At 48.4% G+C, this 57,811-nt stretch overlaps 1 pseudogene; it reads right to left on the bottom strand.

The window, feature by feature from the left end:
• Positions 1 to 31,445: 31,445 nt before the first annotated feature.
• On the bottom strand, positions 31,446 to 47,389 carry LOC135997262 (ciliary microtubule associated protein 1A-like; annotated as a pseudogene).
• Positions 47,390 to 57,811: the final 10,422 nt, after the last annotated feature.

Below are 57,811 nucleotides of genomic sequence, written 5' to 3'. Positions count from 1 at the left end.
TGCCTGTGTCTTGCAGCACAGAGAAGAGTTCAGAGCCTGACCTAGTAATCCCACATGGCCCATCCTGCTGAGCTGGGATGTGAAGGCCTTCCTGGGCTTTTCTTTGTATGGTAAGAGATTTGCACTGAGGGCCCCTTGGTGGCCTCCTAGGGGATCATAGCCCTTGGGCATGATCCATCTCATCTGTGTCCTCCCAACCTTCTTGAAGTTCCTCCTACCCCAGACATCTGTGGGCTGCTTCTGCGTCTGGTAAAGTGAGGATCATCAACTCACAGAATCACAGAATCACAGAATGTTAGGGATTGGAAGGGACGTTGAAAGATCATCTAGTCCAATCCGCCTGCCAGGGCAGGAACACCCAGATGAGGTTACACAGGAAGGCGTCCAGGCGGGTTTTGAATGTCTCCAGAGAAGGAGAATCCACAACCTCCCTGGGCACCCTGTTCCAGTGTTCCGTCACCCTCACTGAGAAGAAGTTTCTTCTCAAATTTAAGTGGAACCTCTTGTGTTCCAGCTTGAACCCATTACCCCTTGTCTTACTGTTGGTCGTCACCGAGAAGAGCCTGGCTCCATCCTCGTGACACCCACCCTTTATATATTTATAAACATTGATGAGGTCACCCCTCAGTCTCCTCTTCTCTAAGCTAAAGAGACCCAGCTCCCTCAGCCTTTCCTCATAAGGGAGATGCTCCACTCCCTTAATCATCTTTGTGGCCCTGCGCTGGACTCTCTCCAGCAGTTCCCTATCCTTCTTGAACTGAGGGGCCCAGAACTGGACACAATATTCCAGATGAGGTCTCACCAGGGCAGAGTAGAGGGGAAGGAGAACCTCTCTCGACCTACTAACCACCCCCCTTCTAATACACCCCAGGATGCCATTGGCCTTCTTGGCCACAAGGGCACAGTGCTGGCTCATGGTCATCCTGCTGTCCACCAGGACCCCCAGGTCCCTTTCCCCTACACTGCTCTCTAATAGGTCATTCCCCAACCTATAATGGAACCTGGGGTTGTTCCTGCCCAGATGCAAGACTCTACATTTTCCCTTGTTATATTTCATTAAATTTTTCCCTGCCCAACTCTCTAGCCTGTCCAGATCTCGCTGGATGGCAGCACAGCCCTCTGGCGTGTCAGCCACTCCTCCCAGCTTGGTGTCATCAGCAAACTTGCTGATAGTACACTCAATTCCCTCATCCAAGTCATTGATGAATATATTGAATAGTGTTGGTCCCAGAACTGACCCTTGAGGCACTCCACTAGATACAGGCCTCCAACCAGACTCTGCCCCATTGACCACGACTCTCTGGCTTCTCTCCTTCAGCCAGTTTGCAGTCCACCTCACTACCCGATCATCCAGTCCACACTTCCTCAGTTTTGCCATGAGGATGCTGTGGGAGACGGTGTCAAATGCTTTGCTGAAGTCAAGGTAGACCACATCCACTGCTCTGCCATCGTCAATCCACCTTGTTACGTCTTCATAAAAGGCTATGAGGTTGGTCAAACACGACTTCGCCTTGGTGAAGCCATGTTGACAGTCCCTGATGACCCTCTTATCCTTGATATGTCTTAAGATGGCACCAAGGATAAGGTGTTCCATCACTTTCCCAGGGATGGAGGTGAGGCTGACCGGTCTATAGTTGCCCTGGTCCTCCTTCTTGCCCTTTTTGAAGACCGGAGTGACATTTGCTTTCCTCCAGTCCTCAGGCACCTCTCCCGTTTCCCAAGACTTGGCAAAGATGATGGAGAGCGGTCCAGCAATGACCTCAGCCAGCTCCCTCATCCTTGTACTTTTATTTCTATTCACATGTAAACTGTACATCTTCATTCCATTTGCTCTTATTAAAGAAGGTTTTATCCATTTTATATTTATGTTAAAATGGTTTTATATATTTAATTTATCTGCTGTAGACATGTTTATATCTCTATAAAATATATACACATATATACATGTATAAAAGTATATATATATTTTTAAAAATGTATCTATTAATAAATAAAACAACACAAAATGAAACAAAGCTTTAAAAATGCAATGCAATGCAATGCAATGCAATGCAATGCAATGCAATGCAATGCAATGCAATGCAATAAAATAAAATAAAATAAAATAAAATAAAATAAAATAAAATAAAATAAAATAAATACTGGCTGCTCATGACTTGGATGAGCATACTCCTCGCTGGGTAAAGAACTGGCTGGATGGCAGGGCCCAAATAGTTGTGGTGAATGGAGTCAAATCCAGTTGGCGGACGGACATGAGCAGTGCTCCCCAGGGCTCAGTACTGGGGCCAGTTCTGTTTAATGTCTTTATCAATGATCTGGATGAGGAGATCGAGTGCACTCTCAGTAAGTTTGCAGGCGACACCAAATTGGGTGGGAGTGTTGATCTGCTGAATGGTGGGAAGGCCAGAAGGATCTGGACAGTTGGATCACTGGGCTGAGGCCAGTTGTCTGAGGTTCAACAAACCAAAAAGGCCACCAGCATCCTGGTTTGTGTCAGCAATAGTGTGGCCAACAGGACTAAGGAAGTTATTTTCACCCTCTACTTGGAACTGCAGAGGTTGCAAGTCAAATCCTGGGGTCAGTTTTCTGCACCTCACTGCAGGAACGACCTTGAGGTGCTGGAGCGAGTTCATAGAAGGGCAAAAAAACTGGTGAGGGGTCTGGAGCACAAGTCTTATGAGGAGCGGCTGAGGGAACTGGGCCTGTTTAGCTTGGAGAAAAGGAGGCTGAGGGGAGACCTTATTGCTGTCTACAACTACCCAAAAGGAGGTTGTAGCATGGAGGGTTTTGGTCTCTTCTCCCAGGTAGCAAGAAATAGGACAAGATGAAACAGCCTCAAGTTTCACCAGGGAAGGTTTAGATTTGGTATTGGGAGCAATTTCTTCCCAGAAAGGATTGTTGGGCACTGGAAGAGGCTGCCCAGTGAAGTGATTGAGTCACCATCCGTGGAGGTGTTTAAAGGCGTAGAGATGAGGTTCTTAGGCATGTGGTTTAGAGGTGGGCTTGGCAGTGTAGAGTTAATGGTTGGACATGATGATCTTAAAGGTCTTTTCCAACCAAAATTATTCTATGATTCTATGAATGGATGGATGGTCGGATGGATGGATTGATAGAAGCAGAGAAGGGCCTTCCTATCAGCCCTGGGCCTTTGGCCAACCATGGCATGAGGAAACCAAGGCCAATATCACTGTGTCCTAAATCTTAGAATCACAGAATAGTTTGGGTTGGATGAGACCTCTGAAGTTCTTCTAGTCCAACCCCCCTGCCATGACCAGGGACATCTTCAACCAGATCAGGTTGCTCAGAGGCGTTGAATGTTTCCAGGAATGTTTCCATCTATCACCTCTCTGGGCAACCTGGGCCAGTGTTTCACCACCAGTGTAAAATATTTCTTCCTCATATCTAGCCTGAATCTCCCCTTTTTTAGTTTAAAACCATTATGCAGAGTTGCTCCTCTGCTCTTGTCTCCCTTGTCTCCAGAGAGCCTTTCCACACAGGAGTGTGTCTGTGCTGGCCTGAATGACTGGCCCTCCCCCTCCCTGAGTGACCACAGGGTCCCAATCTGGTGGTGCTACTCTGCATTGGGAGCAGACTGATGTGCATGAAAACCATGGTGAGACAGTCCAAGACAAATTCCTGTAGGTCCTTCACTATCTCCAGGGGCACTGGGCACCCATAGATGAAGGCTCAAACCAGGAACACTCCTTAACATGTTGCCCCATACCCTTCTCTCTTTAGACCATGAAGAACCCAAGCACAACAGCATGGCCTAGTGGGTGGAATGTCTTCAGTCTGACCACTGAAGAGTCCAACCTCCAAATACAGGAACTGAGGAAATCCCCTTTTATTACAGAGATGTGAACACTGAAGACAAGCTGTACCACGGTCCCAGATACACATAAAAAGGCCTCTGGGTCAGACAGGTGGGTTCATGCCTCTGGAGAAGTATAGTGGATGCAGACATTCCTGGACAAACATAGTTACCACAGATAAAATGCTCAATGCACAGGAGGTTGCCGAGATAAATTGGAAATCACTTCTGTAGTGATATAGGTAACTTATTGCTGCCAAAAGGAAAACGATTGAATAAATTTTTTCACTGCAACTTTCAGTTCCTGGTTCCTCATGCTGTAGATGAGGGGGTTCACTGCTGGAGGAACCACCGAGTACAGAAATGACACCACCAGGTCCAGGGATGGGGAGGAGATGGAGGGGGGCTTTAAGTAGACCACCATACCAGTGCTGACAAACAGGGACACCACAGCCAGGTGAGGGAGGCATGTGGAGAAGGCTTTGTGCCGTCCCTGCTCAGAGGGGATCCTCAGCACGGACCTGAAGATCTGCACATAGGACAGCACAATGAAAACAAAACACAAAAAAATAATTAAGACATTAACCACTAGAAACCCAGTTTCCCTGAGGTAGGTGTCTGAGCAGGACAATTTGAGTATCTGAGGGATTTCACAGAAGAACTGGTCCACAGCATTGCCCTGGCAGAGTGGTAGTGAAAATGTATTGGCAATGTGCAGTACAGCGCTGAGAAACCCTGTGCCCCAGGCAGCTGCTGCCATGTGAACACAAGCTCGGCTGCCCAGGAGAGTCCCATAGTGCAGGGGTTTGCAGATGGCAACATAGCGGTCATAGGACATGATGGTGAGAAGATAAAACTCTGCTCCAACCAAGAAGGCAAACAGGAAGACTTGGGCAATGCATTCTTGATAGGAGATGACCCTGGTGTCCCAGAAGGAATTGGCCATGGATTTGGGGACAGTGGTGCAGATGGAGCCCAGGTCAATGAGGGAGAGGTTGAGGAGGAAGAAGTACATGGGGGTGTGCAGGTGCTGGTCACAGGCTATAGTGATGATAATGAGACCATTGCCCAGGAGGGCAGCCAGGTAGATGCCCAGGAAGAGCCAGAAGTGCAAGAGCTGCAGCTCCCGTGTGTCTGCAAATGCCAGGAGGAGGAACTCAGTGATGGAGCTGCTGTTGGATATTTGGTCCCCCTGTCCATGAGACACTGTCATAAGAGGGGAAGATTTCCCTGAGGAAAAAAAAAAAGAAAACCAAACCATATCTCATAGACCCTCCTCAGCTATGTACACCCTTGTCCTTTTCCAGGAGACCTTCCTTCAGCTCCGTGGCTGGAGCCCTGGCTGGTGCCAGCTGGAGGTGCCATGAGGAGCAGGGCCTGTGCCCGCTGGCTGCTGAGGAGTCAGCCCTGCTCTGCAGCAGTGGGGTCATGGGAACAGGGGGCAGGGGCCAGTCCTGGGGTTCAGCTTTGTCAGATGAAACCTTTCCTAATACAGAAGGACTTATCAGCATCTGTACTCCCAGTGCTAAGGTAACAGGAGCACAGAAAGCAATTTGAGGGGTTTGGGTTTTTTCAGAGCTCCATTCTGTTCTTCCCTGGGAAGTGTTCTTGCATGTCAGAAATCCTCAGCCTTTCTGATATACTCAGAGAGAAAACACAGGGTCCTGCAAAGCAAAAGGATTGCCGATGGCTCAGTGTACAGTGAACACTTACTTGTTCCCAGCTACCCTGGGATTACATCTTTCTCAGATGGAGCGCATTCATGCTACCATGTTATCTTGAAAAGCCACCAGGCACTGCTGAGAGAAGAGAGATCCACTAAACTTGGATGCAGACTACTAAATATCTCAACCTTTTCTCAAGGTCTGAGCAGCCTTCTTATAACCCAGGGCATACATGGCACTTTTCACCCACCCAACACCGTTTCCTAAGTTGTAGAATCTTTCTACCTGTCCGAGGGAATTTCAGATAAGAGGAAGATGCTGTGGTAGAGGTTTGCAGCTTGGAAGATAAACCCAAGCAGATAGCGATGTGTGCTAATGATGGCATTTGATTCAGAGAGATTCAGCTCATTCCCCAGCCCCACAGACTTCATTGCCCACAGCCCCACAGGTCAGAGGAAAACTGGGACACATGTTCCCATGGACATAGCTGCAGGAAAGGACCCACAAGATCAGGGTGTGACTCTGCAGCTGAGACTCCCATCCCCAGAGAGTCTGACAACAAGAACACAGAGCAGTGGAGAAAGAAGGGAAAATCCTGTGAGGGTGGGGCTGCGAGAGGCCAGGGCAGAGGCAGCCAGGCACTCAGACAGCGTCACCCTTCCCCAGCTGTGCAGCCACCTCCCACACACCAACATTGCCGGGCAGCTGCTCTCAGCCCCTGTGCTCTGCAGAGGGAACTGGAGCTCTGGCTGCAGAGGAGCTGGTTCATGCCTTGGAGCCCCTGGCCCTGAGGGCAGAGGCTTTGCTGGGTGGGAGAGGAGGCGAGGGGGCTGCTCAGGGCAGGGCTCTGCACTGGAGGGGATCATACAGAGTTTTCTGTGTTCTCCCTTCCACAAAATTTCTAGTTTGGGTTTCCTTTTATTCACTGATCATATTCCTGCTTCCTGGACATTTTCCTCCTCAGAGGTGTTTCCCTGTGCTGAGTCTTTGCCCTGTCAGCACTCACAGACCCCATCCTACCCACTGTGCACTCACTCTGGCCCTACAGAAACCTGTCTGTTTGCAGGCACATCTTCCTATTTGCAGGTGGAGACGTGCAGGCTAGAACAACCTTGCTGGGTCCAGCAAAGGTGACGCTGGTGCTGCCCATAGAAAAGGAGTGGCTGAAGGTACTTTAGGAGGCTCCTATCAAAGCTGATGACCACTCAACGTTACATTTCAGTGGTCCCAGTGACTTGTTGAAGCATGAGAGCTCCCTCTCCTCTCAAATCTCCCAGGAGAAGCAAATTGAAAACCTTGACTCAGAAAAGCTCCTTAGCTTTACAGTAATCCCTGTCTTTACCTTCCCCTTGAAAAGTTCCATTGGAAATGTCCTAGAGTGATCTGGAGCTTTGAGCAGCCCTGACCCATGCAGCACCCTCTCAACAGCAGAAGGACCCTTGCACTGGTGGGGGTCACTCCTTCCACCTGAAGCTTCTCCCCTCAGTGTTGTTGAGATCTCCTCAGGCAGGCTGAGTGCTGACCCTGGCAGGTGGCAGAGTCCCTGCCCCAGCACAAAGCCCCTGGGTGCAGGGACCCTGCTCTGAAGGACAGCCCTGGGCACCCCTGGGTGCATACCTGCCTTTGCAATCTGTAGCTGTCCCCGGGTGTAGGACACTAACATGCCCTGTCCTTCTGAAGGTGCAGCAGAAAAACAATGCCCCAAAGTAGGTCCATTTTCTCTACACTGGAAACTGCAAGCATCCTAATAAGAGATCCCATAGGCTATGGGATGTGCCTGCTTTAGGAGATATATCCAGGAACTGCAGCTGCATTGCCCTGGAGCCAGACACTTACCATGCTAAGGGCTGTGAAGATTTTTCTCCAAGTGAGCTCTCCTATGTCCTCCTACCCCAGACTGCCTTATACCTCTTGTTTCCTCGCTCTCTTCCCCTTGGTGCTGCCAGCAGTGCCCCCAGCCCTGCTGAGCTTTGCAGGGGAGCTGCTCCTGGACAGAGCTGTCTCTCTGCAGCACTACCGCTTGCCATGAGCTCCCTCTGTTCCAGGAGCCCAGCCCAGCTCAGCAGCAGAGGAGCAGCCCAAGGCAGCACTTTCTCTGTCCCCTCTGGGCTTCCTCCAGGTGTCCCTGGGGCTCCACGGGAACCTGCTGTGAAACACGCCAAAGTCATCACTGATGTTGAAGAAACTTCTTCTCAGTGAGGGTGATGGAACACTGGAACAGGCTGCCCAGGGAGGTTGTGGATTCTCCTTCTCTGGAGACATTCAAAACCCGCCTGGACGCCTTCCTGTGTAACCTCACCTAGGTGTTCCTGCTCTGGCAGGGGGATTGGACTAGATGATCTTTCGAGGTCCCTTCCAATCCCTAACATTCTGTGATTCTGTGTGATTCTGTGATGTTCCCTCTCTCAGCTGGCCAGAGACACATTTCTAGAAGTGTGATTTCCCCTCTCAGAGACAAAGTTACATCTAAATATCACCTTTTTTTGTGTTATTATTAGACAGGACACCCAGACAGAGACAGGGAGGGATCTCCTTTATCCATGCAGATGTAAAGGATTCAGCAGAGTCAGTGGAGGCATCTCATCCTGCATTGCTATTCCCAGCATTTGATGGAGACACAGGTCCCACCCATCCTTCCCACAAACCCACAGCAGGTGGGATTCCTCTTGCCTCTGTTCAGAGGTACACAAAGCAAACACCTGCATGTCAGCATCTTTTCTCATCTCCCATGCTAATTGAGACAGAATGCAGGATGAGATGTTCAGATGCAAATACCAGCTGACATTTGAGTTGCCAGAGGTCATACAAGATACATAGAGGAAACTGCAAGCTTTAATAGAGTTCACAGAGACAGGGTGACATCTTGGGGATCATACATGAAAGGCCAAGTGAAATGACAGGTCATGTCCAAATAAAGACTAAAACGAACTTTTCCTACTCATGTTCATGGCACTTTATAGAGGTATTCACAAGAACACATGCAGTCCTGTACCATAGGGACAGCTCTGTCTCTTGTCACAGAATCACAGAATCACAGAATGGTTGGGGTTGGAAGGGATCTCTGGAGATCATCTAGTCCAACTCAACTGTTAAAGGAGGTGGACCTACAGCAGATCACACAGGAATGTGTCCAGGTGGGTTTGAATGTCTCCAGAGAAGGAGAACCCACAACCTTTCTGAGCAGCCTGTTCCAATGCTCTGTCACCCTCAAAGTAAAGAAGTTTTTCCTCATGTTTAGGTGACACCTCCTATGCTTCAGTCTGTGCACGTTGCCCCACATCCTATTGTTGGGCACCACTGAAAGGAACCTGGTCCCATCCTCTTGACATCCACCCTGGAGATATTTATAAACATTGATAAGATGGCCTCTCAGCCTTCTCTTCTTTGGGCTGAACACACCCAACTCTCTCAGTCCCTCCTCATAAGAAGGGTGCTCCAGAACTGGATGCAATACTCCAGATGCGGCCTCACCGGGGGAGAGTAGAGGGAGAGGACAACCTCCCTTGACCTGCTGGTCACACTCTTCGTAGTGCACCCCAGGATATCATTGGCCTTCTTGGCCACAAGGGCACATTTTTGATTCATGGTTAACCTGTTGTTGACTAGAACTTCCAAGTCCTTCTCTGAAGTGCTGCTTTCCAGCAGGTCTGCCCCTAACCTGTACTGAGGCCTGGGGTTATTTCTCCACAGGTGCAGGACCCTACACTTGCCCTTGTTGAACATCATTAGGTTCTTCTCTGCCCAGTCCTCAGTCCTGTCCAGGTCTCACTGAACAGTACCACAGCCTTCTGGTGTGTCAGCCTTTCCTCCCAGTTTGGTATCATCAGCAAATGTGCTGAGGGTTCACCGAGTCTCTTCATCGAGGTCATTGATGAACAGGTTGAACAGGACTGGACCTAACACTGGCCCCTGGGAAACTCCATTAACTATAAGCCTCCAACCAGACTCTGCACCACTGATCACAACCCTCTGAGCTCTGCCATGCATCCAGTTCATGACCCATCTCACAATATATTCATCCAGCCCTCACTTCCTGAGTGATGTTTTGAGAGATGGTGTCAAAAGTCTTGCTGAAGTCATGGTAGACAACATCCACTGCTCTTCCCTCATCTACCCAGCCAGTCGTACCAACATAGAAGGCTATCTGGTTGGTCAAATATGATTTCCTGTTGGTGAACACATGCTGACTACTCCTGATAATCTTCATTTCCTCAACATTCTTGGAGATGATGTCCAGAAGTTGTTCCATCACCTTTCCAGGGATGAAGGTGAGGCTGACTGGCCTGTAGTTTCCTGGGTCATCCTTCTCTTCCTTTTAGAAGACTGGAGTGATGTTGGCTTTCTCCAGTGCTCAGGCACCTCTCGTGTTCTCCAAGACCTTTCAAAGATGATGGACAGTGGCTTTGCAATAACATCTGCCAACTCTCTCAGTACTTGTGGGTGCATCCCATCGGAACCCATGGATTTGTGGATGTCCAGTTTGTCTAAACCATCTCTAACCTGGCCTCCTCAACCAAGTCTTCCTTTTGCCAGACTTTCTCTCCTATCTCTAGGGTTTGGGATACCTGAGGGCCAGTTTTAGCAGTAAAGATGGACACGAAGGCAACATTCAGTAACTGTGCCTTCTCTGTATCATCCCTCACCAGGGCACCCACCTCATTTAGCAGCAGACCTACATTTTCCCTAACCTTACTTTTGCTGTTGATGCACATGAAGAAGCCCTTCGTGTTGTCCTTGACATTCCTGACCAGATTTACTTCCAGATGGTGCTTGGCCTTTCTCACCGCATCCCTGCATACTCTAACAGCCTCCTGGTATTCCTCCCAGGTTGTCTGTTGCGGCAATGAGAATGATGCACACAGATGCACATATGGAGATGCAGACAGAGACGCAGACACAGAGTAGCAACGAAAGCGGAGTCAGGCAGGATTGAGCTGAGCTGAGCCCTCTTTAATTAGCCTTTCTCAATTTATAGCTTTACAGATAACAGGCCTGGACCAAGAGGTTAAACAGGATGTTTTTTTCAAAAAATGTTATTCCAAACACAGAGGCCCAGGCCAAACATTCAGACATCATACATATGGGGACAGTGTTCCAACCGAAGACCTCCTGCTGTTCCCACAGTCTGTCCCTTTTTCCACATTACATAAACATCCTTCTTCCATCTGAGTTTTGACTGGAACTCCTTACTCATCCATGCTGGTCTCATACTCCTTTTACTTGATTTCTTCCTCACAGGGATGTATCAGTCTTGAGCTTGGAGGAAGTGATGTTTGAATATTAGCCAGCTCTCTTGGATCCCCCTACCTTCTAGAGCCCTCTCCCATGGGATTCTTCCTAGCAGGACCTTGAAGAGGCCAAAGTTCACCCTGCCAGAGTCCATGGTTTAGTCCTACTTATTGTTTTGCTAACCCTCCATGCACGATCCTGAACTTCACCATCTCATGGTTGCTGCAGCTGAGGCTGCCCCCAACCATGACATCTCCAACCAGTTCTTCTTGGTTTATTAGGACAAGGTCCAGCAGCATGCCTCTCCTCATTGGCTCCTCCACCTTCTGTGTCAAAAAGTTATTGTCAGTTATCTGTAGGAGCCTCCTGGACTATGCACGCTTAACTGTGTTGCCCACCCAGCAGATGTCAGGGTGATTGAAATCTCCCATGAGAACCAGGGCATGTGATCATGAGGCTACTTCCAGCTGTCTGTAGAAAGCCTCATCAACTTCCTCTTCCTGATCAGGTGACCTGTAGTAAACATCCACAACAGTGTCCCCCTTGTTAGCTTGTCCCCTAATTTTTACCCATAAGGACTCACCTCATTCTTCTCCCCCCTCTAGACAGAGTTCAAGGCATTCAAGTTGCTCTCTCACATGAAGTGCAACTCCTCCACCTCGCCTTGCTGGCCTGTCTTTCCTAAAAAGTACAGAGCCTTCCATGACAACATTCCAGTCGTGTGAGCTGTCTCTCCACATCTCCATAACAGCAATGAGATCATGACACTGCAACCACACACAGATCTCTAATTCTTCCTGTTTATTACCCATGCTGCATGTGCTGGTGTACAGACATTTCAGAGAAGTGACTGAGCATGTGAGTTTCCCATGAGGGGTGCAGAAGGACCCACCATAGCCATACACACCCTCGAGGTGGTTTTCTGGTTCTCATCTTAGGGGCCAGATAAGGAATATTTGTCACTGCTCATGTTGGCCTGGCTCATTCCCCAGCTGGATGCGATTCCTTGAGCATTGCCACTTTGGAGCCTGCTCCCCAAGCCCTTCAGTTTAAAGCCCTCTTTACGTAGGTGGCTAGCCTGCTGACAAACATTCCCTAGCGTCTTCTAGACAGGTAGATTGCATCCCTCTCTAACAGGTTATAGTCATAAAAGAATATCCCAAGCCAAAACCCTCATGACAGAATCATCCTCAAAGCTGGGAGCTGATGGGCAGTAATGTGTCTATTTCTGGCTGACCCCTTTCCTCCAACTGGTAGAAAGGAGGAAAAGTTAACTTGGGCACCAATACTTTTCGCTTGCCCTCACAGGGCTTTATAGTCTTCCTTGTTTCTGCCCAGGTGCTGGCTTGCAGTGTCACTCGTGCTCACATGAAAGAGCAGCACTGGGCAGTAGCCTGTGCTCTTGACAAGTTGTAGAACTCTCTCAGCAACATCTCAGACCTTAGCTCCTGGAAGACAGCAAACCTCTCGTGATTCTCTGTTAGGGACGCAGGTGGGTGCATCAGTGCACTTAAACTGTTAGTGTCTGTAGCTGTTAAAGCTTCATATATGTATGTTATTGTGGTGCTGAAGGGTGGAGAGTGAGGTGGAGTGGGTCACCAGGGTCCAAGGTGCCTCAGTCTCAGTGGTGTCTGCTACATTCTCAGTTGCATCCACTACAGTAGCACAGTTCTGAAACCACCTAACACCCTTCATGCACAAACTGCCACGCAAACTGCCACACCCCTAGTCACTATGTTCCTGGTTTCCTGCGATCACCAGAACCATGTTTAAATCTCCCACAGTTGCTCCTTGCAATGCTCAAGACTCGTCAGCCCTTCTCAAAAGAGCTCCTGCTTCCCAGCATGAATGCCATAGCAGACTCCTCCTTGGGCTTCCCTGGTCCCAGGAACCCTGCTGTCCACCCCAATCTAGTGCCCAGCCATGGAACTAGCCATTGCCAACACTGTGTGCCTCACTGACACCCCTAGATGCTGCCCTGTCTCTCAGAATTGCTACACTCAAGCTTGCAGTTAGCTCCATGTATCTTGGACCACCTCTGGAACTTCAAATATCACTGGGTATTTGCATCTGAAACTATCAGTCCTGGCCTCCTGGAGAACATTTATTACCATGGGTGCTGAGCAAGGAGCTCACATGCAGGTATCTACTGTGCGTGCACCTGAGCTGAGGCCAGAGGAATCCACTTCCTGTGGATTTGTGCTGTGCATGGGGGCAGTTGAGGACTACAGACATGGAACAGGGGCTGAATCTCTACTCTCAGCAGTGATAACTCAGATCATTCCCTGTGCCTGTCAGGGTGTCCTGACTAATGATGAGACAGTGAAAAGGTGATTCTTGGACCATAATCTTTTTCTAATGGGAAAAATTACTCTGCAGAAAAAAACCTCTCTCTCCCCAACTGAGAAAGGGAACATCAGTGATGACTTCAGCAAATTCCCCTGGAGCCACAGGGACATCTGGAGGGACCCCGAGGGGGACAAAGAAAGTTACGCCTTGGGCTGGTCCTCTGCTGCTGAGCTGAGCTGGGCTCTAAATTCTCTGATTAGCTATACAAGTCTTCAAAACTTGAAGAAAATGATGGAAGAGATATGGCTTGCTTTATGAAGCAAAAAGGAAAAGTCATGACATCAAGGCAATGAGAAGGGGGATCCTGCCCCTCATGCATAGCTCAGGTGTCTTCCTGGGACGTGGGATGTGGGTGTGCAAGGCTGAGGGAAGGACAACACTGCTACAACAACAGTACAACAACTTGCAGCTTCTTCACGGGGATGCAAGGAGGGAACAAGGCTCCAGTGCCATGAGGACAACGACTTCTCATAGGCCTCAGTGGCAGAGACAACTGCCATGGCCAAGGGGACAAAGAGCTTGGTTCTATTGGTACCTTCCAGCCTTGCCAGCACCCTTTGCCATCTCCACCACAGGCTGTTCTACACAGTCCTACCGCTGCCCCTCTTTCCCTGAAGGCCGTAGACACCCATCTTCCTTCCCCACCTTGCTCTCACCCCAGCATTTCTGTACCTTCACTGATGTGTCTGCACCCTCACTGGCTGTTCTTTGGAACACAAAGCCATAGGCTGATCTAGCTCTCTCTGGGTGATGTCTTGCACCACAGCACTAACATTTGAGTGACATTTCTTCCTCCTGACATTCAGTCTCCACCTTCCAAGTTGCACTTTGTGACATTAGTTTGCTCTCTCCTGCTTTTTCCCACTACCAAGGAAACCTCAATCACCTCATAAACTGCCCTTCAAGCAGGGAACACAACCCGTCAGGCTTCTCGTGGTCTTTCACCTCACCAGAGAGAAGTAACCTCACCGTGATCTTCTAAATCCCATGACTGCTGCTGGCCTTTCAGCTTCCCTGATAGACATGACCATGTGCCTGCTGCTGTCCCATCATGTACTCAAGGCAAAATGGACATGACAACTCGTTTCCAAACCCTCTTCCTGGATAGGCCCTATGGGGCACTTTAGCAGAGGTTCTTTCCCAGCCATGTTCCTACTGCTGGCCTGTCATCTCCTGAGACAGAAGTGACCTCGCAGTCCCCTTCACAGCCACGTGCTTATTACTGGATTATGAGTTTCTGAGACACAACTGACCTCATAATACCATACTCACCCATCATCCTCCTTATGGCTCAGGTTGTGACCAGAAAAAAGGATCCTTGTCTTACCAAATTGATCAAATCTATTTCCTACTAATGATTTAAGTGAAGAAAGATTCTTCACAGGAACTGCAGTATTTATGTTGACACTTTTATGTCTTACCTTCTGAGGAGACATAAAAGGTTTTACTTTATTATCTTGAGGATCCCTTCCAACCAAAATGATTCTATGATTCTGCCTTATTTTTCTTCATCCTCCACCTATTCTACCTTCCAAAACATCTCTAAAGGAAAGATTCATTGAATCATAGAATAGCTCAGGTTTGATGAGAGCTCTGAACATCATCTTGTCTCACTCTTCTGCTCAAGGCAGAGTGAACCAGGTGAGGTTGTCCAAAGCCCCTCCCCAGCATTGCATCGTCAACAAAGGAGCTGAAAGTGCACTGCATCACATAATATGGGGGAGAATAAAGACATTAAACAGTGTTGGTCCATACGCTGGTCACTGAGTAAGTGGCTACTGGGAGGACTTTGTACCACCGGTGATATTTAGGCTTGATTATTCAGCCGGCTTCCCACTCAGCATCCTCTTTTTCAGCCCAGAGAGCACCGATCGGCTATAAGGACACCACAGGACACCCATGTCTGAGGCTTTGTAGAATTCCATGTGCGCAGCATGCCTTGATTTCCCCTGCCCATTTTGGTTCAACAATTCCTTTCTTTTCCTGCAAGTGCCTGGAAATTGCTGCCGGAGGATGTCTCCCATTCCAGAGACAGGGGTAGGCTGATCAGCCTGTAATTACCCAATTCTCATTCCTTCCCTTCTTGAAGTCGGTTTCACATCTGCCTTTTCCAAGGACCCCATAACCTCTCTGGTGGTTCTTCTACCTTTGAGAGCACAATACAGAATCATAGGCATGGGTGATGTAGTGGACAGGAGCACTTGCAATGAGTCTGTCCAAGACAGCTGAGATGAATCTCACTGTGCCAGTGGGGTTTGTTGCTGGAGTCACACATAGCAATGTCGTGGTTCTGTCAGGCATCTACATCAGAGCTGACCTCATGGACTCCTTATGCATCCAGGGATGTTCAGGGACAGAGTCTTTCCCTTGTACACACAGAGGCAGGAACCACAGGGTCTCTCTGGCCTTCTGTTGACACTCCCAAAGGATGGGAGGCATGTCAGGCCTGTCTCCCTGCTCTGCAATCATCTTAGATGTCCCACAACATGTGGAATGGACACTGGGACCTCAGTTCAAGGAAGCACATCCTGGTACTGCATTTTCTTGTTTTCCATGGGATATTTCTCCTAGTGTGAAGTGACCTTGAAACACTGTGTCCCACAGGCTTTCATGGAACCCCAAGGAACAGCTGATGGTGTTTGGACTCACTCGGGTTCATTTCACTGCATGTATATGATGTGCATGCTTACAGCTCATATGCACAATGCAAACATGGACTTTCAAACAGCTCATTTGGTGTCTCTCTATGAAGAGCAAACTCTGTGGACGGGGGTGACAGGTCAGTGCTGGAAGCAGTGGTTGTGAGGGGCCAGTCCATGATGGTTGCCCTCTGGCAGCTTCTATAGGGTGTCCAGTGTACACAGGCACAGACCAGACCCTGCTCTGCTGGCCATTGAGGTCTCTCACAGGAGGTCTGGCTTTGAGAACACACTGATGTGTGCCACAACCTTGCACACCCACAATGTTTAGCTGCACACTGGTGTTTTCATCTGCAGGTCAGTTTCTGGATCATGTTCTTGAGACAAAATTTGGAAGAAGATGGAAGCCTTCAGGCACTGCCCTGTGGAGATCACCTTTCTTCGTGGAAATGCTGTTATAGAGGCCAGCTCTGTCACAGAAGTGCCATTGCTGGTCCCTGCTTGCGGTCACAGGACTGCAGTATTGCAGGACTGCAACCAAGCTGCCAGAGCACCCAGGCCTTAACCCAACACAAAGGATGAGAGGCAGTGAGGAAGTGGAAAGAAAAAGCTGTGGAAGACCAAGCACTGGTTCTCCCTGGCAGTGATGCCATGCCAGGACTCTTCTCCTCTTCACCCATGCACACAGGAACTGTCCCTACAGCACCAAAATGGTCTTGGAGGAAGGATCGCAGGGGAAAAAAAAGTCTCTGAAGATCCCTTTATTTCATTTAAATACACAGAAAGCAAGGCTCCTCAGTTACACATGTGCTTGTTCAGAACAGAAAATCGGACAGTGACTACAAAAAAGGGATGACAATAATATCGCAATTGGAAGAAAAACACCACCACCAACAAAAAAAAGGATGACAAGATGGGCGTGCAATGAGTTAGATGATAACTCTTATATAGAAGAAGATGTGCATTTTATTACTTCAGAAAAGAATCCAGTTGTCACTTGCCACATTGCATCCTTGAGCTCCTTGTTCCTCATGCTGTAGATGAGGGGGTTCAGTGTTGGAGGCACCACCGAGTACAGAACTGCCATGACCAGGTCCAGTGATGAGGAGGAGATGGAGGAGGGCTTCAGGTAGGCAAATGTGCCAGTGCTGATGAACAGGGAGAACATGGCCAGGTGAGGAAGGTATGTGGAAAAGGCTTTGTGCCGTCTCTGCTCACAGGGGATCCTCAGCACGACCCTGAATATCTGCACATAGGACAGCATGATGAACATAAACAAGTGCTATGAAGACACTAATCACAAGAACCCAAACTTCCCTGAGGTAGGCATCTGAGCAGGAGAGCTTAAGGATCTGGAGGATTTCACAGAAGAGCTGGTCCACAACATTGCCCTTGCAGAGTGATAGTGAAAATGTATTGGCTGTGTGTAGCAGAGCATAGAAAAAACAGCTGCCCCAGGCAGCTGCTGCCATGTGGACACAAGCTCTGCTGCCCAGGAGAGTCCCATAGTTCAGGGGTTTGCAGATGGCAATGTAGCGGTCATAGGACATGATGGTGAGAAGATAAAACTCTGCTATACTGAAAATGAAGAACAGGAAGACTTGGGCAGCACATCCTGTATAGGAGGTGGCCCCAGTGTGCCAGAGAGAATTGGCCATGGACTTGGGGAGAGTGGTTGAGATGGATCCCAGGTTGAGGAGGGAGAAGTTGAGGAGGAAGAAGTACATGGGGGTGTGCAGGTGATGGTCACAGGCTATGGTGGTGATGATGAGGCCATTGCCCAGGAGGGCAGCCAGGTAGATGCCCAGGAAGAGCCAGAAGTGCAAGAGCTACAGCTCCCGTGTCTCTGACAATGCCAGGAGGAGGAACTCAGTGATGGAGCTGCTGTTGGACTTTTGCTGTGTCTTGACATGGGGAACTGAAATAGGAGGAAAAGATAGTGACAAGTTAGGGGAAACTTCTCAGAACAAAATCAAAGCCATTGCTCATACACCCTCCCCCTTCCTACACACACCCTTGTCCTTTTCCAGGGGGCCTTCCTTCAGCTCTGTGGTTGGAGCCTTGATTGGTGCTGGCTGAAAGTGTCATAAGGAGCAGGGCCTCTTCCTGCTGGCTTTCAGATAAAACGAATATGCTATAGGACAAGTTTGCAGCCTGGAGGGAAGCTACCAGCTTCGAAGGAAATCTGAAGGAGATAGCCAAGTTTCCTAATGATGGCATTTGATTCAGGGAGACTGAGATCATTCTCCAGCCCCAGAGACTTCATTGCGCACAGCCCCACAAGTCAGAGGAAAACTGGGACATGTGTTCCCATGGACACAGCTGCAGGAAAGGACCCACAAGATCAGGGTGTGACTCTGCAGCTGAGACTGTCATCCCCAGAGAGCCTGACAGCAAGAACAAGATCACAACAACAGGAACACAGAGCAGTGGAGAAAGAAGGAAAAATATGGTGAGGATGGGGCTGAGAGAGGCCAGGGCAGAGGCAGCCGGGCACTCAGACAGCGTCACCCTTCCCCAGCTGTGCAGCCACCTCCCACACACCAACATTGCCGGGCAGCTGCTCTCAGCCCCTGTGCTCTGCAGAGGGAACTGGAGCTCTGGCTGCAGAGGAGCTGGTTCATGCCTTGGAGCCCCCGGCCCTGAGGGCAGAGGCTTTGCTGGGTGGGAGAGGAGGCGAGGGGACTACTCAGAGGTAGGACTCTGCAGTGGAAGAGATCATACAGAGTTTCCTGTGTTCTCCCTTCCACAAAATTTCTAGATTTGGTTTCCTTTTATTCACTGATCATATCCCTGCTTCCTGGAGATATTCTGCCTGGGAGGTGTTTCCCTGTGCCATGTCTTTTCCCTGTCAGCACTCACAGACCCCATCTCACCCTCTGTGCCCTCACCGTGGCCCTACAGAATCCTGCCTGCTTGCAGGGCATTGGCTGGGCACATGCTCCTTTTTGCAAGTTGGAAAAAGGAACAGGTCAGAATAAGCTGGATGGGTCCAGCAAAGGTGATCATGGTGCTGTCCATAGGCAGAGGAGGACACATCAGGAAGCACTTATCAAAGCTGATGACCACTCAAAGTTACAACTCAACTGTCCGAGTGACTTGTTCAAGCATGAGAGCTCCTTTTCCATTTCTCCTCTTGAACTCCCCAGGAGAAGCCAGTTGAAAACACAGAATCAGGAAAAACCCTTAGCTTCACAGTAAACCCTACCTTTACCCTCCCCTTGAAAAGTTCCATTGGAAATGATCTGGAGTGAGCTGGAGCTGTGAGCAGCCTTGACCCATGCATCACCTTCTTGACAACAGAAGGCCCTGCTGCTGCTAGAAGTTGCTTCTTCCGAACATAGCTTCTCCCCATAGTGACGCTGAGTGCTCCCCGGGCAGGCTGAGTGCTGAACCTGGCAGGTGGCAGAGTCCCTGGCCCGACACACAGCCCTGGGGTGAAGGGACCCTGCTCTGAAGGACAGCCCTGGGCACCCCTGGGTGCAGGGACTCTGCAGTCACCCTCAGCAGAAAGTGCCATCGTGCCCTGTCTCTCTGACAGTTCCGCAGGGAAGCCCTGCTCTGAAGTATGTTCTTCTGCTCAATAGAGATATTGTGAGAGACACCTGACAGATCCTGTAAACTGTGAGATGTACCAGCTTTAGGAGACCCCTTCAAGAATCATTTCTGCATTGTCCTACAGCCAGAGACTTACCTTGTTAGGACTGTGAATATTTCTTCCCCAATGAGCTGTCAGCATCCTGCCACCGTACATTGCCTTTCACGTCTCTCTGCCTGACTCCTCTCCCCTCGGTGCTGCAGGCAGAGCCCTCAGCCTTGCTGCACTTTGCAGGGGAGCTGCTCCTGGGCAGAGCTGTCTCTCTGCAGTGCTGCCGCTTGCCATGAACTCCCTGTGTCCCAGAAGCCCAGTCCAGCTCAGCAGCAGAGGAGCAGCCCAAGGCAGAACTTTATCTCCTCTGGGTTCTCCAGGTGTTCCAGGGGCTCCAGGGGAACGTGCTGTGGAACAGGCTGAAGTCATCAGTGATTCTCACTTCCTCAGCTGAGCAGAAACTCTTAGTTTCAGCAGTGGTATTTCTCATATCAGAAAAAATATTAGGTCCAGGAATCAGCTTTTTTTGGTCCATCTTGAGGAAGGACACCCAGTCAGGGACAGGAAGGGATCTCCTTTACCCCTGCTGAGAGAAGGAATACATTTGAGTGAATCCAGGCATCTCCTCCTGGGTTTGTAGTCCTGGGGCTCAAAGGGCATTTAGCTTCCTCCCATGCCTGGCAAAAAAACACATGAAGTGGGATTCCTCTTGCGTCAGGTATTTACAATATAGTCACCTGTATGTGAGCTCCTTTTCTAAGCTCCTGTGCTAATTAATGGAGATGGAGGCCATAAGTGAGGTGTTGAGATGCAAATGTCTGGTAGCATGTGACATGCCAGAGGTAGTCTGGGTCTGAGATACATGCAGATTCAAATGGAGCAGTTCATAGAGACAAGGAAACATCTGTGAGCATCCTCTTGCATGCTGTTGGGAATTTCCTTTGGCCATCTGAAATGACAGCTGATGCCCAAAATAGGGGCAATTGAACCTGTCCCTACTCATGGTGTTGAGGGAGGCCTATGGAGATGTTAATCTAAATGATTTGAGTCATGCCATAGGGAGACCTCAGTCTCTCTCTTCTCCTGTTTTTACTGGATCGCAACTGACTACATTGGCAGTTGTCTTGTTCAGACCCACTTTGACTTACACAACTCAGAGTACCTACCCAATTTAGTGTTCAAATCAATGCCCATAGAGCTACATGAGATGCCAGGGCTTGCAGGAACCACAGAGGACTTACGGAAAAGAAATTCCAATTCATGGCAGGCATGTGACAGACACCCCAGACATCATCTCAGGGATTGTGATTGTCTGCCTATGTGCCATTGACTGGTGCCATCAATCAGAGGCATCCGTCATCAGATGCCATCAGAGAGGCAATGTCTGTCCTTCCTCTACCCAACAGCTGCAGGCAGTGTGTGAACACATCACCCTGGGGTCTTCACTCACACCCATGATGTTACAGTCAGGGAACACACCAATCATTTTCATGTTGTGCCTAGATGCACCTTGTCTTCAAGGACAACATCCTTTGAGCACAACAATGATTCTTATACAAACTCAATTGAAAATGGAAAGAGAAGGAAACGGGAACCAAAATGAGCTGTTGCTAAATCAGGAACAGTTAAAGAAGAAACAGAGAGAATGTGGGACCACTGCTGAATTTAGTAAGAGTAGATGTAGATAGATCTGAGATAGCCTATAACCTCTTTTCCTCAGTTACTACCAGTAAGGTCTCCCAGGCCTTTGAGCTTTGAGGCAGGACTTAAGGAGAACAGCCTACAGTGGATGGGGATCAAGCCAGGGGTTACTTTGGCAAACCACACTCTTACCAGTCCATGGGACTTGAGAGGCTGCATCCAAGGGTGCTGGTGAGCAAGGTGAGCTTGGGTGGATGACTGAGCACAGCCACCCCCAACAGTGGGCATTCCTCTTTGCCAGGCTGAAGCATGACCACAAGATGGAAACATCTCTATCATACCTGATTTGCACAGGAGCGACTTTCCTTCTTGCTCTGTTTCTAGGACAAACCTCCTCCTCCTCCTCTTTTACCTGCAGACATCAACTGTTTTCCTTTACTGGTTTCAGACATGGTTTCAAGGATGCACTAAAGCCATCAGTCATCACCTTGTTCCTCATTGGCATTCTCCTCTCCCAGACCTGAACATGGCCAATCACTACTGCTCAGGGTCACTCCCTCTTCAGAAGAAGACTTGTGCTTTTTATAAACTTCCTTACTGCCTTGAGAGCTCATGCTGAGCTTTCCTGGCCATAGAAATACAGGAAAGTGTTGTTGTTGTTGTATATACTGATATTCTTAGGGAAATCACACAAACTCTTGATGGATAATTGGAGGATTACCACCCTAGAGTCCCTCCAGTGAAATGCGTGGACATAGGGGAAGCTTCTAGCAGTTTCTCACAGAAGCCAGCCCTGTAACCCCCCACTACCAAAACCTTGCCATACAAACCCAGTACAGCAGCCTGCTGTTCTCCTTCCCCTTGGAAGGTCAGACCCTGCTGTTTCATGGTCACAAAAGCCAAGGTTGACACTGGTTTTCACATCCATGACCAGCGCGTTCTTCTTTGTGATTAGCAGATTCACATGAGTGTCACCATAGTTGGCACATCTTTATAGCTTTGCTATAAAGACCTGTGTCCCCAGCTGTGTCTAAGACATTGTTTACATGTTGTTTTAGTCTCCTTCCAGTTAATGCCAAGGTCATTAATGTCCCCAAGGGGAATCTGGGGTGATTGACTAGGAAAAATCATTGAGGTGCTTCAATAAAATTATGTCCATGTCCTTATCCAAACTGCAGCTTCCTTGTCTCCCATCCTGATGACACCCTTAGCAGTCTCTCCTCTGATCTTCACTTCCAAGGTCTCACCTGACTTGTTCATCTCATAGAGGAGCTCCACACATCTAAGCAGCTCCTTCACATGGAGGATATTCCCACTCCTGAGATTTCTGGCTTTTATCTCCTGATCATCCTATTTCCAACCCATCACATCACGCCAATCATGTGAGCTGTCCCAACATGTATCAGTTGCTATTCCCTTAACATTGAATGAAGGGATGGCACACAGGGCTCCAGCTCCTCATCTCTGTGTCCCAGGCTGAGGACATCAGTGCCTGTCTGGGCTGCAGTGCCTCAGCTGTGGCACCAGGGCTGAGAGCAGACTTGCAGTGGGGAAACCTGCTACCAAGTGCCTAAGACTTCAAGTGTGCAAAGGCTTTTCTTCAGAGCAGAGACATGCTGGAGTGGATGGCCAGAGTCAAAATGAGGTGCACACAAAGAGAGCAAACCCTGCTCTCCCCAGACTAGAGGAAAACAGAACTGGGATATGCAGTCTGAGCCAGAGAGGAGTTTGCTGTCTGTTGTGTCTCTGCAGCCCCGACGATCTGTGGTGAAGGTGGAGCTGATCTTGGAAAAGAAGATATTATTTTGAAAATGTCCTTGGGTGCTATACAGGCAGGGTTTGACCTGATCCATGATTGTATAACAGAGGGGTTGGTTAAATGGTGTGGGAGAAAGGAACCAGTAGAGGGAATGTATGGGAGTGGAGATCCTGGTGTGAAGTGTTTTTCATTCATGCCCTGCCCAGCATCTACTGGATAGAGGTGTGACACACCTTACATCCCTGCAGTGGTGTGTTTCAGTCACTGGCCCAAAGACACTGAATCTGTTTGAGATGCCCTGGCTGTTGGTTGTCACACAACTAGTCTGAATGGGGACAGGTTTCCTGTATAGAACCAGTGTTGTCCACGTCAGCTACATGCAGTTGTGCTGGAGAGCCCTGGCACCTCCCATAGCACTACAGACCTGTATTTGGACATCAAATTTAGATCCAGGAACCCAGAATCAGGTTTGGCAGTGGAAAAATGCATGTGAGACAACTGCCATTATACTCAGAGGAGATATAGAAAACACAGCTGGTTTTGAAGAGAATGAGAGAGACTGAGCTCTCCTTATGGTACATGACTCCATTTGCTCAGCTAAATACCTCTACAGTCTGCCCTGAAAATCATAGAATCATTTCAGTTGGAAGAGACCCTTAGGATCATCAAGTCCAACCATAACCTAACTCTAGCACTAAACCATGTCACTAAGAACCTCGTCTAAACACCTTTTAAACCCCTCCAGGGATGGTGACTCCACCACTTCCCTGGGCAGCCTGTTCCAATGCCTGACAACCTTTTCCGTGAATAAATTTTTCCTAAAATCCAATCTAAACTTCCCCTGGCACAACTTGAGGCCATTTCCTCTTGTCCTATCACTTCCTACTTGGGAGAAGAGACCAACCTCCATGCTACAACCTCCTTTTGGGTAGTTGTAGACAGCGATAAGGTCTCCCCTCAACCTCCTTTTCTCTTTCTAGTATTTCAGTGTCCTTCTTTTGATGAGGGGCCCAAAACTGAACATAGGATTCAAGGTGCGGTCTCGCCAGCGCTGAGTACAGCAGCACAATCATTTCCCTAATCCTTCTGGCCACACTATTCCTGGTACAAGCCAGGATGCTGTTGGCCTTTTTGGCCATCTGGGCACACGATGGCTCATATGCAGCTGGCTGTCAATCAACACCCTCAGGTCCTTTTCCACCAGGCAACTCCAGCCACTCTTTCCCAAGCCTGTAGCACTGCCTGGGGTTGTTATGACCCAAGTGCAGGACCTAGCACTTGGCCTTATTAAACCTCATACAATTGGCCTAAGCCGAATGATCCAGCCGGTCCAGATTCCTCTGTATGGCCTTCCGACCCTCCAGCAGGTCAACACTCCCACCCAATTTGGTGTCATCTGCGAATTTACTAAGGGTGCACTCAATCCCCTCATCCAGATCGTTGATAAAGAGGTTAAACAGAACTGGCCCTAATACTGAGCCCTGGGGAACACCACTCTTGACCGGCCGCCAATTGGATTTGGCTGCGTTCACCACAACTCTTTGGGCCTGACCACTTGGCCAGTTCTTTATCCATCACAGAGGACACCCATCCAGGCCAATAATGAATAGGAATAGGTTTTCACCCTGAAAGTGGGCATTTGCTGTCATTTCACCTGGCCAATGGACTTCCCCACCTGCCTCCAAGAAGATGTGCCCAGATGCTGCCGTGTGTCTCAACATTGCTCCATTAGATCTTGCAGCCAGCTCCACATATCTTGGACCATTTCTGGCACTTCAGATATCAGCAGATGTTTGGCTCTGAACAACTCACTGCTGCCCTCCATCTCCATTAATTAACTTGGAGCTCATACAAGAGTATGTTGTACACAACCAGATCGAGGCAAGAGAAATCCCACCTTCTGTAGGTTTGTAGTAGGTCTTAGGAAACAGACTACTTTATTTTGTTGACCTATTTGGTGTACTCGTTCTTATAGAACTTGTTTAGAAATTGCTTATATACAACTTGCTTAACAGAACTTGCTTAGCAAAAGTAACTAATTTGGCTTAGGCTGCAAACTGCAAACTTTTTGCCTAGAAGGGCCTCCAAGTTCATTCAAGCTAGAAGATAAAGGAGATTTCAATCATCAACAGGAACTGTATCCCTAGAGATAAGTAAAGGAACAGAATGACACATCTGAAGTAAACAAGAAACAGAAGAATAGTTTGATTATTGCCAAGGACTTCTTTTCTTCCCAGCTGCAGGTGCAAAACAGCAAATGAAGGACAAGACTTTGACTGATGTCCAGTCTTGTTGGTAAAATGGCAAACTACCCACGGAGATAAGAAACGTCTCTCCTAAAGAAAATGAAGGAATCCAATGAAGAACAGGGAGACCCCAGACTCTTATTTTACGATTTATCTGAATTCACACAGAAGGGGTGGGAAGCTTAGCCTGTAAGGGTAAAACTGCTGAGGGTTTTCTTTGCTTGGTTCCCTCTTCTGGAGGTCTCAGCTTCAGTTGTTATCTACACTATAGCTTACAAATAAATTATTCATTTAAGAAGAATTTCTGGCATCCTTGTTTGACTATCTGCTTTGGGAAACCTTGAGACAAGAAACTTTCCTTAACATAAGCATGAGAGGTAGCTGAGTCCATTTCTATCCCCAGGAGTATAAACTGAGGATGAGGCGCCCCAATTTATTCAGCTGGAAGCCTTCCTTTAGCAGGGGTAAAGGAGTTCCCTCTCAACCTTTTCTTGGTGTCCTGACTAATGATGGGACACTGAAATGGTGATTTCTGGACCTAAATCTAACTTCGAATGGAGAAACAACACAGCTGGAAAGAAGTGGAATGTCTTCTTTGTTTCAGTCTTTAGTAGTAAAACCAGTTGTACTTCAGGTACAACTTCAGGTACCTGAGCCTGAAGACAGGAATAGGAAGAAGAATGAAGCCCAAATAATCCAAGCGGAAATGGTTAGCAACCTGCTTCACCCCTTGGACACCCACAGATTTATGGGGCCAGATGGGATATATCCAAGGAGCTGGGGGATGTGACCACCAAGCCACTTTCAATTATTTACCAGCAGTCCTGGTTAAACAGGGAGGTCCTGATACTGTAAAATTGGCTAATTAAAGAAACTTCTGAAACCAGGATTTAAGGTTTTAAAAACAAGCATCCCTTTAGCAACTGACGCACGTCAGCCACAGGATCGCTCTGCCTAATGAGGGCCCTGAACAATTCCCAGATATAGGTTTTATCCACACAGATTCTACATTTTCATTACATTTCCAAGAAATCCTTTGCATATGCATTACATTCCTTTGCTATTTGGTTTGTGACCTGCTTGCACTGCTGTCACCACCTTATTTTCTGAGAGCAAGGGCATTGTCTCCTACCCATTTCCTGCTTAACTCAAAAGATACCATTCTTGTGACTTCATGCCTAATAAGTGCTTAAAACCTAACATCTGTGAACCTTATTCATTTAAGAAGTGACTAAAATCTATGACCCTTATTCTTATTAACTTATTACTAATTGCTGATTTTAAGTATCATTAATGCCTCCTCTTTTCTTGAGGGTTTGTAGCCATTAGGCTTCAATCCTCACTGAAATCCAAGTTTATAATCAGCAACATTCAGCTAAAGGACTCTTTATCCAACAGTCTTGAGATATGTGTTAAAGCAAGACTCAACTAATTGTGCAGGCCTCAAAATGTCTAAACTACAAGGTCAATAGTGTCTATAGTTCATGACTGTTTTGCAAGCCATTCTTTGTTGTGTGAGCACTAAAACTAAAAGGTTTTATGTATCTTTAAGTTAGTAATTGCAGACAGGATTCATGCCTTAAATCTAGGGCCCTTATTCATATAGACTTATTTTATTACTAATTGCTGATTTTCAGTATCAGGCTTTTCAAGTGCTAGACCACAACTGATGTGCATATTCCCTGAGTTCATCCAGTCACCTGCTGTTTCAGACACCCAGAAATGTCATTCCAGACAACATGCTCTGGGACATGTTCCTCATCCAAAGTGAAGCTGAGCAGCTTTTAACTCCCCAGCTCATCCTCTGGACCTTTTGGAAAGACACACGTGACATTTGCTTTGTGTCAGTTGTCAGAGTGTCCCCCCAGTCTCCATGACCTTTCAAAGGTGATGGAGAGTGGCCTCACTGTGACATTGTCTTACTTACTCAGCACCCTTGGATGTAACCTGTTTTCCAATGTACTGGCAATGGTTGACTTTGCTCAGGTAGCCTTTGGTTTGATTCTGGTCCACAACTGGCTGTTCTCCAGAGTCTTACCTTGAGGCACAAAGGCTTGGGAGACCTTGCTGGTGAAATCTGAGGCAAAGAGGACATAGAATATCTCAGTTTTATCTACATCCACTCTTTCTATATTCAGCAGTGTCCAATCAATGTCTTTCCTTCCTTCTGTAAGCATTCCTGAAGTAGGAAACAGCTTGTTATGATTATTTTGAATTCACTTTTAGGTTTTGCATCTGTATTTATACAAATAAATGTTCTGCTTGGATGATGCTGTCCTTGAAGACCAGCTGTACTGAGCTCTGCTGTCCTTCAGTGCTACTGGCGATTGGATCCCCACTACAACTCCCCAGAAAAGGCCAAAATCTGCTCCTCTAATGTCCAGAATCTGTGGTGTTCTGTTCTGCTTCCTCAGTGCCCTGAGAGGTGGCATTCCACTGTTTCACGGTCATGACAGACAATTTTCACATCCCTGAGCAGCTCTGCCTTGTTTACAAGTGTCAGATCCAGATTTACATTACCCTTGTTGGCCAATCTGTCAGCTGTGCTAAGATGTTGTCATGGTTTGATTGCGGGGTGACAATAAACTGTGGCAGATGTATTGTTAACCTTCTCTCCCCCCTCTTCCCCCTTTAATCCCTCTCTATCCCCCCTTCCCACTAAGGACAGGCGATTGGGAGGGAAAGAAGGACAGAGAGAAGAGAGTTGGAAAAAATTAAAAATGTTTTACTAATGCTACTAATAAAAATAGAGAAAATAATACAAAATATACAAAACCAATCTTGAAAGTCCCAGCAACTGCTCTGGCAGATGTGGGGCCGGCACCCGAAGTCCTGGACTGGACTCTGCAGCCAACCGGAACTGGATTCAATCTGTCACTAGGCCTCAGTTCACAGGGACAACTCGCAAGGTCCTCTCCCAATGTCGACCATAAGGAAAAGGGACGAGATCCTCGTGATCCCCCACTTTTATATGAAGTATGATGTGAATGGGATGGAATACTTTAGTTGGTCAATATTCAGTTCACCTCCTGCTTGCACATCTCGCGGGATGCATCATTATCAATGACCTTGCATTCCATTGCTATGTCTACCAAAACATGTACCTAACTTTCAGGAAAACTGCAGTTAGTAAGAAGACTGTAGCTGACAGGGAAATTCACTAAAAGAGAAACTTGTTTTTAACAAAACCAGGACAGATGTCCTAAGACACTCCAGAAACCACCAGGACTGTTTGTGTGCTGCCATATTCCCATTCCAGAAAATGCCAGGGGCATTGCAGTCCCCAGGGAGACTCAGGCTTCTATACCCAGGGACTTAATTCAGATCCTTAGAGAAGATTATGTCCTCTTCCTCACCCTGACTGCAGGTTTCTCACATCCCACCACAATGTCATCTTTACTGGCCTTTCCCCTAATCCTCATTCACAAGGATTCACCAAAGTTTTCACAGTGGAAAAATTATCAAGAACCGAACTGTCTGTCTGTCTCCTGGCTCCATCTGCAGCAGCTCTGTGGCATTTCTCTCCTTCTGCTCTCCCACCTTTGCTCACCTTGTTCTCATCACTGGAATTTCTGGAGTGGGGTTCAGGTTAAGCTGCAGTTCAGAGGCCAGTCCTGTGGGTCCTGCCATGCAGAGGTATCCATGGGAGTAACGTGTCCAAGTCCTCTCCTAGTTTGCAGGTCCAGGGCAATGGAAATGAGTGGATTCTCCTTTCAGGACAGCCCAAATTTAGGACATTTGACTCTCCCTGGAGGTTCCTGCTGAGCTGTGGGCTGCCCTCCAGAAGCAAACAGCTCTGCCATGACATCCCTGTGCTATCTCACAGTCCCATGGAGAAGACACTTTGTTGTTAAAACCATGGCAATGTGGCTCATCACCTGTATGTGGGCAGCTGTAATGAGCCCTGTGTATCCCTGGCTGGAAAGGGAGAGCTGAGATCCTCCTTAGGTACAATGAAATGGGGTGAGAGGTTTGGTGATCTGCCCTTGGAATCTGGATTCCTCTGCTCTCAGCAGTGTCCAGTTTCTGCTCAGAGGAACATCTGGAGGTGATGGTCCTCCAGATCAAGGACATGCCAGCCCAGGGCAGCTGAGACCAGGACTGAAGGACAGACCAGCTGTCCTCACTCAGCATTGACAGTCACTTTGCCTCTCAGCACCCTCAAGATGTCACTTGGTATGCAGCAGAAATAGCAAGCATTTCTGCCTCAGAAACACTTCTCAGATATGGTGGGAAAACTGGAACAGAAGAAACAAAACAAATTCTCCACATTTCTGCTCTGCAGTATGGTGAAATGGGAGTGGCAATGCTGAAAAGCTCTTCAATATCATGAGTGGATTTAAACTGAGATTACCCCATGTTCCTATTTACCTATTCTGGAAGGGCAGGACTGACTCCTGCAGAGCCCACAGCACAGCCCCTGCTCCCAGTGACACCATCAGCCAGCACCAGCCACAGCTCATGAAACGGACAGCTCATGAAAGGGACCTGCCAAAGTCTTCCTGAAAGGGCCAAGGTGATTAGCGGATTTTTATGAGTAATGAAGGTATTTTGCACAGAGAAATCTTACCTAACTTATTTATACCTTTTCCTCTTTGGACAATCCCAATGCATAGAGACAGCAAATGTTCAACAGCAGCTCCACCACCTAGTTCCTCCTCCTGGCATTCACAGAGAAAGGGGAGCTGAAGCTCTTGCACTTCTGTCTCTTCCTGGGCATCTACCTGGCTGCCCTCCTGGGCAACGATTTCATCATCCCTGTGACCATCACCTGTACACCCCTATGTACTTCTTCCTCCTCAACCTCTCCATCCTCGACCTGGGTGGTATTTCCACCACTCTCCCCAAATCCATGGCAAATTCCCTGTGGGACACCAGGGCCATCTCCTATGCAGGATGTGCTATACAGCTCTTTTTCTGTCTGTTGGTGATCATAGCAGAGTATTCTTTTCTCACTATCATGACCTATGACTGCTACATTGCCATCTGCAAACCCCTGCACTACGGGACCCTCCTGGGCAGCAGAGCTTGTGTCCACATGGCAGCAGCTGCCTGGGGAAGTGGGTTCCTCTATGCTTTGCTGCACACGGCCAATACGTTTTCACTGCCACTTTGCAAGGGCAATGCTGTGAACCAGTTCTTCTGTGAAATTCCCCCAGTCCTCAAGCTCTCCTGTTCTCATTCCTACTAGAGGGAAACTGAGCTTCTTACTTTTAGTGCTTTTCTATTTTTGCGATGTTTTGCTTTCACCATTCTGTCTTATGTGCAGAACTTCAGGGCCGTACTGAGGGTCCCCTCTGAGCAGGGAAAAATCACAAAGCCTTTTCCATGTGCCTCCCTCACCTGGTTGTGGTCTCCCTGTTTGTCAGCACTGCCACATTTGCCTACCTGAAGCCCCCCTCCATCTCCTCCCCATCCCTGGATCTGGTGATGGCTGTTGTGTACACAGTGGTACCACCAACACTGAACCCCCTTATCTACAGCATGAGGGACCAGGACCTCAAGGATGCTCTAAGGAAGCTAATGACTGTTTGTGTACACATATGCAGGCACATCACAAGAAGAGCCAGAGGCCACGAATGCATTGCAAACAGCAAGTTTTATTTTAGTTACCGCTCTACTGGGGGATCTCCGAAGTCACACCTAAGCTCCCAGGCAGAGGTGACACAAACAGGGACGCAGGCGCTGGTAAGTTCATCCCTGCTGGAAGATCGCTGGGCCTGCTGAGCTTGCCTGTATTTCAAGGCTTCAGGCAGGCGCAGCCTCCCGCTCTTTCTCACAACAAAGCAGGAATCTCAGACATAGTGATAAGGTGCCTAGAGTTTCTCACAGGCCTATGTTATCTAACACAGAGGTTCTACTCATCAAGCACACAAGGTCAGTAAAACAATTAGTGTGATGTATGTGCTTTTTCTACAGACAGGTGCAAGTCACTTGAGTGTATTTACATTTAACTAACCTCCTCGCCAAATCTTCCGCTACATTCCCATACACTGGGTTTTTTTTCAGCACCCACAGGCTGCCTGCTTCCCCCTGCAAAGGGCTCCCAATGTATATAAATAAATGAACCTACAACAGCTTTGGCTTTTGTCTGAGATCCACCCTCAGTGTAGAAATAATGAATGGGAAATGAAAATACTTTTCTGGATGCACCAACTTTGGGAAGGCTGGTCTGTGCCTGGGGCAGTAAGAGCTCTTGAGGACCTCAAGGGCCAGGGCTTTGTGCTGGCCTGGGAAGACGGGATGGCATGGAAGGGCTGCAGACATCTCAGGATCTAGTGGAGAGGAGAGCAAAAGATGCAGGGTGCCTCCTTTTCCTTCTGCCATGCATGTTCACCCACCTCTGGGGTGACCCCTCTCTGACCTCCAGGAGCTGCTGTGCCCTCAGAGGGGCAGAGGCTGTGGCGTGGCTGCCCAGAGCACCCTGCAATGGAAACTGCTGTGGGACCAGCCCCGACTGGGCTTTGCTGGGGAGAGGGCATTAGGGGTGGAGAGAAGGCAGGGGAGGTGGCAGAGCCTCAATGGAGCTGGGCTGGGCTGGAAAGTACCTGGGAGAAAAAAACATCAGCGTTTATCTCATGCAGCATGACTATGCAGGGTGAAGACTCACACCAGGGGACTGTGGTGCAGACCTGGGTCTTGTGGAAGGGATCAAAGACATGCAAGTGCATGAGAGGAGGAGGCTGGTCTGTGGGTTGGTAGTATGAACAGACCAGGAAGGTGGCCCAGGGCCTTCGTCGCCACTCAGCCACTGACCATCTCTCATCGACCACTTCCAGCACTGGCCGCTCAGCCCAGGTTTCCAGGTGGGGTTCACTGTGAGGCCATCTCCATTCTCCTGCTGTGTTCAGAGCCTGTTTCAGGGAATGGTCAGCCCTGCCCAGCCTCCCTCCTGGCCCAGACCCTGACAGACTCTGGAGCAGGGCCGTCTGTGAACCCCACAGGTGACAGGAGCTTGGAGAGGCTGCCTAACAGGGGGGACATAGGGTGGCAAAGAACCAAGGACTGCTTTAGGCATCACATCAGGAGAACATTCCCCACCCCAAATGCACCCTGTGCTGTGCTGTGCCTGCACCATGCAACTTTGGGACCATAAGTGGGGCAGCAAGGCTGGCTGTCACAGCACAAGGCACAGACAGAGGCCATGAAGCAGCTGCCAAGGGTGTCAGCAACGACAGGTAGAGACAAGTTTATGTGCATTGCTTTTGCTATGAAGGGATGGCTTTGGGAAAAGCAAAGCTCACCTGGAGTTGTTGGCTGCAAGAAAAGTCAAGACCAAAACCAAGAGTTTCAATGGCTGTGTCAGAGGATGAACAAGGGTAATGTCGGGCTGCTGCTGAGCGGGGAGGGGAATTTAGTAACAGCAGAGAATGATGCTGGCGCTGCATGACTCAATGCCTTGTGTGCCTGAATCTTTACTGAAACACCCTCCCAGGCCTCTGTGCTCAATGAAGGGCTTCAAGGAGGAGGAAAACATATCTTTGGCAGGAACCTCAGGAAACCCCAGAAGGACAAACGTCAGTTTCTGCCCCTGCAGGGGACACAGCCTGGCAGTGGCACGGGCTGGGGCTGCCTGGCTGGGAGCAGCCCTGTGGGAAAGGTCTTGGTGGGCAGGGAGCTGGACAGAAGGCAGCGTGAGCCCTGACAGCAAGGGAGGCCAGGAGCACCCTGGGCTGTGTGACCAGGAGCATGGCCAGGAGACTGAGGGAAGGGATTCTCTGGAATAGTCCATCCAGATTTCAGATCCCAATTCAGGAAAGATATTGGTAAGCTGGAGTGGGTTTAGTAAAGGGCTCTCAGGACAACTAGGACTGGAGCGCTTTGCCTGTGAGGAGAGGCTGAGGGACCTGGGCTCGTTCAGCCCAGAGAAGGGAAGGTTAATGGGAATGTCATCACAGCCTCTCAGTACCAATGAGGAGGTCATGGAGAATGCAGAGCCAGGGTCCTCACCATGGTGCATGGTAGAAGGACAACAGACAATGAGTGGATGGTGAAAGAGGAGAGATTTAGCCATGATATAAGGGAAGTTTTTTTCCCCACGAGCTCAGCCAGGAACTCAGAGAGAGTTTGCAGTCTCTGTTCTTGGGAGTTTTCAAGCCTGGACTGAATCAAGCTTTGAAAAACTTGGTCTGGCCCTATTTCTGACAGGCTGGACTGCAGACTTCCTGAGGTCCCTTCCAAGCTCATTTCTCTTACCCTCCTATGATGATGTTGGGTCCTGTTTGTGACTGGCACAAAGCAGATGTTTATGGGGCATGAATCCTCCTGTGCTGGAGGTGACCATCTAAACCAACATTTAAACCAGTGAAGAGAGGTCAACAGATCAGTGTGACTCTCTCTGGGCAAAGACTGAGACGCCCTGGACTGGGAAGGCTTTGGGTGCATTGGCTTCGTGCAAGACACAAAATGATATTTTTTTAATGCTCATAGTCCTCTCAAATGTCGGTTAATATTAATGAAAATGAAAATAAGAACCAAAGCAAAGAAAGGTGTCAACACACATTTCTGCTTTTTTTAGTTAAGTCGTTTGGGGAAAACTGGCTGCTCATGGTCAGAACACTGACGTCTGCCTGGAAGGGTGCACAATTTTATATTTTTGTTTTACATTTTAAAAAAACCCCAAAAATCACATTTTAATCAGCTGAACCATTTGAGTACTTTCAAGAGCTGGCAGTATATTCCCACCATGACAGAATGGGAAATTTCAGTCTGAACTAATGGCAGGAGAAGAAAGATTGATCTTCCCCTGTACTTCAATTACCAATACTCTGTTGTTCATTTCCATTGTCATTCAGGAGTTTCCACCTCTCCTGATTAAATAGCCATGTCTAAGGACATTTCTTCTGCAGACTATTCAGACATAAGCCCTTCCCAATGCTCTCAGTCTCCCTTCTCAGCTTGCTCTTTGGTCATTCAGATTCCTCTCTACTGTTTGGTTTCTGCTTTGAGCTTCAGGGAGTCAGAGACTCCATTTTTCAGAGGTCTAGTGAAGACATTACTCAACACTTTAATTGTGTTTATATCTATCCTTTCCTATCTCTTTGTCTAAACAGTTCTTGTATGGAAATCCCTTGTGGACAATGGACCTCATTAGATCCAGCTTAGACATACAGTTGAGGAAAGTGTTGTACTGCTTATTAAATTGTGTAGTGTTAATGTTTTCTTCGTTGGCATTGAACAGAAACCTTTCAGTGCCTGTGTGCAGCCAGGTCTCTAAGGAGAGCAAGAGGGAGTTGGTGTACCATCCAGCTGCAGACCTCAGTGAAGAAGTCTGTTGTGAGGAAAAGTTTTGCAAGTCCCAGGTGGCCAATGAGGGAACTCGTGGGATTGTGGGGGGTGAGGACTGAGGTTGTCCATACAGTGTCTGACCTCAAGAGACTGTTCTCCTGCTTGTCCAGATGTCTTCAGGACACCCTCTGGATCAATGTCCATTGTAGAATGCTGCTATCATTCCTCTACAAAATGAAAAATGTTAGAAAATACCCTTGAAATAAAAACCCCTCCTTTACGAAATCTTCCTTGAAATCTTCATCACTAAGTATCCCACTGAAACCTCTCCAATTAGTTGCACAAGTCTCGAAGACTTGAAGAAAATCACAGGAAGAGACATGGCTCACTAGGGCTTTATGTATTTTAATAAGCCCCATGGTGTATTTGGTGCTGATTCCATGAACCTTAATACCAAGAAGAGACTGAAGAATTTTCTCAAGAAGTCCGAGTCAGAAGCAAAGTCCAAAGTACCTTGACGCATTAATAGGCCCCACTGAGGGCCGTTTCTGGCAAAGCCACCCCAGGGTCTCGTTAGAGCATATAGTTGGAGGCTGTGATTACATCAGGCAAAGGCAAAGCACAGGCAGTTCTGATGCTGAGAAAACCCTTGGTTTGTTTGATGAAGGAGGATGGCCAAGCCTTGACCCTCCACCCCTAGGAAGGGAGACCCTGTCCCTCACGTGTGTCTCAGGGCTATTCCTGGGGCTATGGGGAGTGCGATACCAAGGGAAGGACAATGGTGTGACAGTTCCTGGTCTCCCTGGGAGAGTGCAAGGAGGCGATGAGGCCACATGGCCATGACAATGATGTGTCTTCTCTTAGGCCTCGGTGGCAGGGACATCAGCCATGGCCAAGGGGACAAAAACCTTGGGTCTTTCAGGGACATCCAGCCTTGCCAGCCCGCTTGGCCATCTCCAGCACAGGCCATCCTACACTGTCCTAGGCCTGTGGCTGTTTCCCTGCAGGCTGCAGACACCCAGCGAACTTCCCCACCTTGTTCTCCCCCCAGTATGTCCCTACCTGTGCTGCTGTCTCTCCATCCTCACCAACTGTCCCTTGAAACACAAAGCCAAAGGCTGATCCAGAGTCCCTTTGAACGACCACAGTACTATGCTCAGAATAGCTTTTTTTTATCCTGAGGTCCACTCTGGACCTCCAAAGCTGCAGTTTCTGATGGTTTTCATTTCTCATACTGTTTCCTGCTACCAAAAACTGACATCATCTTGGAAACCAACTTTGAAGCTCTCTAGAGCTAATACTATTCTCCCCTGTCATGATTTAACCCCAGCCCACAACTAAGACCACGACAGCTGCTCACATACTCTCTCCATCCCCCCGAGTGGGATAAGGGGGAGAACAGAAAGGGAAGGGAGAAACTCATGGACTGAGAAAAAAAAAGTTTAATAAGACAACAACAACATTGATTCTACTATTACTACTAATAATTTATATATAAAATCAAATAAATGATACACAGTGCAATCCCTCATATAACTCCAGTCATACCAAGCAGCCAGTCCCAGAGAGGGGAGCACTCTTGTCCTGACCAGACACCTGCAGGAAGAAAAAGAAAGAAGTCAAACGGCAGAAAGGCCCAAGTGCCAACTGCAAAACAGCAGAACAGCAAAAGGACGAACCCTGAACTTCCAGTGGAATGGAACTTCCGAATGGAACTAACCGAATGAGCTGGAAAACTCAAACTAGTGGAACTAGCTAGCCAGAAAAGCCACCTCCAGCTTTACACCGAGTATGATGCTAATGGTGGGGAATATTTCATTGATCAACCTGCACCTGCAGCCGGACAGACAAAGAAGTCCTTGGTTTCCCTGACAACAGCCAAGATACCAGTGACATCTTACGTCACCTTCATACCAAATCCCAAACACTGGAAAGCTACTGGAAGAAAAGATTGACTCGATCCCAGGGAAGAAGCAGTGTTATCTCATTATTCTCATAGTAAGTCTAATCAAAAGGCTGTGCTAGCTATGAATGAGAAAAGATTCTAACTGCATGAAGATTAACTCCATTTCAGTTAAACCAGCATGTTCACTCAGCCTCCACTTCAACAGGCTAGAGAAACCAGAGTCTCTCAGCTTCTCCACACATGACTACAGCCCTATCTTGGCAGACTTCCTCTGGCCATGCGACAGGTCATCTGCATTCCTCCAGAACAAGGAGCCTCACACTGGGACACACCACTCCAGATGTGACCACAACAGTGCTGAGTCGAGATGGACAATAAGTGCCCTTGTCTGGGTGACCACGTTCCTCCCAGTACAGCCCAATGTGCTCATGGCCATATTCCTATTTAGCACCACTGAGAAATGACTGAACAGCCAGACTCAGAGGGTTGTGACCACCGGCACAAAGCCCAGCAGGAGATACCACGAGGAGCTGTGGAGGACACCAAAGCTCAGCCCTCAGTATGGGAGTTCCCAGCAGGCACTGCCAGTGGCTGCAGCCTCCAAGAGACCCCCTGGCCCCATGAGCAGCAGTGACTCCTCTTCTGACCATGGGAAGCTGGTCTGGCTGCAAAGGAGCTGCTGGGACCACTGGGCTGGCACTGCCTACCCAACATCTCTCTGCCAGGAGTCTCTTGGGTCCCTAGAACCATTAGAGTTACAAAGGGAAGAGAACTGCCTGTCTGGGGTATAAGAGATGGGGTGTCTAATGAGATTCCTGAGGCAATTTCTCCTGGCTGTTCATGAAACAACAAGAAGGGCTGGATATTGAGACTGAGTGACTCTTCCTAAGAGCCTCCAATGGACATAGAGATGGTCAACAGTTTCCTAAGTTCTCCTCTGCATGCTGCCTTTTCTGATGGGGATCACAGGAGGCTGCCAGCCCTGTAGAGGACGCAGCAGAGGCCTTGTCCTTCCTCTGGTCACAGCTGGAACCCAATTCTCCAGCTCAGCCCCAGCTGAGGAGCCTTGTCTAGAGGTGACTTTTGGTGTAAGGGTGGGGAAGGTTGTTTTAAGGACATGTGCTGAGCAGCAGGACTGATGTACCAGAGCAAAATGATGTGTTTTCTGGGTGAATACTTTTCTCAGTGAAGACACAGGGTCCCAGATTTCCTTTCTATGCCACTCTTCAAGAGGGATGATGGCACTAAAAGATGGAAAGTGGTGGAAACCAATCTTTCTCCAGCCACTTCCCAGACCTGGTGAAGCACTAGGACAGCAAGGACTTCTGGGTCTGCACCATGAACTCTGGGTATTACCTTGGAGTAGCTGAACACCAGCATTTTTCTCTGCCAGTCCAGGTCAGCTGCTGTCTGATATGGCCCCAGACTTTCTCCCATCTGGCCTGGTGCTCCTGACCCCTTCCCTGTGCTCCCCACAGGGCCCCAGCCTGGCAGTGATGATCTACAGGGCAAGTTGGCTGCAGGATAATAGGGTGACTCCACACTGGCTTTGCTGGTCAGTGAGGGATGTAAATGCAACTGGGTGGGCTGCACTGTCACTGAGCTCTTTCCCACAGGCCTAAACCTGAGGAATGGGCTCAGAGCATTTCTCATGACTTGGGGTGTTTTCCAGTGCACATTGAACTACCCATGGGCTTCTACTGAAGGAGATGTTAATCATCCTCCGGCCTCCTTTTCATGATCTTACTGGGTCCCCAGGTCCTGCCTTGGAGAGCAGAGACCTTGTTTACTTGTGGATACCTTCCTGGCTTCAGCTGAGATAGAGTTAATTTTCTTTCTAGTAGCTGTGTTTTGGATTTAGTATGAGAAGAATATGGATAATACACTGATGTTGTGGTTGTTACTGGTTACTCAAAGACTTTTCATCTTCCCATGGTCTACCAGGTGCACAAGAAGCTGGGAGGGAGCAAAGCTGGGACAGCTGACCCAAGGTGACCAAAGGGTTATTCCTTAGCCTATGGTGTTATGCTCGGTATAGAAACTGGAGGTAGCTAGGGCAAATACAGCTGCTTGGGAACGAATGGTCTATTGGTGTCACAGGCACCAAGCGGTTGTATTGTGCATCACTTGTTTTGTATATTCTATTATTACTGTTATTATCACAGAATCACAGAATGTTAGGGATCAGAAGGGACCTCGAAGGAACATCTAGTCCAATCACCTGTCAGAGCAGGAACACCCAGATGAGGTTACACAAGAAGGTGTCCAGGTGAGGTTTTGAATGTCTCCAGAGAAGGAGACTCCACAACCTCCCTGGGAAGCCTGTTCCAGGCTCTGTCAACCTCACTGAGAAGAAGTTTCTTCTCATATTCAAGTGGAACGTTCTGTGTTCCCGTTTGTACCCATTGCCCCTTGTCTTATCATTGGTTGTCACTGAGAAGAGCCTGGCTCCATCCTCGTGACACTCACCCTTTACGTATTTATAAACATTAATGAGGTCACTCCTCAGTCTCCTCTTCTCCAAGCTCAAGAGCCTCAGCTCCCTCAGCCTTTCCTCACACGGGAGATGCTCCACTCCCTTCAGCATCTTTGTGGCTCTGCACTGGACTCTCTCAAGCAGTTCCCTGTCCTTCTGGAGCTGAGGGGCCCAGAACTGGACACAATATTCCAGATGCGGTCTCACCAGGGCAGAGTAGAGGGAGAGGAGAACCTCTCTCGACCTACTGACCACCCCCCTTCCAGTACACCGCAGGATGCTATTGGCCTTCTTGGCCACAAAGGCACAGGTCTGGCTCATGGTTATCCTGTTGTCCACCAGGACTCCCAGGTCCCTTTCTCCTACACTGCTCTCTAATAGGTCATTCCCCAACCTATACTGGAACCTGGGGTTGTTCCTGCCCAGGTGTAAGACTCTACATTTTCCCTTACTATATTTCACTAAATTTTTCCCTGCCCAACTCTCCAGCCGGTCCAGGTCTTGCTGGATGGTAGCACAGCCTCTGGCGTGTCAGCCACTCCTCCCAGTTTGGTGTCATCAGCAAACTTGCTGACAGTGCACTGTATTCCCTCATCCAAGTCATTGATTAATATATTGAATAGTACTGGTCCCAGTACCGACCCTTGAGGGACTCCACGAGATACAGGCCTTCAACTAGACTCTGCCCCATTGACCACAACTCTCTGGCTTCTTTCCTTCAGCCAGTTCAGAGTCCACCTCACTACTCAGTCATCCAGACCACACTTCCTCAGTTTAGCTGCAAGGATACTGTGGGAGACAGTGTCAAATGCTTTACTGAAATCAAGACAGACCACATCCACTGCTTTGCCATCATCTATCCACCTGGTTATGTCCTCATAAAAGGCTAGGAGGTTGGTCAAGCACGACTTCCCCTTGGTGAAGCCATGTTGCCTGCCCCTAATGACCCTCTTCTCCTTGATATACCTTGAGATGGTACCAAGGATAAGTTGTTCCATTACCTTCCCAGGGATGGAGGTGAGGCTGACTGGTCTAGAGTTACCTGGGTCCTCCTTCTTGCCCTTTTTGAAGACTGGAGTGACATTTGCTTTCCTGCACTCCTCAGGCACCTCTCCCGTTCCCCACGACTTAGCAAAGATGATGGAGAGTGGCCCAGCAATGACCTCAGCCAGCTCCCTCAGCACCCGTGGGTGCATCCCATCTGGACCCATGGATTTATGGGTGTCCAGATTGCTTAACTGGTCCTTAACCCAGTCCTCATCAACCAAGGCAAACTCTTCCATTGCCCTGCCTTCCTCTGGGGCCTCAGGGATACAGGGCTTCTCAGGTCAGCCTCCAGCAGAGTAGACAGAGACAAAGAAGGCATGCAGTAACTCTGCCTTATCTGTATCTTCTGTCACCAGGGCACCCACCTCAATCATCAGTGGACCTACATTGCCTCTGGTGTTAGTTCTATCTGCCAGGTATTTGAAGAAGCTTTTTCTGTTGTCCTTGACCTCTCTTGTCAGGTTTAATTCTAAGGAGGCCTTAGCTTTCCTAGTTGCCTCCCTACGTGCTCTGACAACAGCCTTGTATTCTTCCCAAGTGGCCAGCCCCTACTTCCATGATCTCTAAACTCTCCTCTTCCATTTGAGTTTGCCCAGCAGTTCCTTGTTTAACTAAGCAGGTCTCCTGACTCCCTTCCTTGACTTCCTATGTGTCAGGATGCTCTGATCTTGAGCTTGGTAGAAGCAGTCCCTGAATGCTAATCAACTATCTTGGGCCCCTTACCTTCAAGTACCCTTTCTCACAGGATTTCCCCCAGCAATTGCTTGAACAGGCCAAAGTTGGCCCTACTGAAGTTCAGGGTTGCAATTCTGCTTGGTATTCTGTTCCTGCCACATGAGATCCTTAACTCCACCATCTCATGGTCGCTGCAACCAAGGCAGTCCTCAATCTTTACCACTTCAACCAGACCCTCCTTGTTAGTGAGAATGAGATCCAGCAGCACTCCTCTCCTAGTTGGCTCATCCACCATTTGCATCAGGAAGTTCTCATCAATGTACTGGAGGAACCTCCTGGACTGTGGATAGCTGGCTGAGTAGTCCTTCCAGCAAACATCAGGGTAGTTAAAATCCCCCATGACAACCAGGGCCTGTGACTATGAGGCTGCTCTCAGCTGCCTGTAGAAGACCTCATCAACTTCCTCACCCTGATCTGATGGCCTGTAATAGACACCCACAACAGTATCACCCCTGCCAGCCTGCCCCTTAATTCTCACCCACAGACTCTCAACTCACTCCTTATCTGCCCCTGGACAGTACTCAATACATTGTAGTTGCTCTCTCACATAAAGAGCAACTCCACCACCTCGCCTTGCTGACCTGTCTTTCCTGAGAAGGACATAGCCATCCATGACTACATTTCAGTCATGTGAGCTGTCCCACCATGTCTCAGTAATTGCCACCAGATCATCATCTCCTGACCAAACACAGGTTTCTAACTTGTCCTGTTTGTTCCCTATGCTGTGTGCAGTTGTGTACAGGCATTTCAGGGAGGGAGCCAAGCACACTGATTTCACCCTAGGGGGATGGGAGGTCTCCCGGTCTTCAAATTATTATTATTTTTGTATTATTACTGTTGTTATTATTGTCATTATTATTGTTTTCTCTTCCTTTTTTGGTTCTAGTAAGATGTTCTTATCTCAATCCATGAGGTTTTTTTCCTTTCTGATTCTCTTCCCCATCCCACTTGGGGAAGAGCAGTGAGCAAGAGATTGTGTGATCCTACTTGCCACCTGGGATTAAGCCACAACAGTCCTTTTTGGCATCCAACATGGTGCAAGAGGAATTTGAGATAACAGCATATTAACCGAGGGGTAATAACGGATTTGTATCTGTTAACAGTTGCGGATCACAATATGGATTAATCTGTTGTTTATATTAGTTTATTTGATCTGAACTCTGCTCTAGTTTTTGCTGTACATGTTAAAGACTGGTGCAGTTTGCTGTGCTCTGCAACGTTTAGTGGTGTTTTACCGGGGAAATTGGTTATTAGAACAGTGACCTTGAGCTTAATCTGGTATTTTTTTTGTACTGAAGCCATTACTGTACATCTACCACCATCTTGTGGAGACAATTAGAAATTACGCCTCATCTGAGAAGTTTTTTATGGATGAAATACAGAACGGCATATTTGCTACCTTCTTCTGTGATGTCACCTCCTTCATTACAATAAATTATTGGTACCTTCGACATCCTTGGGTAATTAAAATACTTCTATCGGTATCTCTTGGGAGTATTGTTTTGTCCAAGGTTAGCAAACAATCTAAGAAGAGATCTGTCCTGATGCTGTATAGTTACGAGTGGCAGAGTGTGTGGAACAACATCAGCAAATGCATAGGACGGTGGGCACCTCCCAAGTTTTGGAACTACACCCCTGAAAATGTACAGAATCCTGAAAAACTAATAGAATATTCGGAAGAGTTGAGCTGTCACCCTGGCAATTCCAGGGAGACACAGAACACTGCAATGTGCTGGGGCCTGTCCCATTCCTATTGAGCCCTGTTCAACATTGTTCAGTACCCCCAAGGGGAAGAGAAGGTCTCTGGATCTGACAACAATGCAACAATCACTGCAGCTACTCCAAGCCCCTGACCAGCGCTGCTGCTACTCAAACCTTGGTGACAGGCACTGCAGATGGGCAATAGGACCAATCCATGCCAATATCTGTTGCCCCTAGAAAAAAGAAGAAAGCTTCCAAAAGAGTCAGCTCACTAAATAAGGGATGATGAAAAAGCAGAGCCATCAAAAGAAGGGGAGGAAGAGGAAGAAGAAAATCAGATGATAACCTCCTGATTTCTCTTACTCCCTCATCTCAGCTGTGGAGAAACTACTGGTCATGATAGCTAAGAAAGTGTCCCGGTAGTTCCAGCAATTCAAAGAGAATATGTTGTATTCCATACCTGTGTGGACCAGTATCTCAGTTATTAGGAGGGAGCATTTTTCTGTGCAAGAGAGCAAATATACAGGGTACACACTATGAGGCACCCTGTGGTTTTACTTGTGTGACCATGAAGACGATATGAGGAAGTGGGATGGACAATGAACCTTGACCTCTTGTCAGTCACCGAGAGGAGTTGCTGTGGAGTTGATCCGAATCTGCAGCAAAAGTGGCAGCTTTTAGGCACAAGCAGGGTTTTCCTGAGGCAGGGGACCGCTGGCGCAGCACTGGGAGCTGACATGCCTTGCAAGAGTTGCTGATGAAACCTGGGTGTTGCTGGGGCAATGGTGACGTGACCATGCCTATAAAAGGCAGCCCAGGGAGCTCTGGGATCAGAAGCACTGTGAAAAGACCAGGAAAACAGAGCAGGACAAGGTAGTTTGCATGACAGTTCACATGGAAAGGCATGCAGGAGGGGCGGGGAATCTCTGCCGGCTCAACCAGGGAGTATGGTGACTACTGAGCAGAAAGCCATGGCCTCTGCAAGATTGAACCCCATCACTACTGATGCAGCTACCCAAACTGAGACCTGGTGTGTAAACGCTACTACCCAGGAGTTGGGCTGTAGGGTGAGCCCTGATCTTACACCAGGACTGGATGGCAGCAGTAAGCACAGCTGTGGGATTCATGCCCAGGTAGAGGAACTCCTCCACTTAGTGACAGAGCTTCAAGAGGAGGTGAGCAGGTTGAGGAGTATCAGGAAATGCGAGAGGTAGACTGACCAGTGGAGTCAAACCTGACCTTCCCAGGGAAAGGCCCAGCAGGTAGACAGGGGACAAGGTACAGAGGACTCACTACTCTGTCTGTGCACGGTGGAACATAGTGACTGGCAAGACAGAGGGAAATGACAGCAGGTTCCTTCCCAGCGTAAAAGGAGGAGGGTCTATGCTGTGACCACCCCACCTTCCCATATTACCTTGCAAAACAGGTATCAGGCTCTGCAAGTGGAACCAAACAACAACATTGGGGAAGGTGGTTCAACTACGTTGGAGGTGCTGCAGAGGAGAAGTAACCCTGCACCCTCCATCAAAACAGCTGATGTAGGAAAAAAGAGAAAAAAGGCAGGTTGTGCCCACAGGAGAGTCCCTTCTAAAGGGAACAGAAGGCTCAATATGCAGACCAGACCCACTTCTTAGGGAAGGCTGCTGCCTCCCTGGGAGGAGGGTTAACTTCTTGCCCTGGTTAGGCCTTCAGATTATTATCCTTTGCTAATTTTTCAGGTAGGCAGTGATAAGACTGAAAAGGGAAATCCAAAGGCAATCAAGAGGGGCTTTAGGACTTTGGGATAACTGGCTAAGGGATCAGGAGCACAAGTAGTGTTCTGCTCTGTCCCCACAGTTGCAGAGTATGACAAGGAAAGGTGCAGGAAGACCCAGCAGATACAGGAAGACCTGGCTGTGGGACTGGTGTCACTGGCAGAATTTTGGCTTTTTTGGTCATGAGTTGGTTTACATGGCACCTGGCCTGCTAGCGACAAATGGGACACACCTCTCTCAAAGCGGGAAAAGGATCCTGGAGAGGAGTTAGCAGGGCTCATTGATTTGTTTTGATTGTCTGGAACTTGCTGAGGGTGATGATAGAGTTGAGTGTTTATGGGTAAAAATCAAGGGGAAGGCCAACAAGGCAGACATCCTGGTGTGGAGGAGGGCTGTTACAGACCACCTAACCAGGATGAAGAGGCAGATGAAATATTCTGCCCACAGCTGGGAGAAGTCTCCCAGTTGCCAGCCCTTGTTCTTGTAGGAGACTTCAACCTACCAGATGTCTGCTTAAATACAACACAGCAGAGAACACACAGTGTAGGAGGCTTCTGGAGTGTATGGAAGACAATTACCTGACACAGCTGGTCAGTGAGCCAACTGGGGAAGATGCCCACTGGACCTGTTGTTTGTGAATAGAGAAGGACTCATGGGTAATGTGTTGGTTGGAATTCACCTTGGGCATAGTGACCATGAAATGATCGAGTTTTCTGTTCTTGGAGAAGTAAGGAGAGTGGTCATCAGAACTGCTACTTTGGACTTCTGAAGGGCAGACTTTGACCTGTTTAGGAGGCGGGTTGCCAGAGTCCCTTGGCAGGCAGTCCTGAAGGACAAAGCAGTCCAGGAAAGCTGGTCTCTCTTCAAGAAGGAAATCTTTGAGGTGCAGGAGAAGGCTGTCCCCATGTGTCGGAAGGTGAGTCACAGGGAAGAAGGCCAGTCTGGCTGAATAGAGAGCTGTGGCTGGAACTTAGGAATAAAAGGAGAATTTATAACCTTTGGAAGGAGGGGCAGGCTACTCAAGAGGAGAACAAGGATGCCATGAAGTTATGCAGGGAGAAAATTAGAAAGGCCAAAGGTCATCTAGAGCTGAGCCTAGCTGCTCCTGTGAACAGGAACAAACAATGCTTCTACTAATACATCAGTAACAACAGGAGAGCTTAGGAGAATCTCCACCCTCTGGTGATGCAGAGGGTAACAGTGACAGATGAGGAAAAGGCTGAGGTACTAAATGCCTTCTTTGCCTCAATCTTTAACAGTCAGACCAGTTGTGCTCCAGGTATCCAGACCCCTGAGCCAGAAGACAGGGATGGGGAGCAGTATGAGGCCTCAATAATCCAAGGGGAAATGGTTAGTGATGTGCTACACCACTTGGACACGCACAAGTCTATGAGGCGAGACGGGATTCAACCAAGGGTGCTGAAGGAGCTGGCAGAAGTGATCACCAAGCCACTTTCAACTGTTTATAAGCAGTCCTGGCTAAATGGGGAAGTCCCTAGGATGGCCCCTGGATGTGAAATTCTAATCCTAAGGAGCTCAAAGAAGATACCTCGAAGAAGGCATTTGTTTTTCTGCCTGAAATATGTTTCGGGAATTGCTCTGAGAATATTTCTCCTCCACCTTCATCTGCACTGCCAGCTCTCCACAGTGACAATCAAGCAAAGTGAATTCAACCTGCAAGGACTAGGAGCAGAGATGAGGCTTATTCCAGAGCAGGAGGGAGATTCCCACGAGAGCAGATGAGTGCTGCATCAGCAAAACTCTAACTTAGAAAGCAAGGGATGGTGGTGGAGGTAGAGACTCCCCTCTCCTGCTGTAATGGCAGAAGCCTGTGGCCCTGCTGCTGTTGCAAAAAGGCAGAGAAGCAGAGCTCACCTTGGTGAGATCTGCATCGTAGTGATCCCACTGACTCTTCCACTTCATGGAATCGCATGGGCTCACAGCTGTGTGCACCGTGTTGGGGCTCATCACCCTGGGCAACGTGTAGGTGCCCAGAACTGCAAGAAGAATGGGAAGAGCAGAAACCTCTGGGGCAAAGACAGGCACCCTGCAAAGCCTGCTCAGACGAACAGGAAGGATGTCTGCCCCCTTTCCCAAACCTTCCACCTTCTGCCATGCTGGGGCACTGTTGGCACCTCTGAGACTGAGCTGCCATTGCTTCTGTGCAATGAGTTTGTCCTGGAACTGCAAAAACCAGGAAAAAAAAAATCCCTTCACAGTTCTGGTAAAACCATCTGCCCACTGCACCCCTACTTCCCAAGAGCCAGCAACACAGCTTGAGGGAAAAGGCACAGATCAGACCTCGGGGCCAAGAGCACAAGCACCTGCCAAGGGAGCTGCATCCAACCAGGACCACTCCCCACTGGTTTCTACCACACATCAAGGAAGCTTGTCAGGAAACAGCTGTGTCCTGCGGCGTAGGCTTTAAACTAGCCCTGGTTAGGAAGCTGACCAGCAGACTGTCGCTAGAGGATGCTCGAGCTGCAAGGGTGCACATCTCCCCGCAGTCACTTACCTGGAGGGAGGTCAGTTTTGACATCCCTGTGCCGGAAAGACATGGACTGCTCAGGCGGGCACTTAAAGATGTGTCTTTTGGACTTCTCAGGGCAGTAATCACCTAGGGCAGAGCACGACAGCACAAAAGCAGGGAAGTTCTGGCCTTTTTTTCTCAAGTCAAGGTTGCAATTTCACCAAGAGCTGCTCTCCTTAACAACTGCAGAAGTGCCAGCTGCTGGAAAACATCTACAGCTCATTGAAGGGGTGAGCTAAGCCTTTTGTACCCATCTATCTGTTGTACTACTGTCACAGGGAAATTCAAATATGTACTTGTTTTGTCTGAACAAACAGCTGGTGAAATGTTACTCACTTGGTCCAGGTGTGATCTCAGTGTTTATCTTAGGAAGTCCAGCGATGGTACAGGCTGGAGTCATGTACTTCCCATTCCTGGCCGTGGAGGGCTCCACATAATATCAAGGACCTGGCAAGCAGCTGCCTTCTGCAGGAAGTTTTACACATTTACACGTGTAAGCAGAGGCTTTGGCTTTGGTAGGGTTGTGGTTCAGGCAACCTAACAGAAGAGCATGTGAAATACCACCTGCAGGCAACCACATTTCAAACCTCCTTTGGAACTGCAGGAGACTGAGCTGTCAAGCTCACAAAATTCCCATACTTTTTGCTCCAAGAGTAAAAAAGGCGAGCTGTACAGCACCTTGTAGTGCCAAATAGTAAATATCTAAGCACAAATGCTCATGCAACTGCATTGCTAAGTGATCTTAAAAAGAAAATGGATCTCCTGCCAGGCTGCTTCCAGCGATAGTCATGGAGAAATATAAAATAAAATAAATAAAATAAAAATAAAAATAAAATAAAATAAAATAAGAAACCTCACGTGTATTGAGATTGTGTGGAAAGGTTTTAGGAGCATGGGGGCTTCTGTGAGAAGGGGCCAAAAGGGAAAGAGGTTTGTAGATGATTTTACCACAGGTGTCCTCAACGTGTCACACACCACTCTGATCCTTGTTTTACCTGTTGTCCCTGGGACTATTTGGTGAACTGGGCCATGATGGGGGTCCGTGGGTGGTGAGGACTCCAGGTCCACACCCAGACTCCGTCCATGCTGGGAGATGCTGATAAAGCCTGAGGAAAGAGCAGAGGAGTGTCTTGGTACTTTGATTTGTGCCTTAGGAGTTCTGATTCACTGTTCAAATGATTGTACCGTACAGCAACAGAGTGAACCTTGCCATGAAACTTGCGTCTGCTTCGTCTCTCTGTCACAGAGTGCGGCGAGCAATGAGGGAAGCCAGAGGTCTGGCAAGAGAGGTTGTGGTGTCAGTAGCCAGGTGACCACTCTGGGAACAGCCTGGGATCATCATGGAAATGCACTATGACATCATGAGGCTGTGCTATTGCATCACCTGACTGATCCAGGGCTGGGTACATACAGCCTGCAGGGCCAGACCTTCCTCAGGTCTGCTCGTCTTGCCTCAATGTGTATTTTTAGGGTGAACACATGACATATTTTGGACATCAGCAGAGTCTGAGGGAGCTTTCCAAAGCACCTGATTTTCACCCTGTCCTTGCACTCAGTGACAGAGGTGACAAGTGACACAGCGGTCACACAGCACCACTGGGAAGCAGAGGGTTTGCCTGCTGAGGCAAACCAACACTTCCGGATTCGGTAGTGTAGGACTGTTAGAGGGTGATTTGGCCTTCAATACCAGAACAAAAGCATATCCATTCCAGAAACTCAGCCACCACCTCTGTGATCGTTTTGTTAGGGACCTGCAAACACTGTGTTGCAAAAAATGTGATGGCTATAAAGAGTATCATGTCCTCCTCAAGTCATTGTTTCCTTCATACTCTCAGATTACCGCAGTAATAATTATATAACTGCATGGAGAAAATTAACTCACTTTCAGTCAAACCAGATGTGGACAGGCTGGAGAGGGTCCAGAGAAAGGCCACAGAGATTATGACTGGGCAGCCGTCATACGAGCAAAGGCCGAGAGAACTGAGCTTGTTCAGCCTGGAGAAAAGGCGGCTCAGGGAGACCTTAGCACCATGTTCCAGTGTTTACAGGGTGGCTACAAAGATGTGGATGCCCTTTGTACAAGGAGTCCCATGGAAAAGAAGAGGAGCAATGGGTACACGTTACTCCTGAGGAGATCCTGACTGGACACATGACAGAAATTTTTCACCATGAGAACAATCAACCATTGGAATAATCTCCCCAGGAAACTGGTGGATTCCCCAGCCTTGGACAATTTTAGGATTCAACTGGACAGGGTGCTGGGCCAGTTTGTCTAGACCAGGCTTGTGCCAAGAAAGGTTAGACCGGCTGATCCTTCTGGATGAGCGACAAGCAAGCAAGGAGCACAGAAGTAGTTACGGTGAGTTCTGCTGCAGAGCACGGATCAAGGAGAGAAGAGGGGCAGACCCAGTGCCAGGCAAATCCACGGTCAGGCAGAGGGACCGCCCAGAAACTGGCTGATCTCATGAGAGAGGCTGACCCAGAAGGGGCGTTGCGAGGGTATTTAAACAGCCCCTAGGGAGGCAGGCAACCGGGAGTGCAGCAAACAGAGCCAGCAAACAGGGGTGAGGTAGTTAGAGAGACAGTTTGAGTGGAAGGGCAAGCGGCAAGGGTGAGTAGGGAGGACCTTGCCACTTCAAACAGACGCTACAACCTGCTAGCAAGGAGCTAATTACAGCAGGAGGTATGGTATCCACCTGGAGAAGAGCAATACCTTCAGTGTCCCTCATGATCCCTCTGGCTGAGGGATCAAACTGAGCTCATGAGGGAATAGGTAGCTGTCCAGGTCCTGGGCTGCAGAGTGTGCCCAAGTTTCTGCTCAAGGACTGATGGCAGCAGCAACCTCACCTGTGGGTGATGTGCCCAAGTGAAGGAGCTGCTCAGACTGGTGACAGAGCTTCAAGAGGAGGTGTCCAGGCTGAGGAGCATCAGAGAGTCAGAAAAGGAGATTGACTGGTGGACTCATAGTCTGCCATCCCTGGCACAGGAGCAGAAACCAACCACGGCACCAGATACAAAGTACCCCCTACCATCTCTCCACCAAACTGTAAGGGGCGACCCAGAAGGTGGGGGAGAATGAAAATGGGTTACAGTTTGGGGAGGCAGGTGAACACACCCTCAGCCTGCCCCACTTTCCCAGGTAGAATCATACAATCATTTCAGTTGGAAGAGACCTTCAGGATCATCGAGTCCCAACATAACCTAACCTAACCCTAGCACTAAACCATGTCACTAAGAACCACATCTAAACGCCTTTTAAACACCTTCAGGGATGGTGACTCCACCACTTCCCTGGGCAGCCTGTTCCAATGCCCGAAGGCCCTTTCCATGGAGAATTTTTTCCTAATATCCAATCTAAACCTCTCCTGGCACAACCTGAGGCCATTTCCTCTTGTCCTATCACTTGCTACTTGGGAGAAGAGACCAACACCCTCCATGCTACAATCTCCTTTCAGGTAGTTGTAGACAGCGATATGGTCTCCCCTCAGCCTCCTTTTCTCAAGGCTTAACAGCCCCAGCTCCCTCAACCACTCCTCGTAAGACTTGTGCTCCATGCCCCTCACCAGCTTCATTGCCCTCCTCTGTACTCTCTGTAGTACTTCAATGTCCTTCTTATGATGAGGAGCCCAAAACTGAACAGCATTCAAGGCGCAACCTCACCAGTGCTGAGTACAGTGGCACAATCTCTTCCCTGGTCCTGATGGCCACACTGTTCCTGATACAAGCGAGGATACTGTTGGCCTTTTTGGCCACCTGGGCACAGTGTTGTCTCATATGCAGCTGGCTGTCAATCATCAACCCCAGATCCTTTTCTGCCAGGCACTTTCCAGCCACTCTTCCCTGAGCCTGCAGCCTTCATGGGGTTGTTGTGACCCAAGTGCAGGACTCAGCACTTGGCCTTGTTGAACTTCATACAATTGACCTCAGCCCAACAATCCAGCTGGTCCAGATCCCTCTTTTTGTCCTTCTTACCCTCCAGCAGGCCAGCACGCCCACCCAATTTGGTGTCATCTGCAAACTTACTGAGGATGCACTCAATCCCTTCATCCAGATCATTGATGAGATTAAACTGAACTGGCCCCAATACTGAGCCCTGGGGACACCACTCTTGACTGGCTGCCGACTGGATTTGGCTCCATTCAGCACAACTCTTTGGGCCCGGCCCTCCAGCCAGTTCTTTATGCATTGAAGAGTACACCCATCCAAGCCATGAGCTGCCAGCTTCTCCAGGAGAATGCTGTGTGATATAGTGTAAAAGGCCTTACTGAAATCTAAGTGCACAACATCCATAGCCTTTCACTCATCTACTAGGTGTCTGTATACGATAGGTATGAGGCCCTGGAATTGGATGAGCAAGCAGCTGATGCTGCTTATGAAGACCCTTCTGTGAAGGAAGGGTCCTCTAAGGAGCCCATGCTCTATATGAAACCCAGAAAACACATGAAAACCTCACATATAAAGAGAAAAACAAGGGTAATTGTCATAGGTGACTTCCTTCTTAAGGGAACAGAGAGTCCATTATCTCTACCCAACCCAACCCACAGGGAAGTCTACTGCCTCCTTGGGACCAGGGTAAGAGATGTGACTCAACAACTTCCCAGGCTGGTAAGGTCCTCTGCTTATAAATTGCTATTGTTTTTTAATGTTGGCAGGGAAGGAATAGGAAAAAAGTAGTATTAAGCAAATCAAAAAGGATTTCAGAGCTTTGGGGCAGATGGTCAATGGCTCAGGTGCCCAGGTGATTTTCTCCACCACCCTTTCAGTTGTGGCCAGGAATACAGAATGGAACAGGCAGGCCCAGCAAATCAACATGTGGCTATGTGACTGGTGTCATCGATGGAACTTCGGGTTCTTTCAACCGCGGGGTAGTCAGTCCTTCGCCAGGTCTCCTGACATCCGATGAAATGCACCTCTCACAGAAGAGGAAAAGGGTGCTTGCTCAGGGGTTTGCAAGACTGAATGATAGGGCTTCAGTATCAGGCCAGTCAGTGATGAGCAGCGGGATGGCACACAAAGATTGAGAAGGTGCTTGGCAGCGAGATTCCTCAGACCGCGCCACGAGGTGAAGGGCACAATCAACCACACTTGAAGTGCCTCTACACTAATGTGCACAGCATGAGGAAAAAGCAAGATGAACTAGAAGCCTTGGCCCGGTCCCAGTGGTATGATATAACTGGCATTAGCAAAACCTGGTGGGATGAATCCTATGGCTGGTGTGCCTTGATGGATGGCTACAGGCTCTTCAGGAGGGACAGGCAGGGTAGGAGAGGTGGGGTGTGGCACTGTATGTAGTGGAGAGGATGGAGTGCATGGAGTTGACAGTTGGCAATGGCAAAGTTGAGAGCCTCTGGGTAAGGATTAAGGGTCATAAAAATAAAGCAAATGTTGTCATGGGTGTCTACTATAGGCCACCGAGCCAGGATAACAACACTGATGTCTTATTCTTTAAGGAACTAAGTGAAGCCTCCAAATTATCTGCCCTTGTTCTTATGAGGGACTTCAACTTGCCAGATGTCAACTGGGAATATCACACAGCTGGCACCAACAGGTCCAGAAGATTCCTAAAGCATCTGGATGATAACTTCTTGGTGCAGATACTAAGGGAACTGACCAGGAAAGGTACCTTCCTAGATTTGATTCTTCACTAACAGAGAGGGTCTTGTGGGACAAGTGGTGACTGGTGGCTCCCTTGGCCACAATGACCACAAAGCAGTCAGGTTTAAAACCTTTGCAAATAGGAGGAAAACTGCCAGCAATACCTTAACCCTAGATATGAGGAGAGCAGAATTCAGGCTGCTCAGAGAGCTACTTAGTAAGATTTCTTGGGAAGATGCTTTTGAAGGTGTTGGGGTCCATCAGTATTGGTCGTTTTTTAAGTATCACCTACTGAAATCACAGGACCAGGCAATTCCAAAATGCCAAAAATCTAGGAGATAAAGCAAAAAGCCAGATTGGTTGAGCAGGGATCTTCTTGAAATACAGCAAAAAAAGAAATTACAGGGTCAGTGGAAGCAAAGTAAGGCAACATGGGAGGTCTACAGAGATGATGCTCACCATTGCAGGGAGGAAATTCATGCTGCCAAAGCTGAATTAGAATTGAAGCTGGCCAGTACTGTGAACAAAATTTTAAAAGGCCTTTTAAAATACATTAATGGCAAAAGGCAAACTTAGAAATGACATTGGCCCATTACTTGATGAGCATGGTCACCTTATTAACAGGGACATAGACAAAGCCAAGATGTTTAATGGTTTCTTTGCCTTGGTCTTCCACACCGATGATAGGCTTGGAGGCCCCCATAACCCTGGGGTAGAAAACCATGGATGCAAGAATGATAAGCTCCCAATGAATTTGGAACTTGTAAAGGATTTGCTACTCCAGCTAGAATGCTACAAGTCAATGGGACCTGATGGGATTCATCCAAGGATGCTTAAAGAGCTGGCTAGTGTCATCTCTCTGTGATTTTTCAATGCTCTTGGGAATCTGGAGAGGTCTTATAAGAGTGGAAGCTGGCAAATATTGTTCCAGTCTAGAAGAAAGGCAACAGGAATGACCCTGGCAACTACAGGCCTGTCAGCCTCACTTCTGTTCCTGGCAAAATCATGAAGAAGATTGTTCTGGGAGTTATTGAAAAACATCTGTACAACAGCACAGTCATTGGTCCCAGTCAGCATGGGTTCATGAGGGGAAAGTCTTGATTAACAAACTTAATATCGTTCTATGACAAGGTTACATGCCTAGCTGACCAAGTGAAGTCTGTCGACGTGATCTTTTTGGATTTCAGTAAAGCATTTGATACTGCCTCTCACAGTATCCTCCTGGACAAGATGTCCAGCACACAGCTGGATAAACCCACAATGCAGTCGGTGAGCAATTGGCTGACGGACTGGGCTCCAAGAGTTCTAGTAAATGGGGTTATGTCGGGCTGGCGACCAGTCTCTAGTGGGATTTTGCAGGGATCCATCTTAGGGCCAGCACTCTTCAATGTCTTTATAAATGATTTAGACTCAGGACTTGAGGGATTACTCAGCAATTTTGCTGATGACACAAAATTGGGAGGAGCTGTCAACACCCTCAAGGGCAGAGAGGCCCTGCAGAGGGTTCTGGATAATTTGGAGAACTTGGCAATCACCAACTGCATGAAGTTCAACCAGGGCAAGTGCCGAATTTTGCACCTGGGACACAACAACCCTGACTGTACAGACAGACTGGAGGACGAGATGCTGGAAAGCATCTCTGTGGAGGGGGATGTGGGGGTTCTGGTCAACAGCAAGTTGAACATGAGCCAACAGTGTGCCCTGGCAGGCAAAAGGAACAACCGTGTTCTGGGGTGCATCAAGCACAGTATTGCCAGCCAGGCAAACGAGGGGATTGTGCCACTCTACTCTTCACTGGTGTGACCTCACCTGGAGCACTGTGTGCAGATCTGGGCGCCGCAGTATAAAAAAGATATAAAGCTACTGGAGAGTGTCCAGAAGAGGGCTCCGAAGCTGTTGAAGGGTTTGGAGAGGAAGCCGTATGAGGAGCAGCTGAAGTCACTTGGTTTGTTCAGCCTGGAGAAGAGGAGACTAAGAGGAGACCTCATTACAGTCTACAGCTTCCTCACCAGGGGAGGAGGAAGGGTAGGTGCTGAACTCTTCTCTTTAGTGACCAATGACACAACCCAAGGGAATGGTAGGAGAATGTGCCAGGGGAGGTTCAGGTTGGACATTAGGAAAAGGTTCTTCACCCAAAGGGTGGTGGAGCACTGGAACAGGCTCCCCAGGGAGGTGTCATGGCCCCAAGCCTGACAGTGTTCAAGAAGAGACTGGGCAACACCCTCAGTCACATGGTGTGAACTGTGGAGTTGTCATATGCAGGGGCAGGAGTTGGACTTGATGATCTTTGTGGGTCCCTTCCAACTCAGGACATTCTATATGTAATCTAAAGAAGCGGATTACTGTGCAGAGAGGTATCAAGTACCTGAGGGAACTGGCCACGCTAGAGGTGATTTATAGTGACCTGGACAATGCACAGTTACTCAGTGATCCAGATGAACTCCAGTGCACATGACGCATGTGGTGGAATGTTGTACGGAGCGCACCATCATCATATGCCAGCTCATTGGCAGTACTGAACTAGAAAGATGGAGGGGGACCAGTGATGGAGGAATTGGCTGGCCAGCTCCAGCAATAGAAAGAAAATCTCTCTTAGTCCCTCATCTTGGCTGTGGAAAAACTCCTGGACATGATAGCCAAGAAACTGTCCTGGGAGTTCCAGCGATTCAAAGAGTGTATGTCGTACTCCATACCTGTATGGACCAGTGTCTCAGTTATTAGAAGTAAGCATTTTTCAGCTGAAGAGTGAGGATCTAGAGGGCACACACAATGAGAAACTCTGTGGTTTTACTTGCGTGCCATGGAGAAGGTATGAGGAAGTGGGATGGACAACTTCCCTCGACCCTAGAGGCATAGGTACATGAGTTGCAAGGAAAACAATCATAAATAAAGGTTCTTCCAGAAAAGTTGCTACTCCAGTCTCGAGCAGGCTGTTCCCCAGACAGTGTAGAAGGTCTGATCTCACAGATCCTACAGAATGAATTTCTGATTCCTCTTTACAAGAAGTGAGTAACAAGGATGAGATCCAAACCCCAGTGTGCCACATGAACCCGTTCATTGGTAACGAATATTATGACCAGGACTAGAGGGGCCCTGCCCTAGCCAGGTGCAGGAAATGGACAACCAGGTTTACTGGACTGTGTGGATTTGGTGACCTGGCACATCAGACCCTCAGGAGTAGGAGGCTCTAATAGACACCAGTACACAATGTCCTCTAATGCCATCAAGATACACAGGAGCAGAATCCATCTGTATCTCTGGAGCGACAGGGGCATACCAACAGCTAACTGCATTGGACGATGAAGTGAGCCTAACTGGGAAACAGTGGCAAAAGCACAACATTGTGACTAGCACAGAGACTCCATCGATCCTTGACACAGACTGCCTCAGAAGAGGACCCAAAAGGGTATTGGTGGGCTTTTGGTATAGCAGCTGTGGAGACAAGAGGATATTAAACAGCTGTCCACTTTGCCTGGTCTCTCAGAGGACCTTTCTATTAATTTTCTACCTAGTACTTGGTTGTCACCACTTATTGCAGGGCAACAGTAAAGTGTGGCAGATGCTCTCTGTCAACCCACCCACTAAGAAAAGGGAAAAGGAGGAAAAGGGAGAGAGACTTGCAAGTTGGAAAGTTTTATAAAACAAATAAACAAAAACCAAAACAAAAATAAAACAAATCCCGACCACTTTATTGGTAATACTACTAATAAAAGACCACTTTAGTAACAATACTACTGATGGGACAAATAGTGCAAAATATACCAAATCAATATTGAATTTTCCAGACTAGCCGAGTTGCTGCCATGGGGCCTTGTGTCTTGCCAGCAGCTGCAGGGCAGACACAGGGAAGTCTTGGACTGGACTTAGCAGTAGACAGGAACTGGACTTAGGGATGCACAGACTGGAACCAGGATCAGGACTGCAAGCAGGAGAACAGGCAGGGTCTTCTTCAGATGGCAGTCATGGGTGAAGAGAGTGATCTCCTATCTTTAAACTATGTATGACGTGGATGGCATGGAATACATCATTGGTCAATTTTGTTATGTGCACTCCTTCCTGCAAGTACAGCCCCTCACTAATAAGACATAAGAGATTTATCAGCAACCTTGGCACTGGCATGTTTGCCTACTTGAAGCCCCCCTCCAACTCCTCCCCACCCCTGGACCTGATGATGGCATTTCTGTACTCAGTGGTGACTCCAGCAGTGAACTCCCTCATCTACAGCATGAGGAACCAGAAGCTCAAGGATGCCCTGTGCAAACAAATGATGGGATGTTTTCTGCCTATATTCTCTTGCATAACAGCGAAAATTTAATTCTTTGGAGACTCAGACTGTTTGCTTCTTTCTGTTGGTGGTGGTGGTGTTGGTTTTTCAATTCTGATAGTGTCCTTTCCTTTCTAATTCACTGTCGGCTTTTATTTTCTAACCAAGTGTTTGTGTAAATAAGTAGCTGTGCTCTCTGTGTGTTTAAACAAAATAAAGGGCCCTGCAGTGACTTTTTTTTTTCCGGAGATCCTACCTCCAAGGCATTTTTGGAGCTCAAGGGCCAGTTCCTTTGTTCATGGGTGGAGAAGAACAAAGTCCCGTCATGGCAGCACTGCCAGGGAGCACCAACACTTGGTCTTCTAGAGTCATTCTCTTTCCACTCCCACACACTCTTTCTGATCTTTGGCATTGGTGCAAGGCCTGAGTGCTCTGGCAGCTTGGTCACAGTCCTGCTGTGCCCAACTCAGGGAGCTGCAGAGCTCTGGGCACTCACCCCACAGCCCCAGCCCCTCTGAACGGCACAGCAGCTGCTGGGGAAACAGATGGGTCTCAGCCTTCCCCACAGGCCCAGGGCTGGAGGCTGGACATGGCACAAGGACATGGAAACCAGTGAAAATCCAGGACTACTGATTTCAGCTCCAGCAGATCCCCACCACAGACGACCTCTGCCCATCAGTGCCAACCCCTCTCTTCAGACCAGAACAAGAGTCCTGGTCCAGCAACAGAGCAGCCTGCCCCAAATGAGTGTCTGCAGAAAAAGGTTTCTCTTTCTCCTGGATTCCTCCCTGCAGGCACAGAAATGCTCCCTTGCTCTTCTCCAGTGACATCCCTTTCTCCACATGAGGGTGTCCAGGCTGGCCCGGCCAGCTGGTCCTGGTTCCCTCCCTGTGCTCCTCACAGGCCCCTGAGCTGGTGATGCTGCTCTGCAGAACGAGGGGCTGTGGTGCCCTGGGGCCATGGGGTGACTCTGCACTGGCCATGCTGGTCAAGGTGGGAAGCAGACCCAGCTGGATGAGGATCACTGCTGCTGAGCCCTTTCCATCTTCCCAGCTGGCTCAGTAGCCAAGGACAAGGCTGTGCAGGACCATGGGGTGTCTCTAATGGCACAAAGGTCAGAGGAGGGCTCCACTAGATCCCGCCCTTGGGCTTTCCCAGAGGTTGCCCTGAACAACTTTGCAGACTTTTGTCACTTTGCCTGCTGGCTCCTCACAGGCTTTCCTGGCATTGCAGAGCCCTTGTGGGCTCCTCAGGTTCACTTTTCCTCTGGTAGGCTCCAGTGTGGATGGTCACTCATTTTATGAGGACTGCTTTGTTTTAATCCAGCAGGCAGCTAAACAGTCACACACAGCTGTTCTCTCACTCCCCACACCCAAGGGGGATGGGAGAGAGAGTCAGAAAAAAAAAATTAAACATATTGAGTTAAAATAGAGACAGTTTAATAAGACAAAAAGGGAAAACAATAATAATAGTGATAATAATAGTGATAATAATTATAATGGTAGCAATAGTAATAATAGTAATAATACTACTAATAATAGACGATATAAACCAAGTGATGAAGTGATGCACAATGCAATTGCTCACCACACATCGAGTGATACCCAGCCAGATCCCAAGCAACGTTCCCCGGGCTAACTTTTGTCTA

Source organism: Caloenas nicobarica, chromosome 21 (genome assembly GCF_036013445.1).
Source record: "Caloenas nicobarica isolate bCalNic1 chromosome 21, bCalNic1.hap1, whole genome shotgun sequence".
NCBI lineage: Eukaryota > Metazoa > Chordata > Aves > Columbiformes > Columbidae > Caloenas > Caloenas nicobarica.
The sequence above is the reverse complement of the archived record's forward strand: the minus strand, read 5'-3'. Positions and strand labels throughout refer to the sequence as shown.